The 71,868-nt window shown below is 45.7% G+C and overlaps 1 protein-coding gene and 1 pseudogene across 1 annotated transcript; both read left to right on the top strand.

Annotated features, from left to right (window-relative positions):
* The first annotated feature begins 24,871 nt into the window (after positions 1-24,871).
* On the top strand, positions 24,872-26,629 carry LOC102927709 (T-complex protein 1 subunit eta pseudogene; annotated as a pseudogene).
* An 18,686-nt stretch (positions 26,630-45,315) lies between these two features.
* Nps (neuropeptide S) lies at positions 45,316-54,708 on the top strand. The gene is made up of 3 exons (XM_076563050.1): positions 45,316-45,358; positions 50,708-50,814; positions 54,488-54,708. Exons 1-3 carry the CDS (start codon positions 45,316-45,318, stop codon positions 54,665-54,667), a joined length of 330 nt encoding a protein of 109 aa, XP_076419165.1. The 3' UTR covers positions 54,668-54,708.
* Positions 54,709-71,868: the final 17,160 nt, after the last annotated feature.

Here is a 71,868-nt window from a genome sequence, read left to right on the forward strand (position 1 = left end):
TATGCCATAAAGTTAATTTAAGAACAACAAGGAAGTAAAGGAAGTAACTACCATGAAAGTAGTTACTTTCAATGGTTGCCTTTCCTGGCACAAGGGTTCTGAGCTGCTGGTCATGTACTATCTTTGGGCGTGAATGGGTTTACATGAGTGTCTTATTATAATTCTTCAAGCCGTACTTTTTTATGTTATGCCTCTTTCTGTAGGTGTCTGATAGTTCTCAGTAGAAAGTGGGCTTTATGCTCGGGGAAGAGGGCTCAGTGGGTAAAGCATCTCTCACACAATAGTGATGACTGGAGTTTAAATCCCTAGTAGCTATGAAAATTCTGGGTGGATCCGATGGCCCTCCTTTAATACCAACACTCACAGTTGAGAGATGGAGATGGGGGTTCCTGGATCAAGCTATACTTGCCAAGTCACTGGCTTCAATATACAAGGTGCAGAACAATTGAGAAAGACACCTTATGTCAACCTCTGACATACAAACAATTGTAAACACACATACACATAAAAACATCACAGGTACATTAAAAAACACATATGTGTACACACATGCACACATACACACATGTAGCCATAAATGTCTCCATCCTGCCTGGCCCTGCAGTCAGGACAAATCTCTCCCACACAGTCCTGCAACCGCTTATAAAACAATCACTCAGAGGCTTATATTAAAAATTACAAACTGTATGGCCTATGGCTAAGAATTCTTGCTAGCTTGCTCTCTCATCTTAAATTAACCCTTCTTATTGTAAAGGCTGGTTCCCCTTGTGAGAAGTCAGTCTTCCAAAAGATGCATTGTGTCAGTATTGTTTTAGCATCACGTAAGTCTCCTTGCTTATCTCAATTAATTTATTGTGAATTACAGAATGGCAATTTTATAGGTCAATCACCATATCATTCTTTTATTATTTTTATTTTATTTATTTTATTTTACAATAACATTCAGTTCTACATATCAGCCACGGGTTCCCCTATTTTCCCCCCTCCCACCCCCTCCCCTTACCCCCAGCCCACCCTCCATTCCCACCTCCTCCAGGGCAAATCCTCCCCCGAGGACTGCGATCAACCTGGTAGACTCAGTCCAGGCAGGTCCAGTCCCTTCCTCCCAGACTGAGCCAAGTGTCTCTGCATAAGCTCCAGGTTTCAAACAGCCAATTCATGCAATGAGCACAGGACTTGGTCCCACTGCCTAGTTGCCTCCCAAACTGATCAAGCCAATCAACTGTCTCACCTATTAAGAGGGCCTGATCCAGCTGGGGGCCCCTCAGCCTTTGGTTCATAGTTCATGTGTTTCCATTCATTTGGCTATTTTTTTTCAATAATTGAGTAAAACCGAAATTTATTATAAGCCACAGTCGTCCTAGGGACCTCCATGCTATATATAACCCTCCATGGTTCCATGGGTTGTGGTCTGATAGTTCTTTATTTTATATCTAGAATCCACTTATGAGTGAATACATACCATAACTGTCTTTCTGGGTTTGGGTTACCTCACTCAGGATGATTTTTTCTAGTTCCATCCATTTGCCTGCAAATTTCATGCTTTCATTGTTTTTCTCTGCTGAGTAGTACTCCATTGTGTATATGTACCACATTTTTTCCATCTATTCTTCCGTTGATGGGCATCTAGGTTGTTTCCAGGTTCTGGCTATTACAAATAGTGCTGCTATGAACATAGCTGAGCATGTATCTTTATGGTATGAATCAGCATTCCTTGGGTATATGCCCAAGAGTGGGATGGCTGGGTCTTGAGGTAGTTCGATTCCTAATTTTCTGAGAAACCGCCATACTGATTTCCACAGTGGTTGTACAAGTTTACATTCCCACCAACAGTGGAAGAGTGTTCCCTTTGCTCCACATCCTCTCCAACATTGGTTGTCATTGGTGTTTTTGATCGTAGCCATTCTGACAGGTGTAAGGTGGTATCTCAGAGTCATTTTAATTTGCATTTCTCTGATGATTAAAGATGTTGAGCATTTCTTTAAATGTCTTTCAGCCATTTGTGATTCTTGTTTTGTGAATTTTCTGTTTAGCTCTTTAGCCCATTTTTTAATTGGACTGTTCAGTATTTTGATGTCTAGTTTCTTGAGTTCTTTATATATTGTGGAGATCAAACCTCTGTCAGATGTGGGGTTGGTGAAGATCTTTTCCCATTCTGTTGGCTGTCTTTTTGTCTTATTGACTGTGTCTTTTGCCCTGCAAAAGCTTCTCAATTTTGAGAGGTCCCATTTATTAATTGTTGTGCTCAGGGTCTGTGCTGTTGGTGTTTTATTTAGGAAATGGTCTCCGGTGCCAATGCATTCAAGAGTGCTTCCTACTTTCTTTTCTATTAAGTTTAGTGTAACTGGATTTATGTTCAGGTCTTTGATCCACTTGGACTTAAGTTTTGTGCATGGTGACAGATATGGATCTATTTGTAATCTTTTACATATTGACATCCAGTTATGCCAGCACCATTTGTTGAAGATACTTTCTTTTTTCCATTGTATAGTTTTGGCTCCTTTGTCAAAAACCAGGTGTTCATATGTGCATGGATTAATGTCAGGGTCTTCAATTCGATTCCATGGTCTGTATGTCAGTTTTTATACCAGTACCAAGCTGTTTTTATTACTATAGCTCTATAGTAGAGTTTGAGGTCAGGGATGGTGATACCTCCAAAGGTTGCTTTATCGTATAGGATTCTTTTAGCTATCCTGGGTCTTTTGTTTTTCCATATGAAGTTGAGTATTTTTCTTTCCAAGTCTGTGAAGAATTGTGTTGGGATTTTGATGGGGATTGCATTGAATCTGTAGATTGCTTTTGGTAAGATTGCCATTTTTACTATGTGAATCCTACCTATCCATGAGCATGGGAGATCCTTTCATTTTCTGATATCTTCTTCAATTTCTTTAGAGATTTAAAGTTCTTATCAAAAAGGTCCTTCACTTGTTTAGTTAGTGTTATCCCAAGGTATTTTATATTATTTGTGGCTATTGTAAAGGGTGATGTTTCTCTGACTTCTTTCTCAGCCCTTTTATCATTTGTGTATAGGAGGGCTACTGGTTTTTTTGAGTTGATCTTGTATCCTGCCACTTTACTGAAGGAGTTTATCAGCTGTAGAAGTTCCCTGGTAGAGTTTTTGGGGTCACTTATGTATACTATCATATCATGTGCAAATAGTGAAAGTTTGACTTCTTCCTTGCCAATTTGTATCCCTTTGATCTCCTTTTATTGTCTTATTGCTCTAGCTAGAACTTCTAGTACTATATTGAATAAATATGGGGAGAGTGGACAGCCTTGTCTTGTTCCTGAATTTAGTGGTTCTGTCCCATGGAGATATCTTCTTCCCTGGGTGTTCGGGTTAGAGGCGTCCCTGTTCCAAGCTGCGTCTGCTTGTCTCCATCACCGGGCTTGTCTACCTCTGTGGGCTGCCACCCCCAGGCCTGTGTGTTTTTGTCGGCTGCCGCCAGGCCTGTCTGCCTTTTCGGGCCGCCGCCGCCAGGCCTGTATGTTTTTGCTGGCTGCCACCAGGCCTGTATGTCCCTGTGGGCCGCCGCTGCCGGGCCCGTCTACCTCTGTGGGCCGCCACCGTGGGCCTACCTGCATATGCTTGTCTCCGCCGCTGGGCCTGTCTACCCCTGCAGGCCACTGCCAGGCCTGTATGTGTTTGCCGGCTGCCGCCAGGCCTGTATATCCCTGTTGGCTGCCGCCGGGCCCGTCTGAGCCGCCGCCACAGGCCTACCTGCGTATGCTTGTCTCCACCACTGGGCCTGTCTACCTCTGTGGGCCGCCAAAGGGCCTGTATGTCTCTGCTGGCTGCCACCGGGCTTGTATGTCTTTGCCGGCTGCCACCAGGCCTGTATGTCCCTGTCGGCCGCTGCCGCCGGGTCCATCTACCTCTGTGGGCCGCTGCCACAGGCCTACCTGCGTCTGCTTGTCTCTGCCGCCGGGCCTGTCTACCTCTGCCAGCTGCGGGGCCTGTATGTCCCTGTCGGTGGCCTCCGCTAGGCCTGTCTATCTCTGTGGGCTGCCGCTGGGCCTGTATGTCTCTGCTGGCTGCTGCCTGATCTGTATGTCCCTGTCGGCCGCTGCTGCCACCATATTATTCTTACACCCCCTCATACGATGGGTGACTAGTAAATGACAACTTAATATTGTTTTTACTTGTCTTTCTCTTACATTATTTAGTCTAATCTGTGTTTTATATATTTTAAAGCTGAATTTATCGCTGTGTTATTTAAAAGAACCTTTTATATATTAGCATATTTGAGTAATTATTCATATCATTGACCACAATACCTGTCAGAGACAACTTATGAGAGGAAAGATTTATTTTGGCTCACAGTTTCAGAGGGCTTTAGTCCAGTCTTCCAGGGAAGCATGCCAAAGCAACTCATTTCAGGGCATTAGGCTCACATAGAGGAAGTTGTTGACAACAGGATGGACTAGGAAGCAGAAGCCTGGTGTCCCCTTCAGAAGCCTATCACTAGTGATCCACTTCCTCCTAGTAGACTCTACCTTCTACTGGTTCCACAGCCTCCTGAACTGGAGCCACCAGCTGAGGACCATGTATTGAAAACAGAAACCTGAGGAGGACAATTCAGATTACACATCTCAACTACTTACCTCAAATTCAAGATGCAGACATCTCCTCCCAGAAAGCATGGAACTAGAGACTCTAGAACAGTGCTTCTCAACCTTCCTAACGCTGCTACTCTTTAATACAGTTCCTCGTGTGTGGTGACCCCAACCAAAAAGTTGTTTTCATTTGTAAATTTGCTACTGTTATGAATAGTAATGTAAATATCTGATATTTCTGATGGTCGTAGGCAACCCCTGTGGAAGGGTCATTTGTCCCCCAGAGGAGCCGTAACTGATGGGTTGAGAACCACTGCTCTAGAGTCATGTGAATACTACACAGGAAGTATCAGGCTGGCAGCATCATGTCTCTTAGGGTTGGTGCACAGGGACAAAGCTTTCCTGGTGATACTTTGGAGGATATTTGAGAGATGCGGGAGATGGTGACCTCTCAATAAACTATAGCAGCCATTAGCCCTTGCCACAAGCCTAGTGTCATGCTAAAACGTTTGTGTTCTTTCTTCCTACCAAAGCTGTGCAGTAGGCAGCAGAACCATTCTATACCAGCAAGGGTACTGAGACATGTAACAACTTAGGGAACATGGCCAAGGCCAAGAGCTAGAGACAGAATGTGAACTCCAATTAATGTGACCCTGAAATCTAACCCTTTGTGTAATACTCACATCCTCCTCTAAAAAGGGGTATAGTCAGCTAGAGATTTTCCAATGAGAGGGTACTCATATCCACCCCTGTCCACACAGAAGCCTGTTGAAACATCAGGGTACAAGGTGCCCATGAGAAAGACCACAAAGGGACCCAGCCTTCTGGGGACTTTGCTCCTCCATTCCTAAGTGAATTAAAAAAGGAGTACACCCTCCTTAGGACTGGAGCAAGACTGTGACCCCAGGGTGATGGAGGCTAAGAGCAGAGTGTTTGTGGGGCCACAGGGCCAACAGTGGGTGCTTGGGGATGGGAGCCTTGGGCTGTCAAAGCAGCCAGCAGGCACACCATGCTGAGCCAATCTTTTTCACTTCTTTTCCCAGGGTCTATTGGATGTGAAGAGCTGGGCGGTGTTCCCAGGCATCCTGGGACTGGATCCTGCTTTCAGCTCTTGGTAGATCTCACCGTGAGCTTGCGGCTTTGTCCACATGGCAGTGCCTCCATTCATAATCCAGGACGGTAACACTGCTGCGTATGCTTTTGGCTGTAAATCTGACCTTACACTCCTGCCTGAACACAGTGCCACTCAAGAAAGTGTCCTCATCATGTTTTGTTCCCAACCATCTGGAGCACAAATCTTAGAAGGTCTTATTAATAAAAACAAACCTGGAGTCAGGTATTGGGGTGAGTGCTGGAAGATCAGAGAAGCAGAACAAGCCACAGCTTCCTCACCTCCAGTTCTTCAGCTGATCCTGTTTCCTCAGACAAGAAGCTTCTGAGAACTCATCTAAACGGATCTCAGCTGAACTGCTGCTCAAAAGCCTAAAAGCTTAACCAGCTCTAGTTCCTCATCCTCATGCCTTAAATACCTTTCTGCTTCCTGCCATCATTTCCTGGGATTAAAGGCTCGTGTTACCACGCCTGGCTGTTTCAAGTGTGTCCTTGAACTCACAGAGATCTGGATGGATCTCTGCCTCTGGAATGCTAGGATTAAAGGCGTGTGTGTCACCATTTTCTGGCCTCTATATCTAGTGGCTGTTTTGTTCTCTGACCCCAGATAAGTTTATTAGGGTTCACAATATTTTGGGGAACACATTAGCACCACAACCATCCTATTTTGAAATTGTACAGCCTGGAGCATTCGTAGCATTGCAGTGAGTCTCTCTACCTCAGTAGCTTAGGCAGACCACACTTTTCAGGTACAAGAGGGTGATAGCCACAGGTTGTTCTCTCCGAAAGCACAACAGTTCACTATGTGTCTACGCCTACCTCCTTCTCAGTTGTCACAATCACTGAGAATGACAAGCACCATTTTTTTTTTTTTTAAATTTTGAGACAGTCTTCCTATGTAGCCCTGGATGGCCTGGAACTTGCTATGTAGACCAGGCTGAACTAAATTTTCACAGATCCACCTGCCTCTGACTCCAGAGGGCTGGGACTAAAGATGTGTGCCACCACACCTGGCTGGCAGGTGTCATTCTTATTTCTCTTCTAGAATCACCATTAGGGGTCCAGTGGGAACACTCAGACCTCCTTTTGCAAAGAAAAGCAAAGAACCCAATTCACATTCAAAGATCATTCCCAGGTCTAGTTTCCTGCTCGTCAGCGAAGCTTGGCGAGACTTACTTACGCTATCACATTTTATTCCATCTTGACAAAAATATGGAGATAGGAAGCATTTAAAAAAAAAAAACACAACACTGCAAATTGGACTCCATCCTGATGATGGGAAAAGGAAGGCTCAGCAGAGCTGAGAAACCTGCCCCTAGGAAACAACTGAACAGGGTGGGAGGCGTGCTTCCCCTGGGTACTTCAATCTACGTCAAGCATTCTCTCTTTTGCCATCTACCCACCCACTTGCCGAGGAGCTTAAGGAAGAGTTTTAAGGTTCATTATTTTGCAACCACCACCTCAGTCAAGAAGAGGACTTTGCCAGACCCTTCTGAGTACCCCATCTACGCCATTTCTGTCACAACCTCCTTCTTCTAAGTCATTGTTACCTGGCTTTTATGAGCACTGCCATGAGTTTTGATGTGTTTGCCACCAACCTGTTGGGAGACAGGCTAGTTTGGTTCCAATTATGCTTCAAGTTTTCTATAACTGACGTATCTTCCTTCTTTCCTTTCTTTCTCCCTCCCTTCATCTTTCTCTCCCTTCCTCTTTCTTTTCCTTCCTTCCTTTTTTTCTTTCCCTTCCTCCCTTCTCCATCCCTCCCTTCCCCCTTTCTCTTTTTTCTCTCTCTTCCTTCCTTTTTCTTTGTTTCATTCCATTCTTCCCCATCTCCCTCCCTCCCTTCCTTCCTCCCTACCTCCCTTTCTTTGTTTGTTAGTTCGTTCATTCATTCCTTCCTTCTTTCCTTCCTTCCTTCCTTTCTCTTTTTCAGCATTTATTCAAGGTCATTTTTTCACCCTCTTCCTTCTCTTTCCCCTAGGAAAACATGGAATTCTATTCAAAGTTTCTCACCAACTCCAGCAGCATCTTCATTCAGAGCCCCAGCACACTGTTACTTATACACACTTATAACTTGTACCCAGAAGAGCCTAGGGCATATGAGTTATAGCTTCCCATAGGATGGGCTTTGTGTGGTGGTGATGCTGCTGCTGCTGATAGTGGTGATGATGATGGTGATTGTAATGCTGATGATGATGGTGATGGCAGCTTGGCCTGTGCCTAGTTCTCTGCATTTTCCAGAATTTGGCAGCTGAATCTGACTCTGTTCAGACCCTTTGCCAAGATTGCTGGCTGTGTTCTTTCATCGGGGCTGCAGGAGATATGATTTAAGCTCTTTTCAAATTCTAGCAGCCGTTGTGTTCCATACCCAGATCCAATAATTCAGGGGCTGCAGAATGGCGAATCCTGAGACTATCATTTCATTTGCATGGATTCCCTGGGAAGGAAAACTGTGCTTTTCCCACATGATAAGCAGCTATCTTGTGGCATGGTTCTTACAAGAAAGAAAGAAGAAATGTCTGATTCATTTCTCTGTTTTTTTCCCTCTTAGTTTCTAGGATCACAAAATGGTTTCTGGTTTGCTAAGGGACAAATGACAATTTAAAATGTATTTATGAAGTAATAGGTTTAAGTACGCATTTTGGAGTTTGATCTACGTGTATGTATGGGCACATGTGTGTGGGCATCCAGAAAGTGGTGTTGGGTCCCCTGGAGCTGGAGATACAGGTAGTTGTGAGCTGTCCAAACCTGGATGCTGGGAGCTGAATTCAACTTCTATGCAGGAGAAGTCTACACCCTTAACTGCTAAGCCACCTCTTCAACTCCCACTGTAATTCTTACTATTATTGAAGCTTATTTTAATTGTCCTGTGTTCGGCTAGAGAAAGTATCCCCGCCAGTTTTCTGGCTATTCTGGGTTACGTCATAGTCCACATATCTGCTCTAGGCATGGAATTTATTCTTTCTCCAATACCTTTCCTTTCAATAGAAGATGATATTTTGAGCCATAATCATGTTTCTATTCTTGCTAATAGGTTTTTATAGCTAGAGTGGACAGAGTTGAAATGTGTTGTGTGTATGTGTTTGTATATGTATGTGTATATGAGATGATAACTGTATTTGTATGTATGTGTGTACATATGCATGTATATGTGTACCTATGTATGTATATGTATGACTGAATGCCTGTGTATGTATATGTATGTTTGTATATTTATGTGTATGTATATGAATGTGTATATTTATGTATATATGTGTGTGTTCCCTCTTTTCCTCCAAATACAAGTAGAATAACTTAGAAGTTCCTGCTGCTATTTCCAGAGTCCTGGCTCCAGGCTGTGATAGCTTGTGCTGTCGTACCAAGAATCCTTCCCATTATGTTAAGAGTCTCGGTTCTAAGGTGCTATTGGGGATGAAATGAGAACTCCCACCCTTTCTTGTAGGTTCCCCTTCCACTGTCGTTTCTAATGACAGCAGACCCAATCTCATCACCAGTTAGGGCTGTTGGGTACATCTCAGCTCCTTCACAGCATACACTGTAGTGACCCTGTGTATACTGAAAATTCTCTCTCTGCTCTTTCTTATTTCTCATGTTATAGGGAAGCATATAGTTAATGCTCGTACTTGTTATTTAATTTAATTAATTAATTTATTTTATTTTTTATTTTTTTTGGTTTTTCGAGACAGGGTTTCTCTGTGTAGCATTGTGCCTTTCCTGGAACTCACTCTGTAGCCCAGGCTGGCCTCGAACTCACAGAGATCCGCCTGCCTCTGCCTCCCGAGTGCTGGGATTAAAGGCGTGTGCCACCACCGCCCGGCTAATGCTCATACTTGTAATGAAATCTCCAGCTGTGTTCAGTGCCTAAAGTTTGTTTTCTACCCATCCCCTCAGGAAGCTCTCCTGTGAACAATACTCCTGCCATCTTTTGCGCGAGGAGCCCTTTGTCTGTGCTTCCCGTACTTACGGAGCGGATTTGAGTGTTGTAAAACCCTGACTCAGCTTCCTTCCTTGTTCCTTCCTTTCTTCTTTCCTTTTCCCTTCTCTTCTTTTCTCCCACTTTTTTTTTCTTTTGGGGTGGGGAGGGAGGGTGGGGAGGTGTCTGTGATTGATAGCATTAATTGTTCACTTGATCCAATCTAGTTTACAACCCTGGAAGAGAGTCTCAGTGAGAGGCTGTTTGGATCAGCTTGGCCTGAGGGCACATCTTAGGGGCGGTCATCTTGATTAAGGGAAAGTCACAACCCTTGTGGGTAGTCCAAGCTGACCTCCAGCCTGGGCTGGACTTCCTGCTTCTGCCTGCAGTGTGCTGTGTTAGGAAGGTGCCACAATCCCTGACCATTTTCCCTCTAAATATCTAAATATTTAATTTTCTTCTGGAATGAAACAGTGCTGGAAAAAATCATTTCATAATAATCTAATTTCATTTTATTTTTAAACCACATTTTCTTCTTGCCTACATAGCTAGAAGATTTTTTTCTTTTAATAACTCTAGTAACATAAGTGAAACAAATTTTATTTGTTGTCCTGTGTCATTATTCTTAGTAAATAGTGTGCTCTTTCAGTAATTAGTTTCATAGATGTTTCTCTTTCTCAAAGAAGTCTCCTGTGCTGGAGTCAGTCATATTTATTCCGTGTCTTCTGTTCTCTATACTTCTCTTCCTTAAGGTTTCCATACACTGCCTTTTGTCAACATCTTGAATTGCTTTTAACAGTCTTCATTTCTTTTTATATCACGGCCTATTTTTATTCAAAAACTGCTTATTTACTCTTTCGTTCTTCTAGTCTAACCTTTGTTTTAAATTATATTAATTTTTTTTTGGTTATGTGTTTATTGAGTTTTATCACCTAAGTCTTCCTAATTCTAACACTGTTGTTTTGTGTCTTGTGTTATTTTCTTAACGTTTTCCCACTCATTTTGACCTGTTTTGTTTTTTGTTTTTTGTTTTCCTCCCAATGGTGTACAGAGTACTTTCTTGGTCTTTTAGGATGCTATTTGGCCCCATATCAGATATTTAACACAGAGTTTATTTCCAGATTTCAGAAGGAGTCTTGGGTCAGATGAAGTTTTTCTGGTTGCGTATTATTCCTCCTGTTTCTTTAGTGTGTTCTTCAAAATGTGGCTCCTTGAGCTCACCCTGGTGGTGAGGCCAAGGGAGAGCTGACAGGCAGGCCGACCAACCCTGCAACTACTCAGACCCAGAACCATGGTTATGGATTGGCCTACTCCAATATCCACCCCATTCATGTTCTGCTGGAGCATGTGAAGGTGCTTGACCTACAGACCCAAAGCTGCAGGATCTCCACAACACAGGGCAACAGCAGGACATCCAAGAGGAGCTCCAGTGAGGGCCCAGCATCGATAGTGCAGCAGAAGCCAGAGGCCTCGGGCCAGACCAATGACTCTTCGCAACGAACACTTGCAAGTAAAGATAAATGGGCAAAGGGTTTGCTACATGTGCCACACTACAGCTTCCATGATGAGAATCCCCCTAATCCCCTCCCCTTTTTTTTTCTTTTCTTTTTTCTCTTATTTTATGGGGAGTGCGGCAAGGGCAGAGGGCCAATACGCAGGGATGGGAAATGAATGGGACCGAGGTGCATGATGTGAAAGACACAGGAATAAATAAAAGAAAGTTGAAAAAGATGTGGCTTCTGGTTTTTTATTTCATGTTCAGGCTGTTTCTCCACCACTGCAATATTCTCTGTCTCTCTCTGTCTCTCTCTGTCTCTCTCTGTCTCTCTCTCTCTCTCTCTCTCTCTCTCTCTCTCTCTCAATTTCAGAGTCGCCTCTCCTGCTCCGTCTTAGCTGTAATTCTAACAGCACGCTCACCTTGCAGCTCCGCCCTGACGGGCATCCTGAGGGGCAAGCTCTAAGAGCTCCTGGAGCCCAGGAGCCTTCAACCCTGCAAACTTCTCAGCAAGGGTGGCACTAGTCCCAGATGACCCAACTTTCCACTGTTTGGCATGCTTTGAACCCCAGGGAAGGGCAGCTGGCTGTTGGGAGGCCTCCCATTCTCAGGACTTTCTTCTTTGCCCCACAGGGTGCGGAGAGTCTGGGGGCTGGGGAGACTTGTCACATCCCTGAGGCCAGAACACTTTGCTGTCTAGCATTGTTGCCAATTTCACTCCTGGTTTGAACTTGTGCTCTTTCTGTCTCTTATTCGATGATTCTGGAATTGCATTTTGATTTTTTGAAGAGAAAAAGAAAGTATAAATTATTTTTACATGAATAAAAACTAAGGAGATTAAGATAACTATCCCGAAGTCATTATCTAGCTTATGAAGCAAAGGGTCACAAATTCAGCAGAAACCTGCTAGGCACCTACCTCCCCTTCAGTTACGTTCCTTGAAACTCCACACAAACGCTGCTACTCCCATGATCTCTAATCAATGAACCCTGATGATCTAGTCACAGAGTAGATATGCTACATGAAGGCAAATGGCTACAGGCCCAGGTATCAATTGGGACGGGCTTCCAGGACTCTGGTGTTTGGCCCTTCTATAAAACAGACATTTTTATGTCTACTGATCACATGGAAGTCTGCTTTACTGTCTTACTTTCCACATGGGAAACCTATAACTATACCAATGACCTGCAGCTTCCACCAGGGAGATCGCCCAGTTCCTCCAAATTCACTTGGCTTGGTATTTCCAGTCAATGCTGGAAATACCAGCATTGGTATTTCCCATCAGAAACATAGACTTTTCTTATACTTTCTGGTTTGTAATTTCTGCAGGTTAATATGCTTCACACCAAGGGGAAAAAAACCATAATTACTTTGTACCAAGCTGTAAAGAGCTCTACCGACTCAAGAACATAATCATTGCTGTGTTGTGAGCACAGCGGAGCTGATTCTTATTTGTGATCCTGAGTTATTATGCTGCAAGTCTGCAAAATTATTTAGACAGAAATAATTATACCCAATGTAGTCGGATCTGGAGAATCACAGATTGCAGTAAATTGGAAAGTCTGATCCTAAATATATATATTATGTTATCTTGTTTTCACTCTATCTTTCCCTGAGTCGTTTACCCCTTTCCTCGCAAACTTTGATTCACTTAACTGCTTGTTTTTGAAGGTTCTATTTTTTTCTTTTTCGCATCATATTTTAACAAGATGTAAATTAGGAGCATCAAATAACATCCATCCATCTTGGCTGTCTTCTAGAACAGTGTGTGATTATGTGAGTTTTCATTCCTACCCTAGACACCCACTCCTCAGTCAAGTCAAGCCAAGAGACTCATTGAGGACCTTAAGCAATTCTAAAGAAGTAATTAGTCCTTTAATGAGATCATGTGCTCTTCCTTCCCAGAATTCCCAGAATTTCCATGAGGTTCTGTTGGGTCTGCCTGTCTTTATGAGTCTTGGTACAGAGAAACATAGCTTTTCCTTTTTCTCCTCTTCTTCCTTTCAGACGTTGGCCAGACCTAAGCGTGTGTCTTCTAGTACTTTGTGCTTACTTACTCTTTTTCCAATCTCAACCATTGCTGACCTCCATGTCTAACATGAATGGCATGGCTCCCTCTCTTCCTCTTAAGCATCCATCTATGAGTCTATAATAAACATCTCTCTAAAACTACAAAGTCGCCATGATCAAACAATCTCTACTTGAGTAAGGTTAAGCTCAGCACAAAGCCCCTCTAGTTCAGAGGTTATGGTACAATGGCCAAGCCTGAGAGTGGCAGTCCCCCTCCTGCTGGGGCCTCCCTGGCAGCTACTTGGGACACATTTTTTGCCCTTTTGGAACATCACTTCTTTATCTATGCAATGGAGTTGGTACAATCAGCCTTACTCATTCGGGTCCCATACTATGTAACTGGTAAGGTCTAGGACATCATCGGGGTAATTAAGAAGTGAGAATCTACACCCCTGACCTCAAGCATCTGCAAAAGGTGTCCAAATTGCTCAGAGTTTTGCATAGCTCAGTCACCTTCATCTTTAGCTGCTCTAGGCTTTTCTAGCACAGCTCTAAAAATTGACAAAGCCCTGGTCTCACCACAGGGACTTTGATTACAGTGTTGAGAAGGAAGATAAGCTATGGCATTGTTCAAAAGCTCCTCAGTGACTCAAGTGTTTCCTGAGATGCCTAGTTGGTTTGGCTATGAGGTCCTGGGATAGTTCACCTCAAAGTGAATTAATCCTGCTACAGTGTGGATGAACTCCGATGCTGGCTTTGGATAAGTATCAATCTGTTATGCCCAAACAAGGCTTTGAACCATCCCAAATGGTGTTTTAAAAGCTAAGATTTCTCAGTAAAATCCCAAGTCTGCTAAATAAGAACATAGAGTAGCAGAGACCAGAAATCTTAGTCATTTTTACAATTGCTATAAGGCTCAGTGATTATGGCAACAACAACTGAGAAAGGCTACTGCCCCGAGAGACTGTTTATCAGGAAGGAGACGGTGTGTATGTGTGGGGGTGGAGGGGGGCGTCTAGATTGCTTTCTTGAAAACAATGGTGAAAAGGAGGAACTTGAGCCGGCTATTTACAGTCGTGTTAAGTCATTCCTTTAGTTCCCTGGCACCGACCAGGGCTGACACTGGGCAGGTCCCTGCTGGAGAGCATCAATGAATCCAACACCGAGACCTGAGACCTCTTCTTTCTGGAGCCTGTTGAAGACTATTGGGAGTATTCTTGTATTTTTCCTCTTCTCTTGATATTCCCAGAAGAAAACAGACACATAACATCTTTTCAAACGTCTTGCATATGAACAGTTACATGCCTGCATCTCCAGTTCACAGCAATGTGGAGTCACCTCTGAGTCATCTTGAGCAGAAAGCATCCATCCTGCTGAAGCCCAAAGCCTCACCTTCCATCGTTTGATTTGGGAGGTAGGACTCAACACTACACATGGGTGCTGTTTCTTGAAGCTCCAAAGAGGCAGGGACAGTGGGAGGAAAATATAACTTTTTGAGAAAATGGCTGATGAAACAGAATTTGTGACAAGATTTTAAGTGTCCCACCTGATCATGCCTGGATATTCATTCTTTGAAAGATCTGTGACATTTACAACAGGGATTGCAGGATCACTGGGAGGCTCTGACTGTCATCCTGGAGATACACAAATCCTCTTTTGGGATAGCCTCATGGGGCAAGGGTCAGAACCAGACCTGTTCATTGCTCTCCCACAAGTCTTGTACTAATTTATCTCAAATCTCTGCTTGAGTCAAAGACCCAAAGATGCATTCATTCATTCATTCATTCACTCATGCATGCATGCATGCATGCAACAACTGTGTACTTCATAGTCTTAGGCATCACTCCAGGGTATGGTGAGCACTGAACTCAGTGTTCATGTTTCTGACTCCTCTGAGGCAGGCAGAGGTACCTGCTGTCGGGAGGTCAGAGCAGTTACATTGTGACCTCACCTTCAGGGAGCCTATACAGTCATTGCTTTTCTTGTTGGTTTGACCTAGTACCTGACAAGAGGTAACTTAAAGGAAGGAAGGTGTATTGTAGCTCACGATTTGAGAGGAAGGCCCACGATGGGTAGGAGAATCATTACGGGAGTTCACCTCACAGTTGGCTATATTTATATTTGCTTGAATCAGGAAGCAGAGAGAGGGTCAGAGATCGGAAGTCTGGCAGGGCTATATAAACCTCAAGGCCTACCCCTCAAGTGACCTGTTTCTTCTAGCTGGATCCTCACATTCCAAAGGCTACACAACCTCTCTGAACAGCATCGCCAGCTGAGGATTAAATCTCAGACACATGAGCCTGTGGGGGACATTTCATATCCAACCCCATAAATAACAGCCTGTGTTCCAGTGGCAAATCTGCCCCATCCCCCACCCCCTGCCATCCTTGCACTTTGTATTCTCAGGAGAAAACAAACACATAAAATCCTTTCAAATATCCCAAAAGTACAGTATGATGAGTGTGTCTAGGTCCAGGTGTGTCCATGTCCAGATGTGCCCGTGTCCAGGTGTGTCAAGGTGAGTCCATGTTTAGGCATGTCCATGTCCAGGTCTTAGAATGTGGAGTCCCAGATTTTAGCCATTATGAACTGAAAGCATCTTCTCTGCTGGGGCCCAAGGTTTTGTAGTGTGTTTGGGATTTGGAGACAGAGAAGGGTTAAAACTCCATGTTCAGCCTCTCTGAAGTCTGTGTGACTGAGGCAAGGTCTTTACAGCATAGTCTGAGTCTGACCTCGAACTTCGGTCTTCCATCTCCACCTGCTGAGTGCTGGGGTCACAGACATACACTATCCCCAGTTTATGTGGTCCTGCAGATCAGATTCATGGCATCATTTATACTCTACCAACTGAGCTACATTCCTAGCCCCTCTTCTGAAGTCTTGAGAAAGTGACCGAACAAAGACCAGTGTCGTCACTCTCAAGACGGACATGGTAAAATACCTGGATAACTTCTTTGTGAACTATGAGGCTCTTATCAGAGAATGCAAAAAACAACACAATTCCCATGAAGAAAAATTCATGCCTTTATTAATCATTACATATCAGTTGCAAGGTTACAAAACATGTGCATTTAAAAAGCATCATTTATAAGTTTAGCAGCTCACCAATTAATCAGCACCTCTAAGAGATGATCAGACAAATTTAGAATATAGGATATTACTCATGACCATTGGAATTGTTGAAGGGCTAGCTAATGTCATTAAAACAAGTGGGGGCTGTTTCAGTTAGAAACATGATGAGCCAATCACCAGAGCCCTTGCACCAAAGTCACAGTGAAGGAGCACTCAGCTGTCTCCTGCCCTAAATGTGGTCCAAACTGAGTTAGTTACTCTTGGGATGTCCCAGAAGTCTCCCTTCTCCTTGTCTACAGCTCCTTGAAGTTGCAGTGTAGACACCACAGCAGGGTAGAAGGAAGGCCTCTGTGTCACTTGGTACTATATTCCGGGCCCTACATGGGCTGCATTTGCTCTTTATGGCCTCCTTGGATGTGATAGATGTATAGGACCCTGTGCTTATGTAGCTTCTGAAGTCTGACTCCATCTTGCTCTTAGATTTTGAGCCTCTGGTTCCTCTTCAGGTTCATCTGCATCTATCTTGAGAGAAGTAACACCATCTCAGATGCTTTTTTGCTTCACAGGGGTACACAGAGATCTGGCACCTAGAGGACAAGGCTCTAGGGAGGCTAGAAGCCCTTGCTTTGCCTAGGAAGAGTGAGCTGAAGACAGTTTCCCAGCCTCCTGGCGACCTACAGCCCCATTGTTTGTCCTTGATCTGGAATTTTGACTTTAGCATCATATCTAAGCTGTAGAACCTTTGGGGAGCCATACTCCTAAATTCATTCTGGGACCTTCTGGTCTCTGTCCTGTGACCAGCCATTAAAGCTTTAGCCTCTTCTGGACAGAAACAGCTGAGTCCTCTCTCTAATCTATTCTATATGGATTAACTCTATGGTCACATCTCTCAGATTTCAGCTGTTGATTTTTTCCAAATGAAGGTTTTTGGAATGCAGATCAATCTCTTCTCTCTCAAGAGCCTGGTTCCAGCGACAGCATGACTTTCAGGATTGGCGTCAAGTCAACCTCTCCCATCTCTTCCCAGGTGCTCCTGGAGGGAGCCAGCATCCATTGAGAGAGTTTTCATGACGTCTTTGTAGGAAATTAAGGCAAGAAGTCAACAAATTCCAATGGAAAAGTAGATGATCATTTCTATAAACTGAATATAGATAGATGGACAGACAGGCAGACAGACTGACAGACAGGAAGGCACACACACACACACACACACACACACACACACACACACACACACACACTGGTTACATATGACTCCTTGGAGCCAGTGAAGTCACCCTGTAGGACAGGGAGATCTGCAGGTGAAATTTAAATACTCTGAGATGGTCAGGCCATCTTCATCGCTTGGGTGCCCAATGTCACAAGGAGGTGGTGACAAAGTTAGGAAACGAGGAGAGTTGACAACACAAATACTGTCTAGAGAGATGTGAAGATGGGGCCCAAGGGTTTTAGCACCTCAAGAAACTGGTCAGAGCAAGTACCCAGGTTCTTTCAAGGAGTCTCCAGAAAGAGCTGAGCCTCCATCCCACTGAACTTCCAGGATAGATGTCTCAAAAATTTTTAAATCATTTTAACCCCTGTGTCTATTGAAATTCCTCACAACAGGAAAAGGGGGCTAACGAAGGGATGTGTCAAAATTTTTATTGTTATCTGGTGACTCATCGCTGTTGACCAGGTGGGTCTTTCTATTCACGGGTTGAGAATCCCATGAGGGAAGAATGTGGCTCTATCCTGTTTGCTATCTTCAACCACCTAGGGCAAGCATTAACTAAATGTTTGTGAATGACTGACCTAGTCCCCTTTCCAAAGGCGGTGTGGGTCATCTCCAGTGTGTAGTAACCATTCACTCTGGCCACATAAGGCCTCTGGTTCCTGCAAGGCATATGCTTCTTCCTTCCCAGGACCATATGTGTTTTGTAAGCTCAAAACACCCCGTCTTCTCCCTCCTCTGCAGGTCCAGTTCATGTCTGAGGAACATAGAACATCTAAGTCTGGGATGCTGAACCAGCCAGTTCAAATGCCACCCCCCCCGAATCAGGCAACATCATCAAGTGCTGTGGTCCTTGCAGCCCTGCTTGCCTTTTATGGGATGAGAGCCACACCTCCAGCTTCATCAGCACAGCACCAGGAAATCAGAGTTTGCCCAGAGTAGCTATGACAACCCTTCTGTGTCCAGTCATTTTGCTCTTGTGAATGTCAGCCATCTCAGTCACTTCTGGCTTCATTCAGCAGAAGTGAGCCATCTAGGGATGGACCTACAGAGATTTCTCTTCCTCATTACAGCAGTGGAAAGCCACCCCAAGAATGGCACATGGGTGTCCTGTCAGCTGTCAGGATCCATCATGGCTACATGAAGGACTGGGTGGAGAAAATGTTTGAGGCTATATTCCAGTTTACACTGGAATGACACTATCTATTAGTGGCTGACAGCTATCATAACTGCGGTATGGTGGGGAGGTGACATTTCCTATTTCCACATCATCCTGTTGGCACTTTATACTATGTTGAACCATTGATGGTCTGTGGTTCCTCTCTCCACATTATAAAGCCTTGGAAGCCCAAAACCAGAACATAGACGTCTATGCCCCTCCCCCCCAGCACTCAACACAGTGCTTGACACATAGTAGAGCCTGAGATGTGTGTGTGTGTGTGTGTGTGTGTGTGTGTGTGTGTGTGTGTGTGTGTATACCATGTGGAAGCCAGAAGTCAATGTTGGATGTCTTCTAGTGTTCTCGACCTTATTTTTGAGACACGGTCTCTTACTGAACCAGGAACCACCATTTCCACGAGGCTGGCTGGCTACCAAGCCCCTGGGATCATCTGTCTTTACCTTTCCATGTGGACCTCTATGCCTGACATTTTCATGGATGTCGTGGAGCCAAACTAGATCTTCATGTTTGTGCAGTAAGCACTTTACCCACTGATCATCAAGGTGGGGTCTTCATAGATGTGTATTATTTTGCTCACTGAATAGTAGTAAGTAGCACCAAAGGGAGTTATTCTACATATCAAAGCCCTTATAGAGCCACCTTGCATGGTTTCCACCCTCTCTTCACTGAAGAAGAAGGCCCCAAAGGACCCAACCAATGACCATGGTTAATGTCTTTCTCCTGAATGTCCCTTGCCTCACTTCAGCTCCATCGATTCTGCTTTCCATGAGGCAAAAACTCTCCTATTAGGGTCCAAGGCACTTGCAGATAGCTGAGATCCAATTCTGGTGTTCAAGCCATTCTGCACAGGTTACTATTGCACTAGGACAGCATCTCTAAATTGGACAGACACATCAGCAGTTAGCAATCTGGGGAATGAACTGCTGAAAATGTATGTTCTCACTAATCGAGCTTTTATTACATATTCTGAATCAAGCACGTGAAATGGGATGCTGGCAATGTGGTAACTGCGACTCTCGGATAAATGGAAATGGTAATCCCCAGTTCTACACTCTATTATGATGAAGGATGAATCAGCTGCTGCAAGGATGCCAGCAAAGAAACTCTCCTTCCAAATGACCCGCCCCCAATTTAACTGTCCTTTGCAGGGGATTAGGCTAAATGAATGGATGGAGCTTAATTCCCTCCAAACCTTCCTTTGGCCTGGCCGCTGACCAGATGTTTCATTTCAGAATTCATCCTGGTCCTAAATACACACCAGATGGTTTAACTCTGCCCCTGACACCCCACAAATCTCAGGGGAAGGGAAGCCTGCACTAACTGAGGCAATGAGTTGAACTTGTGTTTGGAATTTCCAGGGTTGCTGTGGATGTCAGAGAGGCACAGTTAACGATAAAAAGGCTTAATCAGGTTTAGCAGATTGATATCCACATTTTATTAATGTCAGGGTTTTCCTGATAATGCTGCACACTGGCAAAGGTGAGTAGCACAGAGACGAAATCTCATAGAGTATGCTTGAGCTGATCCCAGGACACAAAGGGAGTCGTTTCCAAGGCAACACAAATGTCTTCATATTTGTTGAGTTCAGGGTCCCTCTCCCACCTCTGTTCTCCCTGGACCTGTGGCTTCTGTGGGATGTGGGATGCGTCTTTGTTGTGGGAGGAAGTTGGGGCTGTCCTGGCCAAGCTTTCTGGGCTGCCAGCCTTCTAGCTCAAGTCTCGCTCACAGATGGGATGGGGAGGACAGTGGCTGGTCAGAAAGGGGGAGACTGAACCTGGTCCAGGAAGGTTCTCACCATGTTGTTCCACTGCATATTAGTGGATTTTGGAAGCAGATGGTGTCGTCTGCTGCCCAAAGAACAAGGGGCAGACACGACAGTGAAAAAAACTGCACCAGCTCTCTCTGCCAACAGATGGACAGGTTCTCTACTTAGCACCCAGCTATGAGAGGCACTTCCCATTAGCTGTATTAGAAAGTCCGACCTGGCATGGTGATACAGTTGTTATAAGGGGAGGCCTCAGCAAATCAGGGCTCAAACCTATAGGAGCAGAAAAGAACTGCAGCTCATGACATAGTCGATAATTTCAACTACAGATTTTAGAGCAGGGACATTCAGAGAGAAAAGGCAATCATGACAACAGACTCAAATGGTCAGCTTCAAAGAAGTCAGGACCATCTGTAGTGTGGCAGGGACCAGAGTTCCTGGAGCTCAGGCATGGGCTCTTTGATCTGTCTTCTGCAACACCTGAGACCCTGCAGGTAAAGTGCTCTGGGTCCTTTGGGTTGGCAGCAACCAAAATGAGGGTCTCTTCAGGTCCCTTCTTCTAGCCCAAGGGCCCTTGTGGTTCATATTGTGGCTGTTCTTTATCAAAGCTGATGGCACCTGACTTTGTAAATCGCTTCTGGGAACCTTAACTCAGGTCTTCACACTCTCAAGGCAATCGTTTTACTAACGGAGTCATTCTCCCTCATCCCTACACCCACTGTTGGAAGAAAAGAAAGGAACATGAAAAGAAGGAAGGAAGCCCTACTACCTACCCAGGAAGGCCATGCGGATGGTTGCACGGGGAAGCTCTGTTGTCCAGATGCAGGTCTTCCTGTCACTGCATCCTGTCCTACCCTGATGAACACACGCAAGCTCTGGAAGTGGAAATGGTGTTCATGGACATTTGTTTAACAAGAATGTGCCATGCATGGTGTGATTGCCTTGGGGAGACCAAGGTGTGTAGGCAAGATATGATTTCCACCACTCTGGATATTAGAATTACATAGAGGTGGTTGGATATAACTTATATCAATGAAAAATATATAAAATAATCCCCAGGTGCGGTAAAATCATTGAGAAAGTGGGCACAGTGCTTTAGGTAAGGTGTTAAGGAACTGACAGAAAAGTAGTCTGTGCTTCTCTGCAGGATGTTAAGGGGTCAGGGTCACAAATAGAAAGGGGAAAGTGTTTTGTCAAGAACCCCATCATGTGTGAGAGCTCAGAGGCAGGAAAGAGCATAGAAAGAGGCAGCAGAAAAAGCAGAGATTAGATCTAGCAGGGCATTGCTGAAGTGACCATGAGCTGGGATCTCACCTACAGGCCACTGAGGAGAAGAACCTCATCAGACACGTGGTTCCTTGGGACTCTAGCAGATGGATGGAGAAGACCCACAGGGAAGCAGGGATTCCAGATAGGGACATGCTGGGACTGAGGTCAGAGGTAAAAGGCCCCGACTTCAGTTCCTGCTGAGTGAATGAACACTGAGTTGTATTTTGCAGTTAAATGCCCAGGTCTTAGTGACTCATGGGTCTGGGGAGGGGGAAGCTTTTAGGTTTTCTACATGAGTATCTGGGTGGTTTGTTGACAGTGAGAAGGAGAGGCAGGGAGGTGAGTGTGCAAAGGCCAGTGTTCAGTTTTGAACATGGTAAGGTCTCTCAGAGATATTCTTGTTGATATGCCAAAGAGCTGGAGAGATGAATCCTGGGCTTCCAATGCACTACAGAGACTCTCAGTACCTGGATCACAGGGCACAATCACACCTGGAAAAGGGGAAGGGGTGGGATGAGGCTGCAAAAGTGGACATGCCAGGGATGGAGGCATTTGTTGCCATAGTGAGAATCTCTCTCTCCCTTTTCCTCCCCATCTTCCCACCTCCAGCCTTTCTCTGTCCCTCTCCTTTCCTTTCCTGTCCTTTCCATACACAGCCTTACTATGTAGCCCAGGCTAGTCTTGAATTTATAAGCCTCCTATCTTTATCTACCCATTGCTGGGATTACAAATATGTGCCTCTAAATGGGGGATTTCCCTTATGATTCAAGGTGATAAGGCGCTGAATAGTCTTAAACCATCAAATGATCTGATGAGACCAGGGCTTTCGCAAGGTCCCTGGCAGGTGCTGAGCAGGTGGAGGGAGGGAGGCTGACACAGCAGGAGAGGCAGCTGCAAGAAGACTGCTCTCATGCACATGGAGCAGGAAGAGCATCCGAACCTCATGCCCAGGAGGACCGCAAGGCCAGGGTGGAGACAATGACCGCAGGACGCGAAGACAGATGGAGCTTGGAAGTGAAGGGTCAGAGAAGCAAGGACACACGAGGTTGGAAATGGAACTCTGTTGAAGCCAAAATTCAGAAAGCCAAATCTCAGAGGGTCTAATAACAACTCAGTCACCAGCAAGTCATTTCAAACTAATTCGAATATTCTGTATCTGTGAGCAGCATCTGCAGTGTGGGATAACTTCCCTCAAAGCTTTTTCCTCTTCTGTTTTTCTCCCAGGCTCTGGACCCCAAACATCTCCTCAACATGCCCTTCCTACAGCTTCCTGTCCTACCACCTTCCAACTCGGCAACACAATGCCAAGATCTAAATAAAGGGTGGGAACTTTTTGGGGTGTGTGAAGAAGGAAAGAAACTTCCAGAAACTTTTAGAAATAAGAAAAGCTGTTTTTTTGTTTTTTTTTTTTTTTTTTTAGATGAGCAATTAAACTTCCTGAGCCTAAGTTCTTTCTGGATAGCAGAAACCCCTCTCATTGTGCAGAAGAAGAGGAAGTTCTCAGAGAGAATGCAGTAGCTGCCTTCATTATCTGGCAATGGGATGTGCTGAGATGATGAACCCACCCCAACATTTGTTCCTGTTTACCCGTGTTCCATGCAGTATTTGTCAGGGAATCACCTCCGGCAATAGAAAGCCAAATACAATACATGAGGGGTACCTGTTAATCCTTTGTGCATCTCTCCAGTTTCATTTCTCTTACTGAGCATGCATGCTCACTTGCTTTATCAACTCCCTTTCTCTACTCTTACACAGTCCAAGACTCCTGCCTAGGGAGTGGTGCTGCCCATAGTGGGCTGAGTCTTCCCATATCAATTGAAGCAATCAAGATAACCCCCCACAGGCCAAGCTGATGTAGATTACCCCTCATTGAAACTTTCTTCCCAAACCATTCTAGGTTTGGGTCAAGTCTACAAATTAACCATTGCAGGCTATATTTGATTGCACCATTGTTTTGTTGTCATGGGGAAACTGCACCAGGACTATGGTATAGGAACAAGGGTACTGGAAGCTAGCTGAGTTTTGTGGAAGGGAGCCTACTGTGGATGAGACCACCAGGTTGGAAATACTACAGGAAGCCAACCCTCATGGAAGAGGCTTTTAAAAGAGTAAAGCTGACCATAAGCTGTGAAATGCTTCTGGAGAGGGTCCTATGGCAGCTATCCAATTCACAAGTTAGTTCTCCAGTCTGAAAATAAGAGTTGAGAATGTCAAGAGGTACAAGTGATGCAATCAGAAAAGTCTTGTTTAGTTGTGTTGGACGTAGGATGGTCTGCATAACACACCTACAGAAATGGCTCCTTCTTCCAGGAATCCAGCTTAGGAGGGAAAAGCCCTCTACCCCGTGCAGTGTGTGTGTGTGTGTGTGTGTGTGTGTGTGTGTGTGTGTGTGTGTGTACCCACACAAGGTCAAATTTCCACTGCACTATAGAAATCAGATGTTGTCAAGGTCTCAGGTCTCTATTAGAGTTTGCTTAGAACTCACTATGTAGCACAGGCTGGCTTCAAACTCATGATGAGGCTACTCTCCTAAATTAACTTCCCAATTGTTGGGATTACAGATGTGTACCACCACACCTGACTCCATCATGTCCTAAAGAAGCACATGTGTGAGCATCTATCTTTCATGAGATACAATTTCGGGGGAGGAGAGACAATGTGATTTTTAAAACAACCTTTGATTAATTCAGTGTGGAAAGCCCCATTCCTGTCAGATTCATCACCTTCAGAGTCTCCTCATGCTTCCAAATCTTCTCTGCTCAAACAATTGAGCATGGCAGTCAGAGTCCCACTATCTGAAATTCCAAAAAATCACTCTGGTGGCTTCCTGCCACGTCACAATTTCAACCTAATAACACCAGTTTGGTACCTACCAAGTTCACAGCCCTGGTTCTTGGTGACCTTGTTCCTCTTTGTGGAATCCAACCCTGTGCAAGGCTAAATGGTTGAGAACAACAAGGACATTCAAAGGAGTCATATTTATTATTTTCCCATACTTGGAAGTAAGGTTCAGACAGATAAAATGCTGAGTTAAAACAGTATTTGTGGATGTACTGACTAATTTTTATCAACTTGAATGACACAGCTAGGGTACTCTGGGAAGAAGCAATTAATGGAGGAAATACCTCCATCAGAATGTAGGCAAATCTATGGAGCATCTTCTTGATTAATGATTGACGAGGGAGACCCAGCCCACCGTGAGCTATGCCACCTCTGAGCAGGTGGTCCCCGGGCAGTTTAAAAAAACAAGCTCAGGGGTTCCGAGGCCGAGAACAGACGAGTTGTGGGCCCCTGAAGCTGCTTCCAAGATGATGCCCATACCAGTTATCCTGTTGAAAGAAGAAGCTGATAGCTCCCAAGGCATCCCTCAGCTTGTGAGTAACATCAGTGCCTGCCAGGTGGTTTCTGAGGCTGTAAGAAGCACACCGGGTCCCCGTGGCATGGACAAGCTTATCGTGGATGGTCACGGCAAGGCGACAATTTCTAATGATGGGGCCACAATTCTGAAACTCCTCAATGTCATCCACCTGCAGCAAAGACCTTAGTGGACATTGCCAAATCCCAAGATGCTGAGGTTGGTTATGGCACCACCTCAGTGACCCTACTGGCTGCTGAGTTTCTGAAGCAGGTGAAGCCCTATGTGGAGGAAGGTTTGCACCCTCAGATCATCATCCGAGCCTTCCGCACAGCCAACCAGCTGGCTGTTGACAAGATCAAAGAGATTACTGTGACTGTGAAGAAGCAAGATAAAGTTGAACAGAGGAAGATGCTGGAGAAGTGTGCAATGACAGCCCTGAGCTTCAAGCTGATCTCTCAGCAGAAGGTCTTCTTCACCAGGATGGTGGTTGATGCAGTGATGATGCTTGATGAGTTGCTGCAGCTTAAAATGATTGGCATCAAGAAAGTGCAGGGTGGAGCCCTAGAGGAGTCTCAGCTGGTGGCTGGTGTCACATTCAAGAAGACTTTCTCTTATGCTGAGTTTGAAATGCAGCCCAAGAAGTATAAGAACCCCAAGTTCACCCTCTTAAATGTTGAGCTCAAGCTGAAAGCAGAGAAAGATAATGCTGAAATCAGAATCCACACAGTGGAGGATTACCAGGCAATTGTTGATGCTGAGTGGAACATTCTCTATGACAAGTTAGAGAAGATCCATCAATCTGGAGCCAAAGTCATCTTGTCCAAACTCCCCATTGGGGATGTGGCCACCCAGTTCTTTACTGATAGGGACATGTTCTGTGCTGGCCGCATGCCAGAGGAGGATCTGAAGAGGACAATGATGGCCTGTGGAGCCTCAATCCAGACCAGTGTGAATTCTCTGAATCCAGATGTGCTGGGCCACTGCCAGGTGTTTGAAGAGACCCAAATTGGAGGCGAGAGGTACAATTTCTTCACCGGCTGCCCCAAGGCTAAGACATGTACCATCATCATCCTCCGTGGTGGGGCTGAGCAGTTCATGAAGGAGACAGAGCAGTCCCCGCATGATGCTATCATGATTGTGAGGAGGGCCATCAAGAATGACTCTGTGGTGGATGGTGGTGGGGCCATTGAGATGGAGCTCTCCAAATACCTGCGGGATTACTCAAGGACCATTCCAGGGAAACAGCAACTGTTGATCGGGGCATATGCCAAGGCCCTGGAAATCATTCCCCGACAGCTGTGTGACAATGCTGGCTTTGATGCCACAAACATCCTTAACAAGCTGAGGGCTCGGCATGCACAGGGGGGTATGTGGTATGGGGTGGACATCAACAATGAGGACATTGCTGACAACTTCCAGGCCTTCGTGTGGGAGCCGGCCATGGTGCGCATCAATGCCCTGACAGCAGCGTCTGAGGCTGCATGCCTTATTGTATCCGTGGATGAGACCATCAAGAACCCCCACTCCACTGTGGATACTCCCCCAGCAGCTTGTCGGGGTCAAGGCCAAGGCCGCCTCCATTGAGAGGCACACCTCCCTGATGAGGTGAATTGGTGGTGAGGAAATGGTTGATTAGTCTGCTGTATTCTCACTGGAGGTTATTTAAATAAAACTTAAGATTATTTGGTCACACACACACACACACACACACACACACACACACACACACACACACACACACACAAAACAAGCTCAGTAAGCCACGAGAAGCAAGCCATTAAGCAGTGTTCCTATGTGGTTTCTACTTTAATTTCTGTCCCCAGGTTCCTGCCCTGAGTCCCTACTCCCTTCATGATAGACCATAAGCTGTAAGATGAAATAAACCCTCCCCTCCCCAGGTTGCTTTTGGTCATGGTACTTATCGCAGCAACAGAAAGCTATTTAGGACAGAGGGCTAAGGTTTGTCATGAAGGATTATTCATGATTGAGGAGTGAATTCATGAATTCATGAATGAATGAAACAAGCCTTCCTGGGGTGTTTTCCCATGTCTTTTTAATCACAGATCCAGCACAGTCTAGCGATATACAGTTAGACAAGCCATGGTCCTGATGTTGGGAGCAGACTCCCCCACTGATGGTCGCTGTTGGGGAAGATGTGGGGTTGTTAACATTACAAACTCAATAGAGTGCCTGCTGGGATGTGTGGAGTTGGGCTAGAGCTCTCAGGTGAGAACATGAGAGAAGCAGCTCAAGAAGGAGGAGAAAGTCTAGTAGGCTGTGAGCTTAGGAAATTCTAGAGCTGGCTCTAGGGCTGTCTTTTCTAGGCAGCGCAGTGCAGAGATTTTGGCCCAGGGACATGTTTCTAATTCTTTTAGAACCAGAAGCATAGGCAAATGGTGGATTCTATTTGTCTTTAGATTTGAACAGGTATACCATACCACTTTTTAGATTCCTTTTGATGAACTTTTTATATTTCTGCAGAGAGAGAGAGAGAGAGAGAGAGAGAGAGAGAGAGAGAGAGAGAGAGAGAGAGAGATTCCATGAAATGTCCCAAAGCGGGATCATAGCAGGCTAGCCATGAAACCCATTGCAGTCCAGAAGCCCAGTGGGAAGCCCATTGGCCATAGAGCTGACAAACAGATTTTGGGACTGAGTCAGAGAAGTCGGGACTGAGTTGGAGCACACAAGCTCCTGATATCGTGTGCTCCTAGGGACTGGGAGGCTGTCCCAGATAAATGAGACCTGAGAAGGAGAGACGTCAGACAGAGGTCTTGGATTTGGTGCGGAGTGTGGGGTGGGGATATGTTCTTGCTTGGAGCAGTATGATATTCTTGGACAGAAGTCTGTTCTTGCGTGGACACCCAGCCAGGAGCTCAGAGCCAGCCAGGCTATCACTTGGGCCAGAACTCTGTCTGTGCTGGCTGCCTTTTCTGAGAGGGACCTTTTCATGGACAATGACAGGCATCGGCTCTGGGCTCCTGCTGACATTTACAGTCGTGTGGCTTTCTCTTGCCAGTCATTTCTTAATAAAGCATGTCACCTCAAAATGGCAAGGGGCTGGGCTCCTTTGTTCTACCTGGCTCTCTTCCTGTCACTTGCTACTGGCCCTGCACCTATAAGATTTTTCTCCCCCAGATTCCCATGTCCTGAACCTCCAGGACATCCAGCTGGCCCGCCGTCCAGCACCTACCTATTTATTTCCTTTCTCCTTCCAAAGGAGAAGATAGCCACTTCCCCGTGTTCTTTAGAAGGGGAATACAAGCCTCACAGGAAAGTGTATTGTTGGAAAAACAGCAAGGCTCAGGTTCCCAAGGAGACCAGTGTGTGGATGAAGCCTGGCCTTATGGATGATCCAGACAAGGCTGGCTCTGGGGACATGGGATGCCCATAGTCCCGTGGGAACTAGTTCTTGAAAGGGCTCCACACTTGGGTGTAATTCTATGCTGCCACTCTCCACAATTGTTTTTTTTAAGACACAACTCAGACTGGCCTAAAATCTCACTGTATAGCTCTAGCTATCAGGATCTTCCTGCCACAGTCTACCTAGCACTAGATCTTCCTGCCCCTGCCTACCCAGTGCTAGGATTACAGGTATGAACCATTATTCATGTCTAGGAATTCCTAATAACGGTTGCACAAGGATCCCCATTCTTCTCATCTGTACTGGACTCTGCAAATTGTGTCACCAGCCCTGGATCTTGAGTAAATGGTGTTTTTAAAAAAGTGACCTGGCCGGGCGGTGATGGCGCACGCCTTTAATCCCAGCACTCTGGAGGCAGAGCCAGGCGTATCTCTGTGAGTTTGAGGTCAACCTGGTCTACAGAGTAAGATCCAGGACAGGCACCAAAACGACACAGAAAAACCCTGTCTCAAAAAAAAAAAAAAAAAAAAAGTGTGACCTGGTATAGAAACACTTGGTACTCCTGGTATAGGAGCTGCTCATCCATGAGTCCCCTGCAAGCTGATAAGCTAAGGTTGGTATCTCTTACAGGCTCCGCTTTGCAGGTGAGGAACTGAAGTCACAGAGAGGTTGAGCTCCCGTCTGTCTACTCTCCAAGCTAGGGGCTGTCTGCACAAAGCTCCAGGTCTGTTTTCACAGTCCCACTCTCCAGTGACCCCTGGGGCAAGCACTGGCCTGGGCTAGCTAGTGCTGCTCACTATCTAGTATTCTTGGCTTCCAGAAGTAGCTGTGATTTGGTGGGACTTTGCAGCCAGCTCCTTTTGGGATGTTTCTGGTGGGGTGATTTTAACTTGACCTTGATCCCAAGTAAATTCTCATGACCCAGCTAAAGCAATTCAGCTGTCTTTTCTGGGAACTCCCCTAAGGCCATTTTGCACATTCAGGGTTTGGGCATCCAAGATCACTGCATCTGCAGCCCCAGGCATGGTCTTCAACTCGTTCTTTGCTTCTATGAGCTCTCAACAGAATGCTTCTAAATTAGCCTGGCTCTGCTTTTCATACCAGAGACTTCTGTTGTGTGGTACCTCAGGGGCTTGCTTACAGAGCATGGGTGACAACCCCTGCTATTCTGGATATTGGTGGCAGAATGCTGACTATGTCTGCCCCTCCCCAGGAAATGTTTACAGGAAGATGGTTGTAGCCATTTGATCTCAATGTCCAGGACTGGGGACTTCACACACTTGAAGTTTCTCCTTGTCCCATTAGTATTGGCAGCCTGTGCTGTGGCCACAGAGAAATCCTGCATTTTCCACATGCTTGGCTGAGAAGCCAAAGGAAGCTGTTTGTTCTAACGTGAAACGAGGCTTCATCGTTGACAGGTGTCTTCATCTCGATGACGGCACCTCTCTCTCAAGAACCACCTTTCTGTAGACATTCTCCAAGCAGCCCATGCCGTTGTCACCAGGCTGCCTGGCACTCGCAGGTCCTCCAGTTCTCAGTCTGCTCCCAGTTAGAGGTGGCACATCCCTGATGTCACCCTCCAGCCAGCATAAGACTGTAATGTTTTCTGCCTGAATGCCCCTGCCTTCCTCCCAAAGTGTCCATGTGAACATGAAGGAAGTGGTGGACCTCCCTGCAGGTGCTCTTAGATTGGATTGGGCGAGTCTTTAGCAAGGCTTTCACGGAACCTAGGGAAAACCATTGCAAAAAGCGGAAACGACCGATGTCTCTCAAAGCCGTCCAAAGCAGGCGAGCTGTGCTGTTCAAGGATAGGGCTGGGGCACCAACTGGAAGGTCTTCTCAGTTGGCTGCTGCCCAACATGGCAGCCAACAGGGAGCCTGGAGCAGGTGGTGAGGGAACAGAGATGGCAGATTGAGAATTCTGCCCTGAGCTGGCACCAGGTCACTGTCTCCAATACCCTTCTCTAGAAACTCCTGAATTTCATGTAATATGTTATTCTCCATTCCACCTGGTTTTGAGGCATCTCCCTGAAATCTGAATTTTCAGGAAGGAAACAAAAGCAACCAGGAATGAGACTGTAGGACCATGAGCTCGGAGGAATCATAACAACCGGGAAGGTGGAAATGGGGGACGAGGAGCCAGGATGCACTTCCAAAAACCCCGTGAGTCATTTGTGGGAGTAGTGGTACCCAGGTTGTGTTCTTAGGCATGAAGCCAATGAGCATCCTCTCAATGTGACCCTCACTGTCGAGCTCCTTTCATTGGCAAAGCCCACCTTGGGGGCTTTTGTGGCCTGCTCTTCAAGCCAGCAGCACCCTGATGCAGACAGGCAGAGCCCTCCCCCCAAAAGAAACAGACTATCAGTAAGGTAGGGGGAGTGCAGCCCAGCAGGGGTGTTGCCCCCAACTCACGCCCTGCCATAATCTAGAAGGCTGTGGAGGTCTTACACGGGCATGCAGGTCTGTGCTGGAGCAAAGAGCAGGTTCACACCCCTCTCAGGGAAGCTTAAAAGCAAATAGAGGCCCCATGACTGACCTCCAAGCAAATCTCTGGCTGGCAAGTCCCGCTGAGATCTGAGAATTCAGCTGAACTGTGCAGAATCTTTGTAGAATGTACGGGCTGAACGTGGAGCTGGCAGAAACCCAGATAAGGAATTCTCCACCAAATCTCCTTGGACCACCGGGGGCTTTCTCAGCCTTCTAGTATTTGAAGTCAACTTGACCTTGGATAGGATCACACTGCATCATTTCCAACAATGAAGAGCCAGATTACAGTTTTTCTTTCACCTGAGCTGTGTGTCACAGCCATGGAAACAGTTTACAAAACTGAGCCAAGCTCTCCTGACTTCAGTGTGGGCAGTGGCCCTGCCCCTTCCTTCTGGACACAGAGCTCTGCAATCAGAGTGTAGATGCCTGTGAATCTTCAGTTTAGGATGGCTAGCATGGACTCTGAGACTGTCCAGGGAGGGAACCCAGATGGAAGGTCATTTGGTGTTATTCTGCCATTCCCATTAGGAGGAATTGAGTGTCCGTCTATCTGTCCGTCCATCCCCCCACCCCTTGCAGAAGACTGGGAGTTTGGTGCCTGCTATTAATGTCAGGCGGCTCACAACTGTAACTCCAGTTCTAGGGGATCTGATTCCCTCTTCTGACTTCTTTGGGAACCCCTCCCACAACACATACACACACACACACACACACACACACACACACACACACACACACACACACACACACAATCTCCAAACAAAAAATGAGACAGAAGTTGACATTAGGACCTGTATGGCAACTTGGATGATGACCTGGTTGGCTTTTTAGAGCTTCAATAAACATGATGACCAAAAGAAACCCGAGGAAGGAAGGATCTCTTGGACTTAGACTTTCGAGTCACAATCCACCACTGAGAGAAGTCAGGGCAGGAGCTGATGCAGAGGCCATGGAGGAGTGCTGCTTACTGGCTTGCTTCTCATGGCTTTCTCAGTCTGCTTTCTTATAAAACCCAGGACCATCTGCCCAGGGGTGGCACTGCCAACAAAAGGGTGGGCCTCCTATATCACTGAAGAAACTGCCCTACAGACTTGCTTACTGGCCAATCTGAGGACAATAATTCCTCGAATGATGTTTCCTCGTCCCAGGTGACTCTAGCTTGTATCAAGCTGACAAACACTAACCATCAGACAGAGGGGCAAATGGACTCTCTGGTTTCTAGGGGAAGGAAGGAGTTACAAAGTGAGCTCTCTATGTCCTTTTTCTTCCCTCCCCCTACTCACTATGAGGCCAGGAAGTAAGGCAGTTGTTCAGTAGAAAATTCCTAGGTACACAGAAAGGATGCAAATGCATGGATTCTCCCATCTCTGTCCAGTCCCTGCACTGGACAGTTTTGTGTGTCAACTTGACACAAGCTAGAGTCATCAGAAAGAAAGGAATTTCAATTGAGGAAATGCCTCCATGAGATCTAACAGGAAGGCATTTTCTCATTTAGGGGTCAATGGGGGAGGGCCCTGCCCATGGTGGGTGGTGCCATCCCTGGGCTGGTGGTCCTGGGTTCTATAAGAAAGCAGTCTGAGCAAGCCATGAGAAGCAAGCCAGTAAACAGCACCCTCCATGGCTTCTGCATCAGCTCCTGCCTCCAGGATCCTGCCCTGTTTGAGTTCCTGTCCTGACTTCCTTCACTATGAACAGCAATAAGGAAGTATAAGCCTAATAAACCCTTCCCTCCACAATTTGCTTTTTGGTCACGGTGTTTGGTGACATCAATAAAAACCCTAACTAAGACAGTCCCTGAAGACCTTTTCCATTGCCTTTGTGAATGAGAGTGGGAAACCATAGAACAGGAAGTACATCTTACTGTTTTTGTGGCCAGAAAGAGCTTCAACTAGCTCCCTCGACTCTCCAGCAGCCTTCCTGCTGCTCCCAGAGAAAGTGATATGTCTGAGTTACTTTCAAATTTTTATGATAAAACAGCATGACCAAGGCAAAAAAGAAAGCATTTAATCAGGTTTACAGTTCCAAGAGGGTCAGAGTCTCTACTGTGGAGGAATAAAAGCACAGTGGCGGCAGCAGCTGGGAGTTCACATCTTGATCCGCAGGTGGAAGGCAGAGAGGGAATGAGCATCCTGAGAATCGAGTCTTTTATGACCTCAAAGTCAGCTCCCAGTGACACACCTCCTCCAACAAAGCCCCACCTCTTAATCTTCCCAAACTGTTCTGAGAGCTGGGGAATCAGTATTCAAACACATGCACCTCTCAGGGTCGGGTGTGTGTGTGTGCGTGTGTGTGTGTGTGTGTGTGTGTGTGTGTGTGTGTGTGTGTGTGTGTGTATGTGTGTGAGTGACATATCATTCAAATCACCACAAGATAGACAGCAGCAAAGGGGAGAGGCCATTGCTCTAGTTGGGATAGCCAGAACAAGGAAAGGGAGGCCCCTTCACAAAGTATAGGGCAAGAAAGTCAGGGAGTAGTGGGGTGGCCAGAACAGGGAGAAAACAGAACAGGCCGGTGGTAGGCCTACAGTGGACAGCCCTGCTCAGGAAACACCAGCCCGTAGCAGGAACCTCCTTGGCACTTGCTGCTGAAAGGCAGTACTCCTGGGTGCCTAGAATTAGAGCAGCTGCCAAGTGTTAGCTGCTCGTTAAAGCTCAGGGCAGTAAGCACCCAACCCAAGTGCCTACAGCACAACTCTCTGGCTTCGGAAGCCCAGAATCTAGCATCTGCATCCACTAGCCTGGCTCCTAGGGCTTGGGCACTCACCGTCTGGAAGAGTCTCTCTTTACCTACCCATAATTATTATTCTATAGAGCCAAGCCAGCTCATTGGAAATACTATCATACCCAGATGCTTCTGGGATGAAGAGGGAGGTAGCCAGAGAAACACACAGATGAGTCGTCATGCTAACAAACACCCTTGATTCAACAGGGCTGCTTAACTAGGGGACCCACCAGCAACTGAGATGTCTTTAATGGCTTTATACATGGGGGCTGGGGATTGAACTCAGGCCCCTCCCCATGCTTGTACAACAAGCACTCTATCTGCTGAGTCATCTTTTTAGGCCCTCTTGCTCTTCTTGCAGCATGAAAGACAAAAGCAGACGGTGGCTGTCACAGAGTCCCCTCCATTCCCAGAGAAGGATCGGATGAGTCTGGCATCAGGAAACCTCAGCTGGCCAAAGTACAGGACAAGAGTGAAGACAACTAATTCCCGACTCCCACTCTGCCCTTGCAGTCCTGAGAGGGCTGCTCCCCTGCATTGGCTTCGTACACAGCGGGATGAGATTTCCTGGCCTTGCATTCCTGACCCCCAAATCTCCCTCATCTCCACCCACAACCTCTCAGTTTTAATTTTTTTTTCCTCCTGGCTGCATGTACCCTGTGTTTCAAATGTTTCTCAGTCAAATATTTGACAATATAGACATAGTGCGTCTTTAAAGCAAATGGGATGCTTTTGTTGGGCTTAGCAACTTTTCATTTATTTAAGAGGGAATTAAGTGCTTAAAACATTGGCCAAATGCCCTTGAAATTTTCATAGGCAAGAAACCACATTTGAATAGTCTAGTTTACAAGTGTAGCAGTAGTGTAATTATAGATAACATCATGACCTTTAACAATACACCAGGGTCTGGGGAGGTAGCTCAATGAGGAGGGTTTGTTATACAAACATGAGGACCCCAGATTGGATTCTGGACACCCATGTAAATGCTGAGTGTGTCAATGTACACATCTATTTCCAGTGCTTGGTGATGGGAAAGAGTCAGGTACATCCTGAAGCTCCCTGGCCAGCTAGTCTAGCAAAATCAGTGAGGTCCAGGGATAGTGAGAAACCTTGTCTCAAAACAAAGGTGGAAAAAGAAATAGCGAGAAAGGCACTTTTGGCCTCTCTGTACACACACACACACACACACACACACATACACACATACCTAAACACATATGTATGCATACACCACACACACCTAAAAACCTAACATACACCACAACCAATGTGTAGCATCAATTTCATATTTGAAATTGGACAGTAGTATTGATATTTTAAAGAATTACTTCATTTTTAAGTGTGTGTGTGTGTGTGTGTGTGTGTGTGTGTGTGTGTGTGTGTGTGTGTGGTGCCTGTGGAGACCAGAGGTAGGTGTCTGGTCCCCTGAAGCTGGAGTTAGAGGTAGTTGTGAGCTGTCCAGTGTGGGTTTTGGGAACTGAACCTGGCCACTGAATACAAGAGCAGTAAGTGCTCTTAGGTGCAAGCCAACTCTCCAGCCCTAGTCATGTTCATTTTAATAGAAAATTAAATATACATAATTTTTATGATAGCTTCACTGTTATAAATCAACTCATTCAAAAGCATTTAAAAATCCCACAGGATAGCAAGAGTGTGAGTTATGTAGACATCCATCTTCACCTGTTCAGGGTCTGAAACTCACAAAGCTCCATCCGTCAGAGATAATGACTTGGTGATTTTTGCTGGCGATCAGGAGCATTTTGGAAGCCAAGGCAGAAGCTTCCAGTAGATAAAGTTTCAAGTGCCTCGGGTTTCTTTATCCAGGAACGTAACCCTAATAAAAGATATAAAGTTTAAATGGGTACATAGCAGGAAAATGACCACAGCCCTGGTAAAATTTAGATAGTAGAATCCATGGATGAAGGGAGAATGTGAAGGAAGAGACCAAAAGCAAACATTAGCGGGTTCATCCCTGACAAGAGATGCGATATAAGACGAGTGTTACTGAGGCCTGCAAGGAGGCCACCCCCATGGAAGGGTGGATCTCAGAGCCCCGAGTCTCCCCTCAGCAGTGCTGGTGGGCTGAGGCTGTTCTCCTCAGAGCCTTTCAGCTGGGCCTGTGAGACAATAGGGACTGGTTGGACCACAGCGGTCCACTAGGGACCACTCCCTTACCCTGTCACCTGCTCTGTGTGTGACCATGCTTAGGAGATGACCTGGGGCTCCAGGTAGAAGCAGGAAGTAAGGTGGGTCTGAGCCCTGGGAGCTGGCAATGGCCTCGGCAGAGTCTTACTTATCTTGTGCAGGGATGTTTGGGGTCCTGGGTGGGGCATCAGGGAGTGACCTTGGACATTAGTACTGGGGTCCAGCTGTGCCTCTGGGTTCACATCCTTGAGCACTGAGCTGCTCAGAATGAAATGCTATACAGGTTTTTCTCTTTGCCTCCGTCACCTGGCAGCTCCTCTGAGGATTAGAAGGGAACATTTGGTGCCTCGAAGCAGGACCTTGTACCTGACTCAGCAGCACACAGACCTCTGGAGAGACCTGTCTGTCACTCAGGCTTTGCCTGGCTCACCTCCATTGGATTTCCCCGTGGCATCACCATAACCCCAAGCCAGGGGGCACAGCATCTTCCTTCGGCCATGCCAGCTGTGCTCAACCCACCACATATCTCTGTCTATATCGTCTTGCCCTCCCTTCCCTCAAGCGCATGGTTCCTCCGGCTCTGCTTGCCTGACACCAGTTGCTCTGATCATCTAGTCATTCACCCCAGGATGCTTTCCTGGTACCTAACGTACCTCTCTAAATACTTCTCCAATGTCCGCTCCCAGAGGCAGGAACCAGTCACAGCTGGCATCCTAAGGGAGGGAGAGGAGAGAAGGTCAGAGAGAAAGGCTCTGAGGTGACATCATTTAGGTAATAAGATGTTTGTTAACACAAACGGCAACATGGCCGGAGGAGTCTGAAATGGTCCCATACACATCTAGACAAAGCAAGATGTCTTCTTTTAAAGTTTTCAAGAAAAAGGGGGTCTTGCCTGGTAGAGAAGCAGGCTTAGTTCATCTGTGACTTATGTGACGGTAACCATTCTTCCTCTGGGTAGGCAAGTTGGACCCAGTTAATGTATGACCCAGGAAGGGAGATCTAGAGCCAGGAATGTTTTCTGGAGAATGTAGTATTTTCCTGTGGTGATACCTGAGGGGATCTCAGTCATGGGGTAATGTGGCTTCACTCAAAATGGATGCAGGGACAACGTTGGCAGCTGTGTTGGATGGAGTGTCAGAGGGTTTCAGGGAATAATTATGATAGTGGACGTTTGGGGGAGGGGGAGGAGAAAGGGAGCTAAAAAAGATGTTGAATCCAATCGCCCTTCAGGTACAAGATTTGTTAACACTGTGGCATCAGACCGGCAGCACAGCTTTGGCGTCCAAAGGAAGAGGCCTCAGTCCTTCTAGACAAAGCCAGATGTCTGCTCTTGAATGTTTTAGTGAGTAGGCTTAGTTAAATATGTGACCTATACAATGTGACAAAAGTAAGCAAATAGGATTATAGATTACATGACAGAGGTCACACAGATGTCAGATAGGAGAAGAGGGACTTAGTTAATGTGTGGTCGCAACCAAACTGCCTCAGACCCCAGGTGGTAGGGGGCTGGGTGTGTTTTCCACCCTGTTTGCAGTCCCGGGGCGTGGTCATCTGGGAGGCTGAGGTTTTCCACCTAAGCAGGGGATTTCTGTGCTAAGTGATAAAGGAGGGAAGGCTCCAGTGAGTGACGGGTGTTGAGGAGGTGTTCCGAGCAGAGGTAGGGGTGTGGAGGTGTTCAGAGCAGAGGTGGGGTGTGGAGGTGGTCAGAGCAGAGGTGGGGTGTGGAGGTGGTCAGAGCAGAGGTAGGGGTGTGGAGGTGTTCAGAGCAGAGGTAGAGGTGTGGAGGTGGTCAGAGCAGAGGTGGGGTGTGGAGGTGGTCAGAGCAGAGGTAGAGGTGTGGAGGTGGTCAGAGCAGAGGTAGAGGTGTGGAGGTGGTCAGAGCAGAGGTGGGGTGTGGAGGTGGTCAGAGCAGAGGTAGAGGTGTGGAGGTGGTCAGAGCAGAGGTGGGGTGTGGAGGTGTTCAGAGCAGAGGTGGGGTGAGGAGGTGTTCAGAGCAGAGGTGGGGTGTGGAGGTGGTCAGAGCAGAGGTGGGGTGTGGAGGTGTTCAGAGCAGAGGTGGGGTGTGGAGGTGGTCAGAGCAGAGGTGGGGTGTGGAGGTGTTCAGAGCAGAGGTGGGGTGTGGAGGTGGTCAGAGCAGAGATGAGGGGTGAAGAGTAGTCACGGCAGAGCTGGGGCAGTGAGGACATGATCAGAGCAGAGGTGGGTGGTGAGGAGGTAAAGCAGAGACGCGAGGCCTAGTGCAGTTAAAGAGCCCCTGGAGGAGACCCTGGAGCAGAGAAAAAGCAGCATGGGGAAGACTGCTAAGGCCAGGTGTGGAGGTGACGATTTTGGAGACGGCATACTCTTGAGTAGCAGAGCGAGCTGATGAAGAAGTCAGCCCCTTCCAAGCATCTCATCACGCCCACGCAGCCAGTCTGTAAACACGCTCCTCTGTCTGTCGGCTCCCATCTCTTGCACCAACCTGGGCCCCGGCCCCCTCTTCTCCGGTGGATCATCGCATTGCCCACCGAGGACCCTCTCTGCACACTTGCTGAGATATCCATTTCCTCTGCTTCTGGCCATTTTTTAAAGATTCCAACTCCGGAGAGGTACGTCCTCTGCTGTGATCCTTTGATGGCAGAATGAAGTCCAGATGCCCTGTCCTGGCACACTCTCCCTGCAAGATGGGAACGTGCTATAACTGTCGAATGGCCCTAGAAGTAGCAAGATGGAGCCACTTGCAGGGCCTCAGATACCCTGGAGCTCCGACCCCCTCACTGTGAAGGCAGAGTCCTGCCTCATGCTACCCTGACCTTGGCATTCCTTATCTCTGGCGTTTCACCCTTCGTTGTATTTTCTTGGCACTGTAGTCTTTAGCATTCAATGGGCCCTGCTGATCCTTTGACAAATCAATCCATGCATGCAACTTTCGGCTGCTATTATAGAATATTCCAGAAAGTGCTTAAAAGAGATTGTCCCATCTTGGGCAGAACAAGATCCCTTGCAACAGGGTTTGCTTTTCCCACAGTGAGCCCTTACGAAGTCTACTTGCTTATCCAGAAAGATCCAGCGGCTGTTGCCCAGGTGTTCAAGGAGTCTTCTCCAGGGACCTTTCATTGGTCCATGAGGCTCCTGAAACAGAATGCTCTGATACACGGAAACCTCACCTCACAGAGCATCTGCCTTCTTAGAAGCAAATTCAGAGTATCAGTAGGGAGAAAAAAAAGGTTAAGAAAAACAGGAGCTATATGCTGAAGTTTGTAACTAAGAGCATATGCTGCTGAGAAAACCTAATAGCATATTTTATCACTAATTATTCAATCAACATAGAAGCCATTTGTCATGACTGCTACATATATTATCTCACAAATAAGAAACATATTTCAGTGAATCCAAGACCAGATGAACAAAACATTCACTGCGTAGTTTGTGAATAATCAAGAAAGTAAAGCATTCCCAGCACCCAAGAGGCAGAGATAGGCCTATCTCTATGAGTTTGAGGCCACGCTGGCTCCAGGTCAAGTTCTGGGTCAGCCGGGGCTACATAGTGAGAACTTGCATTAAGGAAGGAAGGATGGAAGGGAGGGAGGGAGAGAGGGAGGGAGGGAGGGAGGGAGGGAGGAAGGAAGGAAGGAAGGAAGGAAGGAAGGAAGGAAGGAAGGAAGGAAGGAAGGAAGGAAGGAAAGAAAGAAGGCAGCCATGCTCCTGTTGTGACTGTGTAAACTGCATGTCTACCAGGAATATCATTCTCATGTCCAGCATGTGATTCTTAACTGGGGTCAGGGGTGAGGAGTGGGAGATGGGGAGCATGGACTTTGTACCTGCTTCCCCAGGGGACATTTGGCCATTTCTGGGGAGGTTTCCATTTGTCACTCCTGGTATAGCAGTATCTAGTGGGTAGGCCAGGGATGCTGCTTAAAACCTTAAAGTACGCGTGCAAGCACCTTCCACAATCAAGAATGCCAACCTGCAGGGCTGAGGAGATGGCTCTACTGGGGCGAAGCTTGCAGCACAGAAATGAGGACCTGTCTGTGTTTGACCCCCAGCACCCACATAAAAAAGCTGGCATGGTGATGCACATTTGTAATCCCAGCATTGGAGAGACAGACGGGCAGGTGTCTGGAGCTCATGACCAGTTAGCCTGGTCCAATCTGTGAGCTCTGGGTCAGTGAAAGACACTGTCTCAACAAATAAGACAGACAGCTTCTGGGGCTGGAGAGAGGGCTCAGCCGTTAAAAATACTGGCTGATCGTCCAGAGGACTGAGGTTTAGTTCCCAGCATCCATGTGGTGGCTTACAACCACTGTAATGCCAGTTCAAGGGGATCTGACACCCTCTTCTGGCCTCTATGGGAACTGTACATAAGTGGGGTATACACATACATGCAGGCAAAACATTCATACACAAAGATTAAAAACAAATATTTTTAAAAGAGAACACATACATATATATGGACAACTCCTGAGGCAGGACACCTGAGGTGACCTCTGGCCTCCACAAGTGTGTGTGTGTGTGTGTGTGTGTGTGTGTGTGTGTGTGTGTGTGTGTGTGTGTGCGCGTGCGCACGTGCACGCACACACACACACACACACACAGAGAGAGAGAGAGAGAGAGAGAGAGAGAGAGAGAGAGAGAGGAACATCCAGCCCCATATGTCAATACTTCTGAAGTTGAAGGACCACAGTTAAAAAAAAAAACAGCAGAGTGGTTTGCACTTCTTATTCTGCCATGATGATTCTCACCATCTCCTGGGTCCTATTTCCATAGAACACTGACACTCAGTGCTAACTAACTCTTCAGGTCAGATGCTTGGAAACCATAGCAAAATACTGAGGAGCAGCCAAGAACCAGAGCAATGACTGACTTCAATAAATTAACCTAGGCTTCACCCAGGCTTCTTCCTACTCTACTGTAAACCACAAAATGTACTTGAACACATTCTGTGTTTTAATTACACTTTCAGAGCATATAACAGTTCCATGAATTAAGGAGCAGTAAAATGAAATTGATTTTTCCATACATGCAGAAAGATGTGGGGCCTAATGTATATTATAATTAGAGCTGCTGAGATCCATTGCGGAATGTTTTTTAAAGATAACAAAGTCTTCAATTGCACCAAACTGATAACCTTTTCTGTTTTTTGTTTGTCTGTTTGTCTGTCTGTCTGCCTGTTTCTTGTTTTTATGATGGAATAATCAAAACATCTTTCTAAGTCCTAGTTTTGGTAAGTTGCTAAAGCCGGAAGTAATAAACTTAGCCCTAAGGGAGACTTTTTGACACTTTGATGCAAAAGGAAAGTGACCTTAGTGGCTTCTGTCCACAGTGTTTCTAAACAGATGTCCTCAAATTTCTGATGGGAGATGTACATCAGAGATGCAGATGCATCTGAATGTTTCAGAGCCAGCCAATGAGAAACAAAAGTCAAAAAACATTGGTTCTGGCACATCTGACAGAGGATTGATCTTCACAGTATATAAAGAACTCAAGAAACTAGACATCAAAATGCTGAACAATCCAATTAAAAAATGGGCTAAAGAACTAAACAGAGAATTCACAAAACAAGAATCACAAATGGCTGAAAGACATTTAAAGAAATGCTCAACATCCTTAATCATCAGAGAAATGCAAATCAAAACGACTCTGAGATACCACCTTACACGTGTCAGAATGGCTACGATCAAAAACACCAATGACAGTCAATGTTGGAGAGGATGTGGAGCAAAGGGAACACTCCTCCACTGTTGGTGGGAATGTAAACTTGTACAACCACTGTGGAAATCAGTATGGCTGTTTCTCAGAAAATTGGGATTCGAACTACCTCAAGACCCAGCCATCCCACTCTTGGGCATATACCCAAGGAATGCTCAATCATACCACAAAGATACATGCTCAGCTATGTTCATAGCAGCACTATTTGTAATAGCCAGGACCTGGAAACAACCTAGTTGCCCGTCAACTGAAGAATGGATAAATAAAATGTGGTACATATACACAATGGAATACTACTCAGCAGAGAAAAACAATGACATCATGAGGTTTGCAGGCAAATGGATGGAACTAGAAAAAAATCATCCTGAGTGAGGTAACCCAAACCCAGAAGGACAAACATGGTATGTTCTCACTCATATGTGGATTCCAGATGTAAAGCAAAGAACCATCAGACTGCAACCCACAGAATCATGGAGGTTATGTATATAGAAGGGGGGACCCTAGGATGACTGTGGCTTATAATAAGTTTTGGTTTTACTCAATTACTGAGCAAGCCTCAATAAAACATTTCACTATTAAGATAAGAATTTATACTGTATCAAGCTGATAATAGAAAAATTAATTAATTTTAAAAACGCATTGGTTCCTCCTCCCTCCACTTTGACTCTAACATTGGGAAGAAGCAAGTGCATAGGGTACTTGGGACTTTCAGACAATTTTGGGTGTGGCAGACAGGGCAGTGCTCTTTCCCTGAGAAGGCTGGTGAGGTCCAGGGCAGAGCTGGCACTAACCTTCACTTCTGTGTTGACAGTGTTCTTGGCATGTGGCACCCTCCCTGTCTGCCCGAGTCATCACACAATGGGACTCATCATCCAAAGAGATCCCTGGAGGCCTGTGCCAGGCTTCTGACTGCCCCCCACTTCTCTCCCTCCCTTTGGATGCACAGTTGACATTTACGTGTGCTTAGAGTTCACCATTCTCTTTCTCTCCACCCCCACACAGAGCTGTTGAAAGGTAAATCTTGCAGCTCCAGGCACTCTGTGGCTGAGTTAGAACTTCTGATTTTTGGCCCAGATTGAGAAATGGAAGACTCAGCTTCTCACTCATAAGAAGTCAGGCTACAGGAAGAGTGCTGGGTGGGGGGTGTCAGGGTGCTCAGGTGCTGGGCTCTTAGTCCTGGCCTAGAACTCAAGGCCATGAGCATATTCTGCTCAGCCACCCCACAACAGCTGCCCAGCTGAAACCTGTTTTTAATAAGCTTGGACTCAGAAAGCCAATCTTGTTTTTGAATCTGAGCTGGGAATTCCCCGAGGACAAGACAGGACTGAGGGTGTCATAATCAATTCTAAGTCACAGCTTCTAGCACAGGGCCCAGAGCATAGTGGATGAACACAAAAACATGTTTTCAGGGGACAAGTGGCAGGCTGAGTGCCTCTTACACAATTAACTGCTGCTGACTGTCACTTAGGGTGTTGGCAATGGTCTTGGTGTGGGCTGACTACACCCTTCCTGTTAGTCCCAGGCATGGCACTGTGGGATCCAGGAACCTGAAATACCTGTCAAAGGTGGAATTGGTCGATCCAGGCCTTGAAGGACTCATTTAACACGCTCATCACATCATCATATCTATGACTCTCTGTGTGTCAGCCATCATTCTTTGGTCAGTTGCCAATGCCGAAAGAGTGGTTCATGCCCGAGTCATGGTGACAGGCTTCCTAACCTGCTTTCTCTTGCTCTGATAAGGCACTGGCCAAAACTAACTTGGGGGAGGAGAGGGGTTGAGGAACGCTGGGGCAAGAACTCAAGCAGGATCCTGGAGGCAGGAACCGGAGCAGAGGCCATAGACAAACACCGCGTATTAGATTGCTCCCAGTCTCACACTCAGCTATCTTTCTTACGCAGCCCAGGCCCAACTGACTAAGGATGGCATCACCCATCCTAGACTGGCCTTTCCTACATTAACTATCAATTAAGAAAATATCCCACAGACATGCCCACAGGCCAACTGATAAAAGTACTTCCTCGGCTTAGGTACCCTCTTCCTAGGTGTGTCCTGTTGATAACCAAGGTTAGTCGTACAGAGGTGGTCTTTGGAGTTTAGAGGATGGCCCCTATGTCAAGTGGAATCCCGGGCTGAGTTTGAAAAGGAGCTGCAGGCGATGACTCGTGTTGTTTCCTCCACAAGTGAATGTTGACTGAAGAGCTATCCACTAAGTTTTCTGTATACCAAAGCATCCCAAAGTTCGGGGGTCCAAAGCCCTGGCTCCTTGGCCAATTGGGTGGCATATTTCAGCTAGGCTGGGTAGGGGATCTTTGCTCCGTGACTGACTCTTCCTCCTGGAATCGATGGGCCATGTGGGCTGTTTCTTCTTACATAAAAGAACAGGGGTGTCCTGTGTCTGTTGCTGACTGATATCTAAGATCCACTGGTGCTCTGTCCATGGGGGCAGCAGACAGGAGGGAAAGAATGGGTGTGTCTAAGGATCCACCACCCCAAACATATGCCAGACCCACCACATCAGCTCTCTTCCCTGCAAGCATTACACACTGATCCCTCCGCTGTACAAACGGATGAATAAACAACATTCATAGGGACAAACAGCTGAGAAAGATCTCACAAAGGCTTAAGGTAATACTATCTGTGATGAGCCATTTGGTTATAAGCACATGCTTAAGCTGGCAGCCCTGTTCTTTGGAAGGAGAGGGACCATGGATCTTGGGAAATCTCTAAGTCTAATGATAACCTTACTTTCTCTCTCTAGATGTCCACAAGAACATAAATACAATAACCAGTGTGTAGTTCAGGAGACTCAAGGGCTGAGAAGCCCACCTATGGACTCTGTTTCTTGGATCTTATGAGTTGAACAGATCTGTCCTGACACAGCCTCCCACCATGATGTTCTGCCTCTCAATGGGCAGAGAAATAGTGGAGCCAACCACTGACCAAGACCTGTGAAACTGTGAGTCAAAAGAAACCCTTCCTCCCTCAAGTTGTTGTCTCTCAGGTGCTTACGACAGAGATTCAGAAGTAGACTAATGCTGACTGGAAGCATCAAAGAGCTAAGAAATGTGTTTAACTATCAGCCACATCATTACTATTTTATTATTCCTAAACTATCACAGTCCCAGGCTGGGGATGCAGCTCAAATAGAAGAATACCTAGCATGCACAGGACCATGTGTTCCATTCCAGCACCACATAAAATCAGGTATGGTATTATATACTTGTGATACTAGCACTTGGGAGATAGAGGCAAGAAGATTGGCTATATAGCAAGTTCAAGGCTAGCCTGGGATACATGAAATCCTGTCTCAAAAAAAAATCACACTATAGAAGGAAGGAAGGAAGGAAGCAAGGAAGGAAGGTAGAAAGGAAGGAAGGAAGGAAGGAAGGAAGGAAGGAAGGAAGGAAGGAAGGAAGGAAGGAAGGTAGAAAGGAAGGAAGGAAGGAAGGAAGGAAGGAAGGAAGGAAGGAAGGAAGGAAGGAAGGAAGGAAGGAAGGGGAAGGAAGGAAGGAAGGAAGAGGAAGGAAGGAAGGAAGGAAGGAAGGAAGGAAGGAAGGAAGGAAGGAAGGAAGGAGAAAGATGGGAGAAAATGAGAAATTACCAGCATCGACATGTAGATCAAAATGGCAGTTCATGGGTGTCTAAGAGCAGCTGGTCTCAGTTCCTCTCTGTAGAAGGACAGAGGAAACAAGTTAGGCCCCAGTTATCACAAAGGCTTATGGAGAGCAAGTTGATCTCAAATTCCCTTGCAAGTCCAGTCTACTAACAACTCACCTTAAGAGACCCCTGGTTGCTGATACCAAAAAGGGCTTTATTATTCCAAATAGTATAACTTTCATTGTTGTTGTTAACAAAACACCAACAAAAGACCTAATAATATCTTTGAAGGTATGAGAGTCCTCCAAAGGAAAATCTTTGGGATAAAGCTTGTAAAAGAGAAGGGCACTGTTTCAAAGCCATGCAAGGTAGCATGACTGAGGATCCAGACGATATCATCAAAGCTAAAGCTGAAGGTGTCTTGGGTTGTGTCTTGTGGAGTGTCTGAAGAACAAGAAGGAGGAAAAGGAATGGGGAGAAGTAGGGGAAAGATTCTAGAATTACAGAGCTAGCCTGGCCTAGAGAAGTAGGGGAACAAGAGACAAGATGCACACCAGATCTAGAGAAAGGACGGGATACTGATGGGAGGAGGTGACATCTGAAACTTTTCCTTGGGAACAAATGCACTTGATTTCAACACTGAGATAATCAAACTTCAGTGTGTTGTGTATGTTGGCTAGGAAGTGAGGGCTTGACTGTCATAAGTACTGGCTATTTCAGCCATGATCAAAGCCATGCATGGAAGAGTCGACAGCCTGTGAAGTCTCACAGAAGTAGAGTGATAGCTTCCCTCGCCTCCGTTGGCTTCATGACCTTGGGCAAGCTGCTTCACGTCTCTGAGACTCAGTTGTAGAAGACAGTGGGTTGTAACCGTGCTGTCTCAGAGCTGCAATGAAGACACTGATCTGAGCTGCAGAGTGCAGCCTGGGTGCATGCAACCTACCCCAGCAAGCACTCAGTACAAAGTGTTGACTGCTATTCTTAGGTACTGAGCCAGTGTGTTAGCCAAATGATTCTAGTTAAAATGGCTAAGTCGTATTAAGAGGAGAGTTGCCTTGTGTAAATGAAATATCAAAGGAAAACGAGTTTCAAGCATTTAAGTTCAAAAGCTGTACAATTTCACTTCCGTCTATTTCTCCATCTATCTGTCTGCCAACCTCAATCTCTCTTCCTTCTGTCCCTCCTCCACCTCTCTCCCCATGTTTTTTCTCCCTTCACCATCTCTTTTTACCTACTTCCTCATTTCCTTCTCCATATAGCTCAAATTCTTTTTTGTCTCTGCATCTGTCCACACCAACCCTTTCACCTCTTTCCATCTTTCTCCATTTATCTGCATCCATCTCCTGATAGCTGTCTCTTCTTCCTTCCCTTCCCCTTCTGTCCACCCATCCTTTATTCCTTTTCTCTCCCTTTCCATTCCTAGGTCTGGATTTCTGGTATGGGCCTTTTTTCTTTTAAATCAGGCAAAGTTTTTCTACGCAGCAGTACAGATGACCCCTGCCATGTTCAGTCGTAACTAGTCCATAATGTTGTAAACTCTCAAAGCTTTACTTTTTATGTCGCAGATAACAGTAGACTCTACTGAAAGAGTCAAATCATCCAAGGAGCACTTTATGATAATGGCCCATTTCCAGTTCAGTTTCCTCCTCCAGAGCCGCCACTTTCAACCTTTTAAAGCTGATTGTCTCTGTATTTATCTCTGAATACATAGTGTGGTTTGAATTTTCATTTTCAACATTATATCTTGAGTTCCCTCTACAGAAATTAGTTGATCCACTTTACCAGACACATGATCATGCGAGAAATAACTTTCAGTGCAGTTAAGTCACTTTTGGGTCAGAAGCCCCTTGGCAATAACATCATTATAATTGGGTGCATTTCCTCCTAGTTGAGTTAAGTAGTTAGCTTACTATTTTCCTTCACATGTGGCACCATTTTTCCTGAGTGAGGATCTCTCTCTCTCTCTCTTTTTCTTTTGTTTAGTTTTCTATAGACTCATCACTAACTCAATCTTTAATTCTCCAGTGGTCTAATTCTCCTTACAAGGCATTTTGTCATTCTTTGGCTTTTATCCTCTTGCAAAAGCCTCCTTCAAAGCCTTCTATCCCTGCCCATATGACTGTGGTCCTCCAGGTCTTTTATACAGATACAACTGGGGACACGCACATCAGATCTAGAGAAAGGACAGAGTATTGCTAGAGGGAGGAGACATCTGAAATATTTTATTGGGATAAATACACTTGATTTCAACACTGAAATAATCAAACTTCAGTGTGTTGTGTATGTTGGCTAGGAAGTGAGGGCTTGACTGTCATAAGTACTGGCTATTTCAGCCATGATCAAAGCCATGCATGGAAGAGTCGACAGCCTGTGAAGTCTCACAGAAGTAGAGTGATAGCTTCCCTCGCCTCCGTTGGCTTCATGACCTTGGGCAAGTTGCTTCACGTCTCTGAGACTCAGTTGTAGAAGACAGTGGGTTGTAACCGTGCTGTCTCAGAGCTGCAATGAAGACACTGATCTGAGCTGCAGAGTGCAGCCCAGGTGCATGTAACCTACCCCAGCAAGCACTCAGTACAAAGTGTTGATTTTCAAAGCTGGCTCCTGACTGCCATCTGGGAATTTCCTTCATCTCCTTGGTTCACCTCTCGGCTGTCTCTCATCTTCTTCTTCATAGTTGTATGCACTTTGGTGGAACCTGAAGTAGCTTTCTAAGACAATGTTTATGGAAAGCATTGTTTTGAAAATTTAAACATGTGAAAATATTATCATAGCCTTACAGTTAATGAAGAGGAATAAATTCTGGCTAGTTCTGAGTTATTGGACTCCTATTCTAAATTGGAAATAGCAGTTGGAAATTCTTCCAGAACTTTGAAAGCATTGTTTCACTGCCTTCTACATTCTCTGTGTTGTTTTTGAGATGTTCACAAGTATTTGTGAGTTGAGTTTTTGTTGATATTTAGAAGCTAATTGAAGCCAATTTTCTGGTGGTATGCTTTGGGACGGGCTGAGTTTAACTCATTGCGTTAGACAATGCTGAGTCCTTTCCACTTGGAAAGCTTTGGGAGAAATGATATTTCATCCGTGGTTCTCTGCCTTCTCATCCCTTCTGCTCTCCTTTCTAGACTTTCCATCATGTCTGTGGGGACTCACACTGACCTTACTCTTTCAGCGCCACACACTTTGTCCTCTGTCTTTTCAATCTAATGTCTGGAAGATTTAGTTAACCTTCATTTCCAATACTTGTAAGTTTTCTTTTTCATTAGATAATGTGTTGCCTGCAGTTTTCCTTTTTATATAGCTTTCTTGTCTTGTTTCATCGGTATAGAATATTCTGTCTTTCTTCTGAGAGTATCAAGTTGTTTTCTTTAAGTTTTTCCCCTTTACATTTTTCATATTGCTTGTTTCTTTCATTATTTCACAATTTTTTTGTATGGCTGTCCTCCATCCTCTTTCTCCTGACTGCAGCACAGCTCTGTAAGTGTTCTTTGCTTATTGGACCTCCGTCTTGGTCATGTGTGTATATTTAAGATTGGGTACTAAAAACACTCACAAAAGGGTTTTGTGTTACCAGAGCTGGCAACAGGGGAGGTTAGCATTCTGCACTCAGCTGAGATGGTTTTGTTTAGCATCCCTGAAGTTCCTGCAGCTCTTTCCTTTTGTCTTGGGCAGATGCTTTGGAAAGGGGTCTTCTGTGACCTGTTTTGAGGTGAGGGACTGTCTGAAAGTGTGCTAGGAGCTGAGCTGCATCAGAGACAGATCCATGGGTTATGGCATTGAATTGTCCTTTGTCTTTAGGACTCCACATAGCTAATAGAACTCTGTTTAGCCCTTCCTTAGAACTCTCTAGTCACCTGCCAAGTCAAAGAAGAAGGGAAGTGATGTGGCGTTTACATGATCCTTAAGCACACTATACTACTGGCCCTCCTTCTGGTGCTAACTTTACTGCATGTAAAGAGAGCCCACAATCCTGAGCACAGCTGGGTCTACTAAGAATTGTCCCAGATCTAGCCAATCCATTGCTCATCAGTCAACAAAAGGTTGCAGCTGGATATAACCTCGTTCTTCTCTATTCTGTTTTTGTTGTTGTTTTGTGGGGTTTATTGGTGTGTGTGTGTGTGTGTGTGTGTGTGTGTGTGTGTGTGTGTGTGTGTGTGTTTTAGCTGGTCTTAAGGAACAACAAAAAGAGAAAATATGTCCTCAATTCCTTGGGCTCTCTTTATCTCCCAGTGCCTATGTGATGTCCTCAAAATAAACTCTTAACAAAGGTGTTTGGAATACTTGCCCCAGGCCTCTGGCTTGGCTCTGGTCCTATGATCTGTGTTCTCTCAGGAGCTGGGTCACCTCCTTGTCCTTGTGGTAGTCATACTGGGACTATATGACTGACAGTTGCCTGAAAATCATACAGAGGGACATTTCCCAAGAAAAGGGAGTGAATGTAGCTGTGACAAGTTGCTGTGTCCCAAACTCAGGGTACCTTTGCCCTCCAAAAATGAGGATCTTGAGGAAGAAGAGATTTTCTTCAGTTGCTTGGTGTGCGTGTGTGTCTGTGTGTGTGTGTGTGTGTGTGTGTGTGTGTGTGTTGTGTATGTGGGTGCACACACACATTTATGCACTATATGCATGTTTAAGTCTGAGGTTAATGTCACTCACTGACTTGTTACTTGTGTGTGAGAAGGGGTCTCTCATCATCCAGAGGCTCACCAACTAATCTAGACTGGCTGGACAGTGAGCTCCAGAGTTCTTCTTGTCTCCAGTGCACCAGCTCTATAGTCACAGAGTGCACCACTGACCTGTTTTTTTATGTGGTTGCTAGGAGTCCAAACTCAGGTCCTTATGCTTGTGTGGCGAGCACTTTGGCATCTCCATCTTTCTATTATAATGAAAACATTGGCACCATTTCAGAAGCAATAGCAGAAGTATCTTCCCTGTTGTTTCTTTCCATTGTGTCCCCCAGCAACATCTGTCCCTGCTTAATGCCCCTGAATCAAGTTCTTAACACCACCACCCACTGATGAATAGGGACAGTCAGGTTCTGTCCCTGGAAAGGAAAGGAAGTGTTGGACGTAGAGGATCACAGAAGTCTAGACACAGGACTTCAACGGTGTCTACAGAAAAGGACAAACATAGTGTCATTCCTTGACTTGGGGACCAGAGACAACAGATGTGCCATTTGTTTTGCTTTGACAGTTGAAGTCCTGAAGGAAGGAGATGGAGTGTAGAGGTCTGATCTGTGCATCATTGTGTGATCACTCGAGTCTCTCAGTAATTTCAATTGTATTGGACTCTGACATTCAACGGAACACTGTCATCCTTTCTAAGTGTTTAAATCCCAGCTAAAAACAATTCTTAAAGTTCCTTTTGTGGCCTCTGGCCACCTGTGTCACAGGGAAGCTGCGTGGGGGACTGAGCCTTTGAAGGGCATTCTTAATGGCAAGCTTTGAATGAAGTCAACCCCCGGTAACTCAGCGACAGCTTCCATGTTACTGTCCTTTTCTTACTTAACAAGAACAAAAGGCCACAGCCAGGCCAACCAGTCATACAGGATGGATCTCAGTGACATTTTTACTTCTGAACTTTTCTGATATAAAAGAGCCACCCAAGGAGGATCAGACAGCCAGCGTGAGGAATTTGACAATAAAAACCCCTCTGTGCAGATCTCAGAAAATCCAAAATGATTAGGTAAAGTACTGCCTATTTCTGCCTAGAGGAATGTTGAATTTTTGCATTTTCTTAAACTTGTATTTGCTTATGTGCGACTTAACCAGAGATCCTGCCTTCTCTGCTCCCCAGCTCTGTAAAACTCAGCCTCATCTTGATTCTGTCGCTGTCCATGGTGCACACCTTTTGGTGTTACCCCGTTTTCTCTTCCAAGGTAAGGGTCTCACTGCTGTTTCTGATGGTCAGATCAATGGTTGGGGTGGCGGAGTACCCAAGTTCAAGAGAATCTTAAGAAACATATGACAAAAAAAAATCATTTATTTTATTTTTAGACCTTTAGGGGGAAAGTACGTGTAAACAGATTCATGAGATTAGTAGGATATAAATTTGTATGAGACAGTAGATAATTCTGGAATGTAGTAATTTGTTGTGAATTATTTGATGGTTGTGTCCTGCATGTGGAGATGGCAGTTCCAATATAAAATGTTCATATTTTGGCCCATGACAGTTTATTTATTGCACACGCATACACTCTTAATCAGAGTAAATATTTTGCATTGAAATTCTACAAAAACAAAACAAAACCCACAGTACCATTTTTCGGAAGCAGAAATTTCCTAATTTTACCAAAATGTGTGCTCTTTTTCCAGATGAAGAATGTAGATAACATGTTAAATTCCAATAAAATATTGCCCCAAATATTTGCTCATGTATTTATTCAAGAGTATTGGTGGAGGTCCTACCTATATTTCTGGAGCTGCTCAAGACATCCAGAAAAATGATCGCCTTTCTTCGGGGCATTTACGTCCCTTCTACAACATTTGTCCTTGTTTTTATGTTATTATCTTACAATATTAAAATATCTTTGGTTGTTGATGACACTGTGAACTTTAACCTTTCTTCACTAAAATTTAACCTGTCATGGTGTGATTACTGAGCTCACCGTAATTTGAGGAACTAGTTTTAGGATAAAGAGAGGTCACAGAAATTCCAAATGACAACTCCCTTAAGCACTGTGATCTAGTTATTTATATAACTGTTCCTCTCATTGATCTCCGCATCTGTCATTTTTCTATTTCCTGTTTACTGACTACAGCCTCTCTTCTGCCTTTCCCTCCTACGAGCATTCGACACTAATTTACTCATTGATCTTTTAAGACATGGCATTGATCAAGTGGGGGACTCACAAGCCGTAAATGGGCATATCTTCTCAAGTGTCTTCCTGTTGCTTTCTAGTCTTTAGCCCTAAAGGTTTGCTCACAGCACTTCTGAACAAGAGGCACTTGTCCGTAGCTGTTTTTAAATTAAGAATTCTTTCTTCTGAAGTATGCAGAGACCTCCTGGGCTGTAAGGCAGTGTTTCTCTTTTTACTGTGTTGCCCGTATATTTCTAGCTTTGCTCATGAGGATGCTGTTCTCGTTACAGCCCTTTCAGGCAGTAATGCCGTGCATGGTATTCATGGCAACCTGACTGTTTGGGGTGAGTGATGATGTAGTCTAATCACATAGGATTTCAGCCTCTTATTTAGAGCTTCATGGAGCCCTTCAGCTAGGCAAGAGCACAGTGGTATCCTGATGATGGGTTGGCCCAGCTCCTTTCAGATCAGCCCAGTACGCTGAGGTCTTTTTAGGAAGTCTTAAGGGTCTCATAACCAGCACTGGCACTTTTCTTTTGTGGGATAGAAGCAGCATCATGAGCATTTCTGGAAAAAGTCAGTTGCTTCCTTTCTGCAATGACGCATAGGTCCTCCTGCTGGAGATTTAAAATAGGAAGCATTTATCTATCATGTTAACACAGGGGGAATTTTTTATTGTTTTTTACCATAACCAATATTTATGAAACCATCTTTGACTATTCCCAGATCAAACAGAAAGCAACAACAACAGAGAGAGAGAGAGAGAGAGAGACAGAGAGAGAGACAGAGAGACAGAGAGACAGAGAGACAGAGAGACAGAAACACAAAGAAAGACAGATAGAGGGGAGAGAGACAGAGAGAGAAAGACAGACAGACACACACACACACAGAGACAGGCAGACAGACAGAGACAGAGACAGAGACAGAGAGAGACAGAAACACAAATAAAGAGAGATAGAGGGAAGAGAGACAGAGAGAAAGACAGATAGACAGACAGACAGACACACACACACACACACACAGAGTGAGGGGGGGAGAAGAACATCTTCTTTCCCCCAGGGGCCATTGGGAAGATTTGCTTGGGAGCTCTGAGCACTGGAGACCAGTCATTCACCCAGCCAGGGCAAAGAGTTCCAGGGAGTTGGATGGATTGCAAGCTTCATCCCAACACCCAAACAGAGTAATTCAAGGCAAACTTGTCTTCTACATCAAACAGCAAAAGGTGTAAGCTTTTGTACTTTTTACTTCGTGCTGTCTCTTCATTTCTAGTAAAATGCTTTAGCTCTTGTTTTACTGGAACTGAGAAGCCAGGGCCTGGAGTCAGCAGCCGGTAAACAGCACCATCTGCAAGCATGTGCTCTCCTCACCGAGAACCAGGGAGCCGGTGGTGCTGGCTGCCCACAGCTCTTTTCTTTGCAGGGAGGAGGCTCAGGAAGTGTGTCACTCAGAGAAGGCTTTACCAAGGTCACTGCTGTATCAAGGACAGGATTTGGTTAGCACCTTGCCAGTTATTAGACTTCTTTTGAAGCTATGAAGGGAGAGAGAGCTGGCAAATGTCAGCAGCTCCCACCAGAGGCCTGGATCACTGCTGCCTCTAGGTCTCAGCAGCTGTGACCGGAGGTGGCCCTGGCTCTGGTGTTTGCCTCCTCTTCCACACAGTGTGGGACTGGACCGCAGCTTCTCTGGGCCCCATTTGAGCTCTGGGGTTCTGGATCGGTTTCTTCCACCACGCAGCACTCCAGCCCTGTGATGTGCTACCCAGGCCTTGAGCCACGGTGAGGACTGGAACCACAGCCGAAGGTGAAGATGCCAGGGTCACTCAATGGTACCGCTTTCTGGAAACCTTAGTGGGCAGCCATAGACAGCCCAGAAGGAAGTCCAGTGCTTTGACAAACTTAGAGTTGAGTCACACTGGGTGAATTTTGCCAGGGGGAATTTCTTTTAGTTAATTTAATTTTAAAACTAGCTTATAAAGCAGCAGGTTTCCTTACATGCTTAGGACAATAGAAACTTTTGCGAGAGGCTGTCATGCAGCCCAGGCTGGCCTAAAACTCATTCAATTTTAGTGAGCTTTTTTATTTTAAGTTTTAAGTAGCCAAAAATGACCTTAAACTTTTAAAAAAAAATTTTAATGATTTATTTTTATTTATGTCTTATGAGGGTTTTGGGTACCCTGGAATTACAGACAGTTGTGAGCTGCCATGTGGATGCTGGGAATTGAACTCAAGTCCTCTGGAAGAGCAGCCAGTGTTCTTAACCACTGGGTAATCTCTCCAGCCCTGATCTTAAACTTCTTATCCCCTTCTCTCCACCTTCCAAGTGCTGAGATTTCAAGTGTATGCCACCATACCCAATTTATACAGTGCTGGGGCTCGAACCAAGGACTTTGAGTATGCTAGCCAGTACCCTACCAACTGAGCCATATTCCTAGCCCTTGAGGAAATTTTCAGTAGCATTCCCAGGACTAATCAGAGCCCTGAAACATTCCTTATTAAATAAAGGCAACGTGATCATTATGTGGACTATATACAGTGTCAATGTCGAATGTCAGAATAAAAAGTAGACAAGCCAACTGCAACCCAGATGCTGTCTACATTGAGTACATGTTGTGTTTCAACAATGTTTCTCACTGTTAAGAAGGTGAGACATATAGTGACTTCATAGTCATAAAGGTTTTGAAAATCGTTGCTGTTGAAATAAACTTTTAACCCAGAAGCTGTATCCTCTCCTTCCTCCCCATCTAAATCACCAGGTGACTGGGAAACCTGATTATTTTCTCATCCTACTGAGCAGCTGCCCAACCAGGCTGGAGGGGAACGACGGACTAGCTTTTCTAAAGCCAATTTTGGAGAAGACATCGATGAAAAGGTCCTTTCGCAACGGAGTTGGCTCAGGGGTGAAAAAAACTTCATTTCGAAGAGCAAAGCAATGAATAAGTGTGCAAAGGACTCTGGGAATTAATCTCAAGCTATGTAGAGTGTGACTGATGTGCTAAAAAGCGGTTGTATCTTACCATGAGCTGTTGCTTCCTTCCTCATCCTCAGACGAGGCCCTCTTATCCTAACCGGCTCCAAGTAAATTAAGTTTTGGGGGGGAAAAATGCAGACCTGTCTCAAACTTCCACCTGTGAGTGGAAAATGATTTCTGTGCTTAGCTAGTTACTTCCCCAACTGCAGAGGGACACGCTGGCTTTGATCTTGAGTTGGTCGCAACGCATGGGCGTTTTTGTCATATTTGTGTGATTCTTCTTTTGCTATCTTGCTGTGCTGTAACACCAAATGCAGTGGTAGGTATATGCTATTTCTCCCTTAAAATATGATTTCCTCAAATGACTCAGCTGAGCCCATTCTTGCTGGTTGCGCTGCTTCTGTTTCTAAGAGTCTCGTGGCATTCCAGCGTGAAGATGAATCGTGCAGCTGGATCTACCAGTTGATTAATTGGTACCTGCAACAAGTAACCCCCCAGGGTCCTCTGGGTCTGTTCCTCACCCCCTACCTCTTTTTCTGATTCCAAATATATATAAAGACAATGGCTTGTTTTGTCTTGGAATATTTGTTTTGTCTTGACTTTTAAAATCTTAAAACATGAGACACTGCCAGTCATAATGGTGATAACCAGAGAGCTGACTGGTGCTTGTGTGGTAGGGGGTACATTTTCCAAAACCTTCCTGGTGGATGATCCCCACCCCCACCCTTGCCAGATCAGGCCAAGCACTCTTCCCTGAAAAGATGCTTAAAAATAAAAAGAAGAAGAAGAGGAGGAGGAGGAGGAAGGAAAGGAGGAGGAGGAGGAGGAAAGAAAAAAAGAAAGGGCAATGCAGGGCTGGTGGTGGAGGCTCAGTGGGTAAAATGCTGATGGATTTGGATCCCTGGAACCATATTAAGAGCCAGAGGTGGGAATGCATGCTTGTAATCTCAGTGCTGAGGAGGCAGAGGAGGGAGGATAATTGGGGCTTACTGGCCAGAGAGTCTAGCCAGATGCGAGAGCTCCAAGCTCAGTCAGAGACCCTGCCTCAAAAAATAAGGAAGAGAGCAATAGAGGAAGAAGCCCGGTGTCTATTTCCTACCTCCATAAGGGCATGCATGCACATACACACATGTACACACACACACACACACACACACACACACACACACACACACACACACATTCACAGAGCAATGGAGCAGGCAGACATTGGTTGAGGATGAAGAGTTGCTTCCAAAGTGTAAAGAGAATGAGCATGTTCGCACATGTCAGACTCGGGAACACGCTGCACGTGTTCTCTGAATGCTTCACACAGGTTTCACACGGCCATCTTTGAAAGTCAAAGAAGGACCCTGTCGTTGGTCACCAGCTTCAGATAGAAAACAGTCTTCAGGAACCAGAGCTCATAGTGAGTGGGTCCCACAGTGGCCAGGCAGGTCTGCTCAACATGTTTTCCATGAGTGCAGCAGCCTCCAGATTGGAGAAGGGTCTAAGCATTGGCCTGAAAACAGCAGGCTTTGCAAGGCTCTCCGGTGCTTGGCCATGCCTATTGTACAAGCAAGCAACTCCCTGGTTTGTGTGTGTTCACTTTACTCTTGCTGTCCAGAGACACAGGAAGTAGTTCAGATTGGAGTGACGTGACAATGTGTATGCCTGCAAAAGGGGTTTTTCAGGTTCCAGGAACCTCAAGGAGACACATTTGAGACGCACAGAGGGAGCATGCGAGAATGGGAGGTCTTGTGTGCTGCTACGTGTACCCACCTGAGACCAACTGTCCCTTGTCCCTTCTGGTGGACCCAATGGTGTGAAGACTGTGCTCTCCTGTGATGTCTATCTGTCCAAGCTTTGCATCACTCTGTGACCTCCCCACTCCAGTGCCTAATACCTGGGCCTTCTCTTTGCGTTCCTTTTGGTCAGGTGTCCATTGCTGGTCCCATCCATTGAACCAGCTGTGCAGGGTCCCCTGCTGAAGGGCTGTGCCAGGGGGACCCAGAGAAAGACCACTGGGGAGGAGGACAACAGCACACATGCCATGATACTGGGTGTGCTCTCCCTTGGTTCCTTGGATGGAAAAGGACACCTTCACCTTCTGGGCTGTGATTTTGATTAATACACATTACATATTGTAACAGGGGACATATGGAGTTTCTGATCATTTGAAACAATTATTTCTAGATTAATTTTTATTTCTGTATAAGTGTCTGCCTCTGCCTGTGGTGTGTGCGTCTGAGTGAGGGGGGCTATAAGGCTAGAGAGGATGCCAGACCTCCTGCAGCTGGAGTTAGAGACCTTTGTGAGCTGGTGTAGGTTCTGGGAGCCAAACTCTGGTTCTCTGCAAGAGCAGTAAGTGGTCACTCTAGCCTCAGTTTGGAAACATTCTTAGAAAATCTACACTCCCTTTCTAAGGTCCCCACCCACTCCTTATTTCTGTCCCCCTAAATACACATATATATACAAACACTCATACACATGCTTGGAGAGCTTACACACAAACATATATACCACATACACATACAAATACCACATACATGTACATATATCTCATATACATACACACCCGACACATATACCATACACACACACACACACACACACACACACACACACCACATGCACATTCACATCACACACATACCCACATATACAGCACACACACGCATGCACACACAAACACACATGCAGAGGCAGTTGAAGTGAGGGCTAACCCATCCTCAAGGGCACAGCTTTGGGACCTGCTATAGTCATGACCTCTGATCATCCCCATGACAAGGAAGGGCAGTGCAGAGTGATGATGAAACACAGAGCTAACAAACGCAGGACTGGTCCCCTAGCTGACCCCCCTCCTGTCCATGAGCCTGGAGCTCACTCCGTCACAACCACAATGGTGTCCATAGTTTCCACGGGGCCTTCCTCCAGCCAGCAGCTGTGTGAAGGGTGCACCAGTCCATGACGGGCTCTTCAGCCCTTCAGCTGTCATTTCTGCTCTCAGAAGCCTTCCCGAAGGTGTTGAAAGGAGACATTAGCCTGAGGCATGGAAGGACTTGGTGTGTGTCCGTGGTACCATCTCCTCTCTTCATCATTCGCACTAGGTTCCCTTCCCTCTGAGGTCCTGGAATGCGCTGAAACTGTTGAGATTTTTAAAATATTTTAAAACAATAAACAGAGCCTTCAAAGTGGATGCAGCCCTCCTAGTCTACTGTCAGCGGGTACAATGGGGAGGAAGGAGTCCCAGGGCAGCCAGGACTCACCACCCTTTCTTTGCCCTTTGTTTTCTGTCACTGAGTCTGAGGCAGTGGCTTCAGAAATCTAAAGCCTCGGGCAGTGACATCTCTACTCTCAGAACATCCACACAGCCAGAGATCTGCCTTCAGTGACGGTCATAGGCTCTGCGGCACTCGGAGCCCTGACGGTCACCATGGTAAGCACTTCCAGTAAAATGTAGAAAGCCTGGCTGGAGTGTGTCAGGGAGCTGGATGCTTCGTGTCTTCCCAGAATTATTGACGGAGAAGTTAACGAGATGACCTCACGGCTGATATTTACAGCCTAATGGCAGGAAGCAGATTGCTGCGTCCATGTGTGGTGTGAATGAGGCTCCTTGTGTGTGAGAAAAGTAAGACTACTTCAGGGGAGAGCCTCCCCAATTCTCTACTGTTTCCATTAATGTGGGTTGGAATAATAAAACACCAAAAACATACCTGGAAAATTTCCCTTGCCACTTCTGAACGTAAAATATTTAAACCTTGGAGAAGGGGGAAACTATGAAGAAGTGTTTACTACCAAAGGACCAGAGGAGATTGCACATGGGCAGATAGGGAGTTCTCTTTCAGGAGAAAAGTTATACACTTCTTTCCCAGATTCCAGGAATGAAGTGTTTTCAACAAAACAATATTTTGAGTTACCAAAGAGGTGGCTAAGGAAGGTCACTTAAACCTTAGGGGAATGTGAGCCTGACACAGTGAACTGGTTTTGGTCACTGAGGCATGCAAGGCCACTACTCTAGAAGCTGTATGCCTGGTGTGACAAGGTGGAGATAATAAGGTACTGGTGACCCTTCACCCCCCTCATCACCAAGGGTGTTGGTGGAGGCTAGCATTTTGTTTGTCTAGCTGAAGGCTCTGGAAGCCCTTGGGACATAAACATCCCACAAGATGAATGAGTTGTTACATATTTCCTTCTGACTTACCTGAACAGAATTGAGTTTCATGTTCTACTGGAGAATTTTAGTGGCTTGGAGAAACAAGAGCCAGCGGGAGCCACAGGTATCTACGGAGAGAGGATGCTGATGTGGAGGAGTTAAGCATAAAGCTGACAAGGGAGGCAGGAGAGCCAAGAACTGACCTCAGGCTGCGGCCCTCAAAGCCCATGGCCACACGTCCTCAATTTTCTCACATCACCCAAGCTTCTAGAATTCTTCTAACGCTGAGCTTCCCCAGCACAAGTCAGAGCTGGTATCACAAATCTTACCAGGTTGTTTTTCATTTACTGATAATTCATTTGCTCAAAAACATTTGCTGAGCTTGTACTGTACTCAGACACAGTGTTCCAGACACTGAAAATGCAGAGGGGAAGAAAATAAATAAAAAAACTCTTAGACAAAGTGGAGATGTATGTAACATACACGTAAAATAGCATAGAGCAAGGTGCACCCTGTAAAACAGACCAACTGGCAGGAATCAGTCAGGGAAATTAATAATTATTATGTATCTAGCATTACTGGTAGGGAAACTAATGTAATAGGTTAGTAGATCTTACTTAACATGTACATATATGTAGATTATATTCAATGCATACAAGAAATAGTACATGTATTCAGATAGCATATATGTGTATAAATATATATATATATGATTATTTTCATTTATGTAGATGTAGGTAGTATCTTAGATGATGGTAAAAGGAGCAATAGGGTTGACAGAGGGAGGATTATATTCAATACACACATGAAATAGTACATATATTCAGATAGCGTGTATATGTATACATATGATTATTTTCAATTATGTAGATGTAAGTAGTATCTTAGATGACAGTAGAAAGGAGCAGTAGGGTTCACAGCAGGAGGATTGTGGGGTAGGAGCAAGAGGGCAATTTCAGGTATAGTTGTTAGTGAAGGTGCCTACAGGGGAGATTAAAAAGCAGAAAGTACACAGAAACCAGAGGGGCAAGAGGGTCTCTGAAGGGTCTCGAAAGACTGTCGCTTTTCCTGTGAGGGACACAGGGAAGCACTGGAAGGTTGCCGGCAGCCTGTGTTTTTGGCCTTGCTGACTTTATAACTGGCCAGTTCTAACTACAGTAGAAGTTAATCACTACAGGAAGGACACCCAGGGACACACACTACCTTCCCTTCATGCTGGCTCCCATTGTGTCCTCAGACTAGCCAGGCTGGTGGGAGGCTTCTTTTGTTTGTTTGCTTTTAGACAGGGTCTCACTGTATGGCCCTGGCTGGTTGGGAACTTGCTGTGTAAACCAGGCTGGCCTTGAACTCATACAGATTCGATTGCCTCCACCTCCTGGATGCCGTTAGAAAAAAAAAAATGCACTGCCACAGCTGGCAGAAACAGCTCAGCTGTAATATGACTTGTCAGGTCCTTAGCAGGGACACTGGGCAATATCCAAGGTGCTGAGGGCACTTGGAATGACAGAGGAATTCATGACCTCTCTCTCCCTTCCCCTACCCCCCCCCCTTCTTCCCACCCCTCACTCCCCTGCTCTTCCTCTGACTCTCCTGGACTCTGGGAAGACAGCAGGATTCCTACAGCATTCGACATCTTTTTATTCTCACGGGCTGTGAGGAAAAGCTGGCTTCAGGTAGGGGCCAGTAGAGACAGTAAGGAATAAAGAACAGAAAGGACAGCTGAGGGCACAGGAGGAAATGACACAGTGGGAGGAGGTCCAGGAAGCATTAGCCGAGGTGAAATGTATCCCCTGAGGAGGCACTACAGGGATAAGTAGAAAACGACTGGATTCCACTCATACTCCAAAGTCAGAAGTCACAGAGCAGTGTGCTGTGCACCTGGCTACCAGGCTCCTGGAGAAGCCGCCCACAGGGAACCGGGAGCTTTGTGCTCATGTCCACAGCGCGACTTTGCACATCCTTGGACAAGCAGTTTGGTAATTATCAGAGTGACTTACGGTCACTGCCAAGAAATGACATTAGCTGGAGTCGTGCTTCCTGCCACCATGATGGAAATCCTCCAGGTACATACAAGAATTATGGGTTATGGCTTTTTTATAGTCTTGAAGTAAGATGTGCAGCTCAAGCTGATGCAGAGTTCTGTCCCAGGCTCCCATGGGGTGTGCTACGACAGAGCATGTGCGTCACAGGCACCTCACTTTCCTTGGGTTTATAAGCACTGACTTTGCGGTCAGGTATATGCAAGCTCAAATGGCTTTCAGTTAGCAAACCACAGGCAGGTTTCCAGATCTTGCCAGCCTCAGTTCCCTTGCCCATAAAAATATGAGCTAAAAGTGATAGCACAATAGCATCTCAGAAAGGAAAAAGTAAAATAAGAGATGCTACACACTCAGGGGCATCACTGACCGCCTGGAGTGCTGTTGACTAGAAGAAGTGGGTGTCTAATTCACAATCATAAACAACGTCGTTGGGGAACTGGAGGCAGATAATGGCTGTTGATGACAGACATGCAAAGTGGAAATTATCCCAAATATTGCCCCAAGGAAAGTTCTAGCCTACTATGGTGCCAGCATGGCTGATTCCCCAAGGAGAAGCCCTGTATTTGAAAATCATAGATCAACTGAAGCTCACTGAGTTGCTGAACGTAGAATTAGGTGATGGTCATGTTGTTACCTAGCCACACAGACCTTCATCTCCAAATCAGCCAGCACGAGGGAAGCCAATCTCTGCGGCAATCAGCTCCAAACAGTAAGTCATGATCAATAACTGGCGGTGCTGCCCCATTTCCAACCCAGAGCAGAAGAGAAAGCCAAGTGTGCACTCTGATCACCTGAAGCTAGTCCGCCTCTGGCTCCTCCACACCAATGCTCTCCGTCTAGAGTGCCCCTGAAGACCCCCTCTTCCCCACCGCAGCCTCCCTCCACGGTCCGCCTTGGAGTCTCTACCAAGCAAGATGTGGATGCCTTTGCCATGGGAAGTTCAGTGAGGAGCTCCTTTTGTTTGTTTTGCAGGGGTTGGAGGTCTCTGTTTTGACAATGTGGACAGCCAGGGTGGCACAGACCAAGAAAAACTTGAGAGAAACCCTACAGTGCTGAATAATGAAGAGATGCTGGAGACTCTGGGTCCTAGGGTTTCTGTGTCACCTTACTGTGACCAGTCGGCCCACCACATCTCCCTCATAGGCATGGGTGCAAGGATGAAGGTGTGAAGTCTGGACTTAGGCTGAGCCTGTCAGAAAGAAAGATTCTTTTCCCCAATATGTTGCAGCTGTGAGGACAAGGACGAATGAGGAAAAGTTGGACAATAGGGAGTGACAGTGGGAATACAGGGAGAGAGCAGTCTCTGAAGACATGGGCTGGAGTCCTGGAGCTCTTCATATGTGAAGTCTCACCTCCTCTTACCGATTACTTGATGTGACCCAGTGTCTTATCTTTTTATCTTGAACAGCTTTGAGCAGAGGGCTCTGCAGCAGGCAAAGAGGGTTCTCCCAGCTCTACTGGCTTTGAGAGAGCCTCACAGTCCTTTATTTCAACTGAAGTCCCATGCCAGCCCTGCCTCCAATGGTCTGGCTTCTCCTTTGATGTTCTGTCCTATCTCAGCCATGTTTCCCTTGCTCAGGGACCTGCCTCGGGGTGTTGTTTTACTAGGAGCATTACATAAAGCCTTCCACGAACAAAATTAAGAGGAAGCTGCCTTCTTTGTAGGTGGGAGGCGTCATCCTTTTCTTGGTGTGGAGGGAATACTAATATATTCCCAGGGAATGATGACTGTGAAAGCCTACAGAGCACACTCCATCTCCTGTGTGCACAGAGTACTTCCCTGCCAGCGATCGGGAGCAGAGAGAGATAATCAAGGCTGTGCATCTTTGCTTTAAAACTCCTGCCAGAGAGCAGGAAGAAGGCAGCATCCCCAGGAGATGGGAAGGGGGCATCGAATGAGAGCTTTTAACGTGTTTTACTTTATGGTTATCATCATCATCATCATCATCATCATCATCATCATCATCATCATCACTTCCATCTGAATAAGGACAGCAAAGACCTTTCCCACCCATATTGGAACTAATCTTTGTAGTTCTGGGATGCAGGCAGAGAGGTGTTTGCAATGTAACTGAGCTCCGCAGAAATAAGCCAGGACACACAACTGATTATTTAGTATTCAGTGGGCTCTCAAGATAAGCACAACCTCACTACCTGATTTTTAGATAGTGCTTTTGCGCTGGATTTCCAGAGAATTATGCATGAACTTGCCATGGAGAATATGTCCAAGATCCCAGAAACCTCGGATTCTATAAGAATTTGACAAAAGGCGGGTAGCCCAGGGCTCTTTTGCTTTCACCAGCAAATCTTAAAATCAGTTGATTATGAAGACTATCTTCTTTTCCTTTCTTTCCTTTTCATTCCTTCCTTCCCTCACTCCTTCCTTTTTTTTTTTTTACAATAACATTTGAGACATTTAAATGCACTACCTGCTGTCCACTTAAGATTTCCATTTCAGAAGCAGCAACTTGTGCCAGGTGGGAGGAGCTACGATTGGCATCTCCCCCTTTTTTTTTTTTTTTTTTTTTTTGGTTTTTTGAGACAGGGTTTCTCTGCGTAGCTTTGCACCTTTCCTGGAGCTCACTTGGTAGCCCAGGCTGGCCTCAAACTCACAGAGATCCGCCTGGCTCTGCCTCCCGAGTGCTGGGATTAAAGGCGTGCGCCACCACCGCCCGGCTGGCATCTCCCCTTTAAAGCACAGGATTGCATGAGTATAGAGAGGTGGTTCCTTTTGGTCATCAGGTCAATTTGCAACATGTAGGCTTTCATCTAGATTCTGTCTGGTTTGTGGGTTCTGGTGCTATGAGTTCACTGGTAACAGCAGCTCATCATTTACTAGCTGGCAGCCTTGAGTGGGTCCCCTCTCCAAGACTGAGTTCTTTATTTTGCAAAATGTAAAAACAGCAGCTTTTATTTTCATGTGTCTGTATATGTGTGTGCATTTGTGTATGCATGTCTACATGTCTGTGTGCACACACGTGCGCATGTGCATATGACAGCCTGAGGCTAACATTGGGGAATTTTCTTTGATCACTCTCCACCTTATTCACTGAGGCAGGGTCACTCAGGTGAACCCAGAGCTCACTGATAGAGCTAATTTAGTGCTCTGGCTTGCTCTGGGGATCTCTTGTCTCCTCTTGAGAGTGCTAACATTATGAAAGGGCTACCATACCCACCCAATGTGGAAGCAGGTTCCGGGAGTCTGACCTCTTGTCCTCACAAACGCTGCTTGGGTAGCAGGTGCTTTAACTGCCGAGCCATCTCCGCAGTTCAAACAATAACTATGAATGGTAATAACTACTCCGCAGGGTTTATAGACTAAGTGAGTTGATGCACATAAAACACTCAGTCCAGTGCCTGACAGAAGATCAACAGTGTGTGTAGAACTTTGAGCATGGTCCTCAGCACAGCAGTAGTACTGGGGTCACTGACATTGTCAGAGCCCTCCAAACTAACTCAGCTCTCTCTTTATTGATCATCCTGCAACTACTCACAATCTAAAGTCTTGATATCCACCATCCATGACCTTGTCTGTTGCTGTGTGTGATACAGAGACAAGCTACCAGCATCCCACACAGGAGTCACAATCAAATAGAACAAGAGAGAGGATTTTTATGTGAACATTGTACCTTGTATGATCCAGGCTCAATGACTCGGCTTCTCTGCAAATATTGTGTGATGAAATCAGAAGGTCAGGTAGGTACAATCCATTTATAGCCGCAATCCCAAGTGACTTAAAATTGACTTTATTTGCTGAGTATAGTTCCCATGCTGTTTTCTCTTTCAGCTTCTCATGGGACCCTAATACTTCCTGGTCCAAGAAGAATTCATTACAGTAGCAACCCTGGACAAAGAAAAGCTTCTCGGTATTTGAATTTCTCTGAAGAACTAAATCTGATGCTTCTTTTGTTGTGATCTTGCCAATACCCCTTGTAACAATTGGATATAATATATATATAAAATATGTAACCATATGCATACATTTTACACAAAATATATATGATATACCATATAACACATGTTGTAGAAATTTTATGTATGTAGGTATTATGTATGTATAAGGCATCTCTGACTTAAAAAAATCATTTGCTTTTAGAATATCCATCCACCTGTATATATTCACAAAGAAAATACTCCTGATACATGCTACCACAGCTTTAGTACTTTCAAAGTATAATTTCGCTTAATGAGATGAAAGAAAGTCTTCCTACCTGGCAAAATGGTCTCACACAGATGGTAGGAAAACATGCTAAAATTTCAAAATACATTTAAAATATCTACTTCATTCTCCTTTCCTTCCTTTCTTCTATAGTAAGCTATTTTGTTGCCAAAGAATAAAGAGCAATTGTAAGATGAAACTGTATATATTTTAAAAAACCACAAGTATTCTAGAGTTCTCAGTGTGGAGTGACTGTGTGGGACATATGTTTATTTCCATCTACACTCTCTTGTTTAAGTTATGTGTGCAGGCTTCTTTTGCCACATTTAATTTTAGGATGGCACTCAAGTTTGCAGAAGTGTACACACAGAAAACTCAGCACACCATTACCAAACCCTGCCTTGTCCACACACAGCATCTCTTTGCAAATATGAACCCTCCAGTCCTAAGTCTTGTGAGGCTGCAGCTTCAGCCTTTGCAGCCATGGATTGGCTTTGTCATGACTGTCTTAGTTGTGATGTAACAGGCTTAGATACTAAAGTAGGAGAAGCTATTAATATAAACCCTCACAGTATAATCATTCTGGCTCCTTGAATATCATCATGAACTTGACCCTTACCTTCCACACAAACGGGTATCAGGAATATTGGCTGAATACACGGTGATCAGACTTTTGATGAAGAACGACCTTTGGTCATCAATTATTGGGTGGAAATCTGTTGGGTGCCTCTCCTACTATGTGTCACTGCATTTAAAGACAAAAGGGGAAGAGATGGAAGAAGATAAGAATGCACATCCAGTCTCCATACAACTACCTTGAGCAGGAGGCATGTGAACATAGTGTGTGAGCTACAAAAGTTGGTGGAGCAATGAAGGGAGAAACATGACGTGTCTTCCTCAGTGTCATCATGATCAATCAAGAGTCTTTGAGGGGACCAAGAGGAAGTTCCCAAGGGACTTGACTGCTCATCAAAGGGGACTCTTGCCAGTCCTGGATCAGACAGACATTCTCTGTGGGTTTCATTCAGAGGACACACTCTTTTCTTTACTCTAATTGATGCACCACTTGACATGAGCTTTGAGAAACAAGCAATGCCCCAGAGAATATGATAACTACTGGCTTCTGATCCGGGAGAAAGGACCAGGGGGAACCCACACATGTAGTCCCGAAGAACAACAATTGACATTTGTTGGGTTGGGTGGGAAGACAACTTGAGACTCCTTTGATGACATGTCACCAGAGCAAACCAACAGAACTTCATGGATAGAAGATTTGCCACAGTGATGGAGTTATGAGCATAAGTAAGCCTCCAAGGCCCCTGAATGAGGGCCCAGTTCCAGGTAGGCTCTGTGTGGAAAATGTACCACTATTCTTTCTCAGTATCGCACCCCTGCTCTTTTCTGGATGAGCACCCCACACATAGCAGGCACAGGGCCACTGCAGCTGATCAGGAGGAAGGGAGCTCAACTTCTGAGCCCTTTCTGAGCGAGAGCCTTGGTGGGAGAATCCTGGCTGGCCTGGCACCTTGACTGTTCCCCAAAGCTGCCCCTATCAACATATCAATTGATGCAATGAGCCTCCTATATGAGCCTTATGTGTGTCTGAGCCACCCTCATGATTAGCAGCTATGAGACCATGTTGTCGACAGACATTGTGAGGATGCAGCCATGCAGAGCAGAGTACTCCATGGGAGTCTCCTCTTAAGGTAGCTTGTCCTTTGTCCATGGCCTTTCTTTCAGAGACAGGCTTCCTCTGACTCTTTCATTGTCCACAAAGCAGTAAAATGCCAGGAAGAAATAGTAAGAAGATATAAGACTAGCCAGCACAAGTGATCTGAGAGACTGGATGACAGTGTCATCCTCATGATGTTCCTGAGGTCCTCCTCCTTTGCACACATGTTCTATCCTTCTTTTGAGGGAGGATGGAGTCCAGTGCCACTAGCCTAGGGGAGCAAGTCTTCACCTGATTCCAAGATGAGCAAGAGACAGTGGGCAGACTCTGAGGGCTTTTCCTTTAATCCTGCAACTAGGAAATCGAGCAACTTCATAGCCAAATGTATCCAGAGTCTTCACAGGCTCATCCTTAGTCCTAAGTTTCCATTTGCTCCTCTGGGCATCATTTTATGTTCCTAGGAGCACATTCTATGCCAGCTTTTGAGACCAATGAAAAGATACACCAATTATAATTGACTTATTTAATAAGTAATACTCTTATTTTGTATCCTTAAAATAGCTTTGTTTACTATTTGGCTCTTATAAATACATGAATGTTCTAACATTGCAACCTTTAGTCTCAGACACATCTATTATGGAAAATGTATTGCCTGTGAATATTGTTACAAAATCATGATGCATAAATAATATACAGCTACTTAACTACAAAATTCCCCAAGCAGAAAAATCGGAGCAAGAATATAAGTTTATGTTTGGAATTGGGAAGCTGAACATCAAACTGATCAGCCGAAGGTGTTGAATGCGGTTGGATTAGGCATTAATGAATTGAATCATTATTACAGCTCCTGGGAAGGAAGAAGGAGGAATGAGCAGGAATGAAAAGTGGGAGCAGCCATTCTTTCAAGAAAACGTGTGTGGCTGACAGGCCCATTCACCTATGCCGTGTGTAAGTGTGACAAGACTAGAAATTAACTGACTAGAAGGAAAGGAATGAATGAGTGAGAGAGGGAGGGAGAAAGAAAGGAGGGGAGGGGTGGAAAGAAGGAGGAGGGAGGGGAAGAACTGCAGGGAAGGAGGCAAGAAGGGAGAGAAGAAGAGGAAAGAGGGGAGGGAGGGAAGGAGGAAGAGAGGAAAGCAGATAGGAAGGAAGGAATGGAGGGGGTGAGGGAAGAAGGGAAGGAAGGAGAGAGAGAAAGAAGGAAGGAAGGAAGGAGGAAGAGAGAAAAGAAAGGCAGACAAGAAAGGGAGGGAGGAAGACAGAAGTGAGGAAGGGAGGGAGAGGAAGGCAATAAGACCATTGAGCTCCCTGAACACACAGGTCTCACTGGCTTAACACATGGTTTCAGTTCTGCACGGGACTCTGGACATGAGCCCATAGAGATATACATAGCCCTCCCCCCTGTCTTCACAGCACTGGTCTTAAGATTTAGCCTGCTCTTGGACTGCCCGTGATCACTCATTAACAAGCCAAGAGAAATTCTTCCAGGTCCCGTTGGGCTAAAGCAGACTTGTGTGAGGCCAGTCAATTATCACCACGGTGGAGTTCGCCCAGCTGTTCACACATTGCTGGTACACTTGGGAGGTCTACGCTATGTTTGTAGAATTTACAATTCGGATTAAAGGAGAATTGTACAGCTATTCAGAACATACTTTAGAAGACACTCCTTTGATCTTCCCAAGCCTTAGACACCTGTAGGTTTGGCTGCTGTGCTAGTGAGAAGCTTTGTAGGCAGCTGTGTGGACCCCTCAGAAGCAAATGACCTTAAATCACATACCCTTGGACCTCAGTGGGCAGGGACTTTGAATGAGATGTGCTTCTTCTCCCTGTCCTGTAGCCTTCATCCTCCATGGCTGGTACGGACATCTTCCCTTACTACAGGGTATGTGGGAAACCGGAGCAGCTGGGGGCAGGGGAGCTGATCAGAATCCCAAGCTGTGGGTTTAAATTTTTACATTCATTTGGTCAATTTACTCCACGGCTCTAAACTGCAATCTCCCTTGCCTAAAAGATGTGAATCGCAACCTTCTTTCAAAGTTTCTTGGAAGTATTATCTGGAGCCATGTCACTGAGGCTGGGTGTGAGGTTGTGTGTTAAGCACTAATGAATTAAACTACTGTATTATCTAGGAATTGCCTTGTCTCTAACTGGTAGCCACTGGCTTTCCTCTTCTTAAGAATGATAACTGATTCAGATGATGACGTGATTCACTGGAACTCATTGCGCATTCTAACAGAACCAGTATAAGATGCAGAAAGAGCGAGTAAGATATTAGGCCTGAGCAGGTTATCCAGCAGGAACACATGAGTTGAACAAAATCATTCTACAGCTGTATTCCAAAGTCCTTTGCCTATCGGGGGCAGTTTGAGTTATTGGACTAGGGCCACTCACTAAAGCGGGCTAACTTCTTTGATACAGTCACCCTTTGAGCATTTGAAAGCAGCTGCTCCGCCCCCCACAGTCCCTGACCTACTACCTCATGGTTTGAAGCTAAGACTCACCATCCGCACGCCAAATGCTGAATGTCTTCCAGCACCAGAATGCAGAAGCTCCTGCATCCAAGATCCATTCAAGGATATTGGAAGCTTGTTCTCCTCTGGTGGCGATTGCATGAATACTAGAGGATTTGGGATTCTCTGATCCCTCAGATGGCCTTGTCACAAAGCCCTGGTGGCAGCTTTTGTTACATGCATTAGGCTTAGTTAGGCATCTTTACAAGCTCCTATGAGGTTGGCCCATGAGAATATTGGAGTAACCATCCAATAGGAAAGTGTTCAAGGCCCGCTGCTCTTGGCCGGGCCTCCCTATCCTCGGGGCAGACTTTGCATTCTTACTTGATTAAATCAGCAGAACACATTTCATTCTCAAATAATGATTTTCACAGGCTGGAAACTACAAATCCAAGGCTGCCAGCTTCATCTTCCTGTAATTGGCTGTGTAACCCTTGAGAGATGACCCCCATTCTCCACCCACATGGGTGTGGAGGGTTTTGCTTTTCTAGGGCAAGAGGGCAAGAGGGCTTTGCGATATAAATTAGTAAAGATCACCCTAAACGCAATGCTAATTAGATCAACATTCCCTTGTAAATAAAACTGAACACAGGCAGAGCTTGTTATCCCAGGAGAATAAGAAGGCATGGGTCCAAGGAAGGTGGGGAAACACGGACTCGGGAGGTGTTCTGTGCCCCGCCCCCAGTGTTTCCTGCGGTACTCCGGAGTCAGAGGGTCTGCCGGGTACAAGCACTGGCTTTGAGTCTATCTGTGGGCTTCAAATCCAGTCCCAGATGAGGAAGGTGCAGATGGTGCCAGCAGAGTGTCGGGTGGGAGGTTCAGTCCCTTGGAGAAGAAAGGAATGGCGTACCCAGATGGAGAGGTCAAGGCTGTGAGTATTCTGGGTGTTTTTCAGTGGGAGGACAACATTATCCCCATACCTGATTGGCAATTCTTTTTGACATAATAGAATTGGAACGTTGGCAAGGATATTGTCACATGACCGTGTTACAGAAATAAAACTCGGGGCATTCTGTGGTCTGACGTAGGACTCTCTTCTTTGCAGGCAGACTTCCTTTTCTGCAGCGAGGGAGGGAGGCAGGAACTCACCGGATAATTTTAGAGGAGAAAGCTGAGTTTGTTGCTCTCATGTTCAACAGACAGCAGGAGAGGAGAATGGTGGGCCCTGTCAAAAATGAGTTCTGCCAAGCAGCTCAAGGCAACACAGCCCATCAATAGCCGGGCTGCCCAATTAGCTGTCTTGTTTGTGTTCTCACTAATCTTAATTGAGGGGCCAGTAACAGGAAAATAAAAATAAAAATAAACACCAAACATTACATTTAAATTTTGACCTGCACAATTTAATTTGACCTGCTATCAGATGCTTAACAATTGTCAAAACTCTGTTTCCCCTCAGTACTCTGCTGAACCCACCAAATATTGGTGGATTTTATGCACATTGGTGAGAAGGAACTAAACGTCTGTCCTCTACACTCCTGACAAAGGACCAGTGTGCATAATCTCGCCCTGTCTTTTCTTAATGAAAACAGTGCCACCAGCTGGTTAATAAATGGCTTCTACTAGATTTTTTATTGACTGAAATAAGCGAGTTATTTTAAAGGGGGCTCATAAATTGTATTAGAGATTATTTTCTCTTTCCATAAACATTCATGGAACCTCATCCTCCTTGTCCTCTACAGAGTGAAAAAAAATGACCCGAGGAGGCCCTGTGCCTGCTGTTTCCTGAGCCACGGCAGCCCACGGGGACACTGATGGTTCCCGGTGAAAGTGGGTGATTCTCACTTCAGTTCACTACAGCACACAGGCCAGCTCACCTTGTTAACGCCACAATTATCTCCTGTCCATAAAAACAGGAAAAGCCCAGCACATTCGTTACTTTTCCTCAAGCTGCAGCGAAACTGGAGACAGAAGTGAATTAGGAAAGAAGGGTCTGCTCTCACGCGTAGTTGGAGGGTATTTGTGACAGGGAAGGCGTGCAGCAGGAACATGAGGCAGCTGGCCACAGTGCACCCATCCACAGTCAGGAAGCAGAGAGAGAAGAACGCTGGTGCTCAGCTCACTTTCTCCTTTTTATTCATTTCAGGCTTCTGGTACATGGAATGGTGCCTCCAACCTCAGTTAATCTAATCTAGACAATCTGTCACAGACCTGGCCAGAGATTTGCTTCCATGAAGATTCTAAATCCTGTCAAGTCCACGGTCAAGATTAACCCCATGCCTGGCTTACAGACAGTCGCAGCTAGTATTGAATAGGAGTCCCATGATACCTCAGTGCTGCGGTGGGAGGCTCCATTGGTTCCTGTGCAACCTATCCAGCTTTACCTCCTCTACCCCAAAGGACCTGTTATGACTCCGGACATATTCAAGGAACCTAAGGTTTTTTTAACTTGAAGTGTTGAGACTCAGAGCCACAAAAAAGAACTAAGGAAAAAAAATCAAAGCAACTACATCTCAATCAGTGAACTCAAGTAGCCAGGTTTTGTTGAAGTCAAGCACAATGTTCACGTGCCTTCTTTTAGGTTAAACACGGCCCTTGGAACAGAAAGAGCATTTGTTGCCTTGTTGAGAAATGTCCTCAAGAAGAGGACTTCTCAGCGGAGCTCAGATTTGAGGTATTCTCATTTGAATGTAAAATCTCCCTTACAGACTCAT

The sequence above is a fragment of the Peromyscus maniculatus genome, chromosome 1, assembly GCF_049852395.1.
Source record: "Peromyscus maniculatus bairdii isolate BWxNUB_F1_BW_parent chromosome 1, HU_Pman_BW_mat_3.1, whole genome shotgun sequence".
Lineage (NCBI taxonomy): Eukaryota > Metazoa > Chordata > Mammalia > Rodentia > Cricetidae > Peromyscus > Peromyscus maniculatus.

What these genes read in the sequence shown, in the direction of transcription:
- Nps (XM_076563050.1), top strand. Translation starts at nt 45,316, where the DNA reads ATGACTGAGGATCCAGACGATATCATCAAAGCTAAAGCTGAAG. An exon ending in CATCAAAGCTAAAGCTGAAG is followed by an intron (nt 45,359 to 50,707) that starts GTGTCTTGGGTT and finishes CGACTTAACCAG; the next exon opens with AGATCCTGCCTTCTCTGCTC. An exon ending in ACCCCGTTTTCTCTTCCAAG is followed by an intron (nt 50,815 to 54,487) that starts GTAAGGGTCTCA and finishes CTAAATCACCAG; the next exon opens with GTGACTGGGAAACCTGATTA.